The sequence below is a fragment of the Marmota flaviventris genome, chromosome 7 (assembly GCF_047511675.1).
Source record: "Marmota flaviventris isolate mMarFla1 chromosome 7, mMarFla1.hap1, whole genome shotgun sequence".
Lineage (NCBI taxonomy): Eukaryota > Metazoa > Chordata > Mammalia > Rodentia > Sciuridae > Marmota > Marmota flaviventris.
In genome coordinates, this window is record NC_092504.1 from 55,009,211 (window position 1) to 55,081,299 (window position 72,089).

Genomic DNA, 72,089 nt, shown 5'->3' on the forward strand with positions numbered 1-72,089 from the left:
GGCAGGCAAGGATAAGGACCTTCATGGCTACCACGTCCTGTGAATGGGGAAATGAGAGATGGCATAGTCAGTCAGACATATTTTCTTATTTAGGTAGAGTTATTTTTCCTTTAAAAAAATAAAAAATAATATAATACCATGCTTTCATTTTAAGGAAATATACTATTGGAAGTTCTATCCTGTAACTAGTCAAAAATCTACTTTGGCTTCCTACACCTAAATATTAAATTCAATCTATTCAGATTTTTAGCTCATGGATCTCCAGTCTTTTTATATTTAAGTTCACTCAGAGTGTTATATTTTGGGTTTTTAAATGTATAAAAATATATAAAAAGTTACAGAAAGATTTATTTGTTCATTTTCTATGAAATATTTACTTCGCACTTTAATTGCCAGACACTGCCTAGGTACTGGGGATAGAGCAAATCGCAAACCTGATAGAGCCTCAATTCTACTGCAAAGTACTCATTTCTACTGCTGAATAATTTTTATGTTTATTTTTCTTCTACTTAATAATGCCATTAACATTTAGTTTAATCACACCTTCTCATGTCCAATAAGACTATTGTTTTCATTGTAGCAGGTTTTGTTTGTTTGTTTTGTTACACTCTCCAGATAGATGCTTTCTTTGACAAATAGATTTGTTTCTTCTTCATTCATACTCACTATGCAGTCTTGATCCTTACATATCTAATGTATCTTCTCCTGTGTGTTCCAGGACATTGGAGATAATACATTATTTTACCTCTTTTCTGTATAAAATGTGCTCATTGATATATTGATGATTGATCCAAAGGTCAAATTCTATTGCCCACTTCCAATGCCAAGGCTACCTCTTCTTATGAAATAAATCTTAACATTATTTATGAAATATACTAAATGGCCTTTGTGCTTGATTTTCTTGTATTTCATATAATGAATTTCAAAAAATAATTTTTATGTCATAATATCATTTGACAGTTTTTTATTTTCAGATTTTTAAACTAAATGTCTTAACTAAAACAGCGCATGAAAAAAATGTTTCTAATTTTCTGCAAAACATTATCTCTAATATTTGAAGACTGAAATTCTGCCAGTGAAAAAATATATTTTCAGATTTTTCTAATGAATGTTATATAATTCTGAATTAATTTTACCTTTCCTAAGATCTCAAAAAAATTCAAAATAATTTTAATTGTCAGAGTTCAAAAAAGTATGTAATACTCCATTATAGATTATGATATGGAGAGTGTATCCCATTGCATTTATATATTTTATTCTCAACATTTTGTACACCAGATTTTTAAGTCAGAATTGTATTATTGACTGAAATTATATAAGCTAATCTTCTTTCATTCATTTTCTTACAAAGTAGGACACTTTCTTTTTAGCTTACTTATTTTAATGTTGTTTCAAATATTGTAGGCTAGATGATAAACTGCGAAGTTGAAGGTACTGGACAAGTTTGATGACTATGGTCTTCTTCCATAACGATGTTTATAAATATTTAAAGTATTGCATGTTCCCAAACCACTACCTTCATTTCTTGACTCAATATGCTAACTCTATAAGCTATTAGACAAGGGCTTTCCCAATAAATATTCATTACCTCATAATATATTTAAATATATTTATTTTTACAACTGAGATATGTTGAATCAAATTGGAAGAATTAGCAAACCAGTCATTAATTGGCTCTTAATACTATTAACTATCCTTATACTAAAGATATATGCTATCTTTAGTGTATATATACATGTATGTATATATACATGTATACATAAAATATATATCCACTCAGTGTGAATTACATTTTCTTGGACTCAATAAACCTACAGAGCCATTATAGTCTTTCTAGGCATTCCATCATTTCTAAAATAAATGTTAAAAATAGCTTCAGCACTACCTTAAATACCTTTATTCTAAAACTGTACTTTAATCAATTACTTTCTTTCCAAAGAACAACCTAGTGTGCAATAAATAATAAGGAAGGTATACTCAAAATTTATAGCTGAATTTCTTACCTTTTTCCAAAGTGGAGGATAGGATGTGAAGGTGAAGCTGGGTAGATGATGGTCTATCTGCTTTTGTAGCTCTATATATATTGAATTTAATGACATGCTAATTTTGTGGTTTGAAATGAATTCAACATTAAGCTTCAATTCTAAGAAGTTTGCACGATTAGAAAGTGATTTCTGTTCAGTATCTGTCCCCAGAAATTCTGGGGAGCATTGTAACAAAGGGGTAATTCACAAGCTGATAAAGGAAACTTGTCCAGGAAATGCAATTGCTCACTAACAATGACTGGAGCACGGTGACACTCTGCCATAGTCCCCAAGTTATTGTGGGCACCATTTGATGTGTTAGGGTCTAATGGGGACTTAAGAACACAGTCATGGGGGCAGTTTTACATGAACAACATAGATACACAGGGCTTCACAAAGACCCCAATTTCATGTTAACTTGAGCAGTTAGTGCTTTGTACTGCTGTGAAGTAGCTAACAAGTCTATGGTGAGAGCTTAGTCAGGTGGGGAAAACTGTTTAACACCCAGGGACACTTGACTTATGAAAAATATATAATTCAATTCAAGCCAACACTTTTTTAACAAAAGAAAAAAATATGCCTTTCTCTATAGTAAACAAATCAGAGAAGAAATATGTATGGCTGGTATAGGCAAAATCCTCATTAAAACTGTCATAGAAATTTTGCAAAATTTCATGAGATCAATTCATCTGAAAAATATTGATTATATTTTCTATTTTGAGTTTAATAATTAAAATAATAATCATGTCTATCTTTTCCTTAGTATTAACCCTATTCTGGGTCCTAAGTATTTTGTAGATCAATATTTGTATCTTTCCCAAAACAGCATAAGTTAGCTCTTCTTAACAGCAAAAGTTAAATAACATTCTCAAAATTATATTCTTTGTTAATAACCAAGATACCATTTACATTCAGATGTGTCTAAGTCCCATATACCATGTTTTACTTTCTGAAATTTTGTTATTAAAGTTAGCTGTCAATGTAGCGTTTTGGCTTCAATGTGCAAAACTTAATTATGGCTAGTAGAGAAATGGAATATCTGTGTTACATGCAAGCAGGGGAGTTTGTCATTTAAAGAGCTGCTACTTTAGTTATAATTAAATTACAAGTCTCATTCTGAGATGTGATTGATTGAATGGCAATTCAGTATTTTGATTAAAGGAAATAGATACACTTGAAGCAATGTAACAACTGTAAGGTTACATAGAAGATATAGAGTACAACTTATTATTGCAGATAATTGATGCAGTTATAACTTGGATGCCTGTGAATTTCAAGTATGTAGTGTGACAAAATTCACCAGATACAGAAAAACATTAGACATTTGAAATAAAAAAGGATTATGTAATGTTTTTATTTTATGGCTTTGTGTCCATCATCAAAGGTGATCGTTGTATAATGTTATTATAGTAGTTGAGTATAGGCAATTGGATGCCCTCAATTAGGGAGATGGTGCTGGACATCTTGCACAACAGAAAGGCAAACATTAAAATAGAAGGAATTTGAAAACTTAGGATAATTAATGAATTAACTATGCCAGTTATGCCAGGATGATTAAAAAGTTAACCATGTCATAAAACAAGATATGAAAAGGTAAAATTGTAAAGGGAATACTAAATTAATCTTGTATGTGATAAGTTTGAGTTATCCAACCTGAGGTGTTGTAAATTAAATTTTACATTCAAGGAAGAAGTCAAAAGTATAATTGAGGAAATTATTTTACCTCAAAGGAGTAAATAAATATCCCTAGTGAAAAGAAAAGAAATCATCTAAGAATATAATTCAAATATGCCCAGGAGAAAATAGAGTATCAACAAGATTGTTCAGTCTCTCACTTTCTTCTCCTTGATGCTTTGCATTGCTAGAAGAAGCAAGTGGCGTCAAAAGTGGCAATGATTCAAGATGTGCATCAGGTGACATTGTCAATTCGACTATTGAAATGTACTCTAAATGATTAAAAAGTAATTTGTGAAAAATTAAAAGTAACACATGTATCCTGCTTTTCTGACAAATTTAGAGTAAGAGGTAAAGAGAATTATAGACTATGAGACCATTTGGATAGGGACAACTAGAATCATAGGAAGGTGACTTTAAGGTAGGGAAGACTAGTAACTTATAGAGGTCAATGGAGAAACAGTTGAAACACAATAAAGGAGTGGGAATAAATCAATGGTATGAATTTCTCTGGTAACACCAGAACTGTAGTAAAAAAATAAGACCTATATAACATGTGCCAATTTTCCTAAGACAAGAGAAAATGAGGAAGACATGAGTAAATATAATGCATATTTTGAGATATGAGGTAGAGAAAATGAAGTTAAATGTTCTTAATATTGTTATTATTCAGAAATTGGGTTTCTCATCTGAAATTTGGGGAAGTAGTTATTTGTTTTCTGATCTCTAAGTGAAATAAGCCAGGAACAAAACAGAAAAAAAACACTGCATGATCTCTAAAAAAGGCTGAATACATAAAAACAGAGTAGAATGACAGTTATCAAGGTTTAGTTGGGGGAAGGATATGGAGATACAAAGTCGCAATTTTATGAATTAGTAGGTCTAGAGATTTAATGTACAGCATGAAGACTACAGTCGATTATATAATACTGTATCATGGAAAGTTTCTGAGAATAGAATTTAGGTCCCCTTAACTCAAGGGGAAAATGATGACTGTGTGAGATACTTTTTATGTTAATTGGTTTGACTATAGCTATCATTTCACTATGTATGCCTGTGTGTATCAATGTGTATTTCACTGTATATGTGTGTATTGTATGCCTTAAATGTGTACAATAAAATACTACTATTTTTACATTTTTGGTGAATATAAATATAAACTGAAAGATTCAAAAGCACCAGTTTTGTTTTTACCCAAGTAGATGTATGACAAGATGATTTAGTAACATACCAGAATACCAAAAAAAAAAAGAATTTGAATGACCAGAGATTGTTACTTTTTTTAAGCAGAGAGTAGGCCTATTGAGAATGAACAGTCTCAAGAGGTACAAGATTGAAGCTAGTTATTACATAGAAATTTTGACATTAGAAATAAAAGAATTTCTTGACAATGAATAGATCCTAGAGATACCAAGTGTGAAAAGTGTTGAAAATAGGTGAGCATGAAAGTTGTCTGTGCTTTGTCAGGCATTTCCTAGCTGCCCAGGATGCAGCAATTAAGGAAAGTCAAGCTGGTCAAACAAAACTTTGATGGGAAAACAGATAGGAGAACCTACTTGTTGGGAAAAGTAATGCATATTTTAATAAATCTATGATAAGGTAAATGGGCAGAAGGGAAATAGCTAGCTCATGTTAGGTGATGGATAGGTGAAGAGAAGAAAGTCTGCACAAAGGCACAAGTCCTGAGCTGAATCTCAATGCCTGATGAAGAGTCTGACCCATGGAGGAAGAGAATTCTGCACCTAAAGTAAGGATAGATGGGAGCCTTGGATGTGAGAAACAGGCAACTACAACTACATCAGACAATAAATCTGGGCCATGAAGTACAAGAAGAAGCAGATGGATGTGAGAACAGAGAAAGAGGAAAAGGCCCAGCAAGGATGTGTAAAGCACACCATGCTCCAAAGGAACATGTGTGGTGTTCTCTGCACAGTGGGATCTGTGGAAGGTTTAGGAAGGACAATAGCATTTAGATAATGACTGCTTCTAAAGAACAAATGCTACTGTTATGGTTTTATTAAAACAGGACTGTCTAGATTTGGGGAGTCTGCTTTTTAGCAGTGAGTAAATGTTTTTCCCTAAAGAACAGAAAATCAAGGCAAGAAAACTGAAGTCCAGAGAGAAGCAGAGTCTTAGCTGGCATACCACAGTACAGAGTGACAGAGGCCTTGCTTTATGAACATTTACAATAACAGGCTCCAAGTTTCTTTGCCTATTTAGTGATTGATGTTCATAAAAGTTTTTAGCTGCCTATATGTGATGCTACTCATACTTACAACACTCTTTTATTCACTGCCTATAACAGATAGGTATCGTTTTAAAGTAAGAAAGCATAGTATAGGCCTAATTGGTTATACTCATTCATAATGTACCTTGCATTCATACATGACAGATCTGTGGGGAAGTGGGACATTCTAAATTGTCATATACATTTTATATTGCTTAGAAACCCAAGTTAATGTTTAATGCATATTAAAATTGCTCATCTGATATCCATTCTAGGACAATATTCATCTTTAGCCAGGAGGAAGCCAGGAAAAGAATGATGGAATGACTCCAGTGTCCTATGTCAGTTCGGAAAGGCCCTGGCTGCCCAATGTGCCTTTGTGCTTTAGCTTTGGGTTGCCAAGGCCACAGGCAACTAAGTACGATTTCTAAGAAAATGAACAAAAGCAAACCTCCCTTACCCATCCAACATATCCTTTTTATTTCTTAGCAGAATGCTTTACTTATTGTGCAATAAATACATCATTTCCTTGGGACTCTTATCAATTTTGAATTACATTCATCATGATCCTTACAGATTTGATTGGGACAGAAAAGTAGGCAAAACTATGATCAAGGAAAGCATTAACAGTACACTAGACTAAGAAACATGCCCAGGGAAGAATCGAAGAGCCAGAGACTTATGATATAACCAAGTGCTAGGAGCCAGGCAAGCCAAACATAATGGTAGGAAAGGAGCTAAGTGCCATGTGTAACAAGCCCAGCTTGTTGCAGGAGTGTAAAATAGAATTGCACAGACTGATTCGATGACTGCCCAGACGAGAAGCAGGATATAATCAATTCAAGATATCCTAGAACTATTTGTCATCAGTAGAATTTGTTCAGCTAAAGCTTTTTCCAATATTGAGTGATAGATCTGATATATACATTCATGAGATTTGAGTCAAATATAAAGGTAATAGTTGAAGCTGCATAAATAATATAAAGAAGAGAACAGATAGGAAAACAAGGGAAGGAGTAATATAAAGGCAACCAAACTATTCAGAAAACAAAATCCAGAAGAGACCCTGGATATCATTCCATATGTTGTTCAACAGATATTGTAGAAAAGGGGGTAGAATTTAGACTTGAAAATTTACATTATTTGCCCAAGACACTATAGCTATTTAGAGATGGTGCTGGTATACTGAGGATGTGGCTCTGTGGTAGGGCACTTGCAAAGTCTGAGCAAAGCCTTGAGTTCAATCCCCAATACAGCCACAGACATAGTGATAATAGAAACCTCTGTCTCTTGAATAATATCCAAGGAACTGTTTATTAGCTGCACCAAATTACAGAAGTAATGAAAGAAAATAAAATAAGCAAATTGTATTGATGTATGTGATGCACCAAATTTATATATAGTGTAACATATAATAAAGTGACAAATTATTATATGGAGAGGGATAGATAGCTTAGTAACCCTTACATAAATGGAATATATTAATTATTTCCATGATATTATGTAAATAGAGTAAATGGCATCCTATTAGAAGTGTAACTATGAAAATTGATTTCTAAAAGTAATCCAGAATCCTGGGCTGGGGTTGTAGCTCAGTGGTAGATCACTTTTCTCACATGTGTGAGGCACTGGGTTCGATCCTAAGCACCACATAAATAAATAATTAGCAGATAAAATATATTGTGGGGAAAAAAGTAATCAAGAATCCTAGAAAAGCAAAAGTGTTTTCTAAGTGGGCATCATGGATGCATAAACCCTGAGATAGTGATGCACAGGAGACGTTTTCATCAGATCTTTTTTTTCCCAAAGATTAACAGTATTTATTTAGAAATATTAGTTGTACCCTCTCAAGAACTTTCTAAAGCCCCACCATAGATTTTCTCTAGTTCATCAGACCTTAATCACTCTTACTTTCCATACAATTACAAATAATTCTGGATATATTTCTGGAGTACATACTACATGCTAAACTAATATTTGTCATCCTTGGCTCTACTAGCATTTCAGGCAGGAGGTTTATTGCAAGGTTTGTCTTATTCATTGTGGGATATTTGTGAGCAAATCTGGCTTCTACCACCAGGGTTCCACTAGCACCAGCATATGCTTTGCCATTAGAACCAAAAATGCATTGAGGAAATTTCTATGTTCCCTGGTGGCAGGGGATCTCCAGAGCAACTGCAGTAGATGATATAGAAGACCACACAATGATGAAAATATGAAGATGATCTGGTTCCTGCTAATAAATTATAAATATGAAATAACATAATGGTATGTTCTGTGATTTCAGCACACTACAATCTTAATATCAAGCTTCCTACTCTACTTTGCAATAGCCCCTTTAATTTCCCAAAAAGAATTTAATTTGACCCCACCAGACTCAGCTCTTTACAATGATTTATCATTTTCTCACTGCCCTTATTATTAAGGATCCCCTTTTTCTAACTTAGAATTTTATGGTAATCATTGTTATCACACCTTGTTTTATATACTCCACTTGCCAAGACTCCTATTAAATATTCAAAGCAATAATACGCCTTACTCCATCTTCATGTTAAACAACAGAGGATTTTGCTTCTTATTTTACTGAGAAATTAGAGTGATCTGAAATTTGGAAAGTTTGCTTACTCTTCTCTCCCCCACCTACATCTTTTCTCTGTATTGTCTCTGCCACACATTAGGACTTATTTCTTCTTTCAGCAGAGCCAAACACTATACTTGCACAGAAGAAACCAACCCTTCCACTCCCGCCTTCACCAACTTGTGGACACTGCCTTGCATTGCATTGTCTTCCTTTCCTCTGTATAATCTATCATGAACCTACACTTTGTAAAAAGATACTCCCCCTTTTCATCACTTTTCCTTGGTAATATTTCCCCATTTCTCTCTAACCCTTTGAAGGAGTGGTAAAAATAATTCCTTCAAAGTTCCCCATACTTGATATCTCCAATTTCTTTCATGCAATTTTTTTTCTTCTAATTAGATTTTCACATCTACCACACCACAAAATTCTTGTCAAGGCCCAATCTGGAATATGCTTTTCTAAATCTAAAAATCATTTTTTATATTTCTCTTACTTATCCTATCACCAACATTTGATACAATGACATATTTTCAATCAGTTCTCCTTCTTTTCCTATACCTCTGGCTGTTCTTTCTCAGACTCATTGGTAATTTCTCCTCATCTCTGAAATATGTGATGAAAAAGTAGTGTAGAAAGATCAGTTCCTGGACTTCTCTTTTCTGCCTATATTAACTTCCCTATTGAGTTATCCAAGATCATGGTTTTAAATTATCATGAGTTCATGACTTCCAAATTTATATCCAAATCTATCCTCTACTCTGAATTCTATACTTCTGTATCCAATGGGTCTTCTTAGAGGACTTAGTAATTTCAAAGTTCACATATCCAACATGAGTTTTTACCACCCCACAAAACCTGGCCCTCTTACAATCCTTCCCTTTTAGTCATTTGAGCAAGAGCCCTGTGGTTCTATCCTATTCTTCTTTCTCACACCACTCATCTGATCCATTAGCAGATAGCTTTGGCTCCATTTTCAAATGATATCCAAATCTGACACTTTCATCATCTCCACTACCACTCCATGGTTCAAGTTACCATTAACTATTGTTTGGATTATAGGAGTGGTCTCCTAACTTGTTTCACTGATTCTTCCTTTCAGGTTACCTTTAAATAACAATTCAGAGTGTTGCTCTTGAATGCACTTTATAATCTCTAATATTTCTCTTCTCCACATATAAGCCTCCAAAATTAAAATTCAAAGCCATTGAAATGACCTAAAATACCTCAAGTGGCCAAACCACCTTTCACTCCTCTGAACTCATGTTCTGTACTTCCTTTCTGTTCCTCTGAGAACTCTGGCCTTTTTTCTTGCCTTCCTTGTGTACAGATGGTAGGCAAGCTGCCACTTGGGAACTATCCATTTGCTGTTTCCTCACTGTGAAATTCTTTTCCTGGATTAAAAACATGATCCACACCCCTTCTTCCCTCAGGTCTTTACTCACCTTTTCCATGAGGCTTTCCCTAGGCATGTTACACAACACTCCTGACACTTCCTCTCTCACTTCCTTTACATATTTTTCATACTAATGCTTAATTTAGCCTATAATACAATCCAATACTATATTTTGGCTGATTTTATCGTGTTTTTTACTACCTTTCTCCAGTTGTTTGTGTGTACCATATCTGTAATGCATATGAGAATATAAATTTTTTGAGGGCTATGGACCAAAACCCTAATACATTTGGCTAAGTTTCTATAAGTTCATATTGTTTATTTACTTTATTAAATAATTTAAGTAACTTTTTTATGATACAGGGAATTAAACCCAAGGTCTCATGCATGCTAGGCCAAAGCTCTATCACTGAGCTATACTTTCAGCCCCAAATAACTATGTTTTGAATGAGTGAATGAAAGTATGAATTTTAATTTATGTGATTGGCTAAAATAGTATCAATGTCAATACTCTGCTACTGAATGCACTGAGTGGGCATGGTCTATACCTTTTTATGTTCATATTTCAACTTATTCTTGGATAATATGTAGAATTCACTAGTCAGAGACTATAAAAGAAGACATGCTTTTTCAGAAGGTATATGGGGAAAGATGTGAAATCATAAAAATATAGGCTATGTTCATGGATAGACAGAACTAACATCATCAAAATGGCGATATTACCAAAAGTTCTCTATAGGTTTAATGCAATGCCAATCAAAATCCCAACGGCATTTCTTGTAGAAATAGAGAAAGCAATCATGAAATTCATATGGAAAAATAAACGACCCAGAATAGCAAAAACAATGCCAAGCAGGAAGTGTGAATCAGGCGGTATAGCGATACCAGACTTCAAACTATACTACAGAGCAATAGTAACAAAAACAGCATGGTACTGGTACCAAAACAGGCGGGTGGACCAATGGTACAGAATAGAGGACACAGAAACCAATCCACAAAACTACAACTATCTTATATTTGACAAAGGGTCTAAAAGCATGCAATGGAGGAAGGATAGCATCTTCAACAAATGGTGCTGGGAAAACTGGAAATCCATATGCAACAAAATGAAACTGAATCCCTTTCTCTCGCCATGCACAAAAGTTAATTCAAAATGGATCAAGGAGCTTGATATCAAATCAGAGACACACAGTCTGATAGAAGAAAAAGTTGGCTACGATCTACATACTGTGGGGTCGGGCTCCAAATTCCTCAATAGGACACCCATAGCACAAAAGTTAATAACTAGAATCAACAAATGGGACTTACTCAAACTAAAAAGTTTTTTCTCAGCAAAAGAAACAATAAGAGAGGTAAATAGAGAGCCTACATCCTGGGAACAAATCTTTACTCCTCACACTTCAGATAGAGCCCTAATATCCAGAGTATACAAAGAACTCAAAAAATTAGACAATAAGAGAACAAACAACCCAATCAACAAATGGGCCAAGGACCTGAACAGACACTTCTCAGAGGAGGACATACAATCAATCAACAAGTACATGAAAAAATGCTCACCATCTCTAGCAGTCAGAGAAATGCAAATCAAAACCACCCTAAGATACCATCTCACTCCAGTTAGATTGGCAGCCATTATGAAGTCAAACAACAACAAGTGCTGGCGAGGATGTGGGGAAAAGGGTACACTTGTACATTGCTGGTGGGACTGCAAATTGGTGCAGCCAATTTGGAAAGCAGTATGGAGATTTCTTGGAAAGCTGGGAATGGAGCCACCATTTGACCCAGCTATTCCCCTTCTCGGTCTATTCCCTAAAGACCTGAAAAGAGCATGCTACAGGGACACTGCTACATCGATGTTCATAGCAGCACAATTCACAATAGCAAGACTGTGGAACCAACCTAGATGCCCTTCAATAGATGAATGGATAAAAAAAATGTGGCATTTATACACAATGGAGTATTACTCTGCATTAAAAAATGACAAAATCATAGAATTTACAGGGAAATGGATGGCATTAGAGCAGATTATGCTAAGTGAAGCTAGCCAATCCCTAAAAAACAAATGTCAAATGTCTTCTTTGATATAATGAGAGTAACTAAGAACAGAGTAGGGTCGAAGAGCATGAGAAGAAGATTAACATTAAACAAGGATGAGAGGTGGGAGGGAAAGGGAGAGAGAAGGGAAATTGCATGGAAATGGAAGGAGACCCTCAGAGTTATACAAAAGTACATACAAGAGGAAGTGAGGGGAAAGGGAAAAATAATACAAGGGGGACAAATGAATGTCAGTAGAGGGGGCAGAGAGAGAAGAGGGGAGGGGAGGGGGGATAGTAGAGGATAGGAAAGGCAGCAGAACACAACAGACACTAGTATGGCAATATATAAATCAATGGATGTGTAACTGATGTGATTCTGCAATCTGTATATGGGGTAAAAATGGGAGCTCATAACCCACTTGAATCAAAGTGTGAAATATGATATATCAAGAACTATGTAAAGTTTTGAACAACCAACAATAAAAAATTAAAAAAATAAAAAATTAAGATAAATAAATAAATAAATAAAATTGAATTTTGGCTGAGAAAAAAAAAATAAAAATAAAAATATAGGCTATTTACCAAAAAAAAAAGTTGTGGATAAAGCATAAAAAAAAAAGCAAGAAGTGAGGCCAAAGACATTTCCCAGGAATACCATTGAAAAAACCTTTTGAATATTCTACTGATTCCTTGGATTATACTCTGTGGATGATAGAAAACCCTCAAAATGTTTTTATCTTCTAAAATGACTTGTCACATATGTTTTTGAAAAATAACTAAGGATAGTCAGGCTAATAAATTAGAAAAAGTCAAAGAGGAGTAGGGAAACCAATCAGGAAACAAAGTACAATTCGACAGGAAAGTGATAATAATACCAAAGAGAAAAAAATCAGTTGAATTCAGAATTCAAGCAGGAGAATCCACACACACGTGGTGTGTGTGTGTGTGTGTGTGTGCATTTTTTACTGTGCTTCTGATAATAAAGATGAAGAGATAATTTGACCTAGCTTTAGAGAGAGTTATGGGATGATATTTATAGTGTAGAAAGGGGAAAATGGATAATTTGTCTATGCTAAAAAAGACCAGGGGAGATTAAGTAAAGATACCAGAGAGAAGAAGAGTAACAAGCTTGGAAGACGCATTAAGGGTAAATCTACCAAAAGCCAATGACTGACTAGAGGGGAACCTCCTGATGGTTAGAGGAATGAGCAAGTATGATTAGCAAGCCCCAAGCTCATTCTTAGGGATACAAGGGGAAGACAGATTTCTTGTCTTCAAGAGACAGAGATTTTTGAATAGGTCCCTTAAAAACAGATTTATGGACAGGATCAAAGGATATATAAATATCAAAACAATAAAAAATTGCAGTTTTAGCAAGAAAAAATCCATATAACTTTAAGCTAATCGGTCACTACAAATAGCATATATAATGGTTAATCTTTAATGTTTCTGAGAGTTGTAACACATGGCATATATTTTATAAATCCTTTTGTACAAACATGGATTTTTAAAAAACATATTAATGGTTTAAAGTTAACTTTCATGCCCTATGCTTGTAATCCCAGAGACTTGAGAGGCTGAGGCAGGAGAATCATGTTCAAAGCTAGTCTCAAAACTTAGCTAGACTTTAAGCAACTCAGTGAGACACTGTCTTTAAATACAAATGAGGGCTGGGGATGTGGCTCAGTGGTTAAGTTCCAAAAATAAATGAATAAATAAATGACCAGAGCTGAATATATACTGCTTCTTGTACCTTAAGCTTGTACTATCTAGGAAGCCACCATCCATACTTCATCTGACCATGTTCATATCCAGCTCTATGTTACTCAATTAAGTCATTTGCCTGGCTATTCAAATTTGTGCTTTCTAATTTATTATGTAACAATATTATTATATAATTTGTTTTTAAATGTTGTAAATGGTACATATAAATAGAACTCGTAGCCAGAGAAAAAGAGAAAGAAAGAGAGGGAGAGAGAGTCACCATCTTACAGATACAAAAACTGAACACAAAGATTATTTTCTCAATGTACAGCGCTAATACATAGTGGAACTGGGTTCTATTATGTCATTGTTATTCAGGAATACAAAGTTTTGTATTCAATAGATGTTGCCAAATTCTTAGGCTCTTTATTAATTATTTCTATTTTTAAATGAAGAAATAATAATTGTACCTATCTATATGGTATAATGTGGTATTTCAATATATTCTACTTTAAGATCAAATTAGAATACTAGCATATCCATCACTGCCAACATTTATTATTTCCTCTATGGTGAGAACATTCAAAAACCTCTCTTCTAGTTATACTGAAGTTGCATTATGACTAACTATAACCACCCTATTATGCAGTAGAACACCAGAATTTATTCCTCCTGTCTCACTGAAATTTTGTACTCATTGACCAACCTCAGTTGACACATGGTCAGTATGCCAATGATCATTTTCATATTATCTTCAAAAAAAAATAAACAAAGATAAAATAGCTCACGATGTTTTAAATTTTTAATTAAGTGGGGGAAAAACAGGTCTATATATGGAGCTGGGATTTTTTTTTTTTTGTCAAGTTCACATCTAACACTATTTTGAGTAATTTTAAATATAAGGATTATCACTAATCTCTTTCTTGTTGAATTTCTCTGGAAATAAGGTACAATAATTTTTTTCTTTCACTTTAAAACAATAACTAAGCTGACAACTGTTATTTCACTTAAAATTATTTGTGAATATATATATATATATATATATATATATATATATATATATATATATATATATATCTTCATGGAATAATTCCAATCTTTTGCAAATAGGTTGGTTTTCATTGTAAGGCAGGTTTCTACAAGACCTCGATCATGTCCAAAACATCAGCCCTGCACATTTCCCAGCATACAGTAGCAACCCAATACTATCTTTTTTTAAAAAGATATATGGAGAGAATTTTTTTAATATTTATTTTTCAGTTTTCGGTGTACACACCATCTTTATTTTATTTTTATGTGGTGCTGAGGATCGAACTCAGTGCCACGCACATGCCAAGCGAGCATGTTACAGCTTGAGCCACATCCCCAGCCCCCAATACTATCCTTTTAAACTGATACATGCAAATTATACATTTTTATGGAGTATCCATGTGATGTTTCCATGCACACATACATTGTGTAATATTCAAATGGAGTAAACTTATCTATGTCCTTGAACAATTATCATCTTTTTAAGGTGAAAAGATTCAAATTTCTTTCTTCTAGTTTAATAAAGAAACACACATAATGTATTATCATTACGTATAGTTACTCTACTGTACAACAGAACACTAGAGCTTAATTTTTTATCTATCTTAGCATAATATGTAAAAATTATTTAGCAAAGCAAAACCTAGACCAGACATTTAAGTACTTTTATTTCCACATCTTCTAGTTTGCCCTAGACATGGGGTATAAACACATTTAATTCTGTTTGCAGAAAACAAACAAACAAAAAACATTGTCCTTGTGAATAAATAATAATTTTCAACAAGATAGATTCTGAACAATGAAATAGTATGATCCACTTTGATTGAGATTAATTTGATTTTACTCAATTCCTTTTTTCCAAGATGCATAAGGAAAAGTATGTAGTTTACAGTATGTGTTGATTTCCATGAGAACTCATATCCTTCCACCTCATGTTTATCACATTTAAAGTGAAATGACTCCAGGAGTTTAGTACTACACATCTCTCACAGGAAATTTCTATTCATAATTTGAAATTTGATTTAATTCCTTGAGTCTTAGGGGCTCATGTTACTCATCAGAAGCCATGTGGTCAATGATATTAGACAAAAAGAAAATGTTTTTACTATTCCTAGGAAAATTGGTATAAAAATTCTCTTGCTTACTACTGGTTGGATAATTCATTATTAGGAACAGAATATTAGATGGGTGTCCCATATTATCTGGAGGCCTCCAGATCACCTGTGTGATCTGGATCCCCCATGTTCCCCAGTCCATGGAAAACACCTAGAGGGAGGTTGATCTCTTGGGTAGTAGGAGAGTGGTCAGAAGGGTAGATAAGGTATCTTGGCTGTTTAGCAAGACAAGATCTGCACAACTGCTAGTGGCAGCTGTCTGGCTATTCAAAAATCCCTGGAAGACTAATGTGTGTAGTACCTTTCAGCAAGGGGGAAAGAGGATCCATGCTGGCTGAGCTCTCTCTCCAGGGAAATGCAACAGGATGGTAACCTGCTCACTCCCCAGATGGGTTAAGGAACTGTAAGGACCACAGCCCTCTCCAGCAGTGAATGCTTTGCCTCAGGTGCCTCTGGCTTAAATGAGGACTGCCAGGGACTTTCTGATTACTCTTTCCCTGATGAATGGGGTCTTTTTGGTTCAGGGTAGTCCTGGAGACAAAAGGGTCAGAGACGCCTGTGTCTACCCCTTTATGTGGCCACCTTTTGTCTCTATGATCTAAATCAATGCTACCAGATTCCTATTGCACTAGGTACTCTGTTTCATAGCTTCATTAAAATTGGTGTTATTTTCTCTTTTCTGGCTTTGTTTTGAGTGAAGCATGCCAGGTATATCTACTCAGTCACATTTTTTATTTCCCATATCATTTGATGTATCATTTCAATGTGATATCCCCCAAATTCTGCTTCCAACCACAGAAAATGGAGGATAAAAATGACACCAAATAAAAAGATACAAAAGAAGGAATGCAGGTAGGATTGGATAAACATATTACTGAAGATCATTGCAGTTTTAAGAGACCATTAGTACATTATAAGTCAAGAGTGAGATGGCAGGACTCCATGAAAATTGAAAGTAAAAACGTTCTCTTCTCATTGGGTGTGATGGCACACTTCTTTTTCTTTTGTGTATATGTAGGAAAAGAATAGGCATATGTTACATCTACCATATTAACTATTCTCATTTAAATAAAAAAAATCTGCATCCAATTCCATATATCAACCTATATCATGCTGAGGAACCACAGAGATGTCCTAATATACCAAATTTATGAAACATTTATCTCTAGTCATGTAATAGTCAAATGAAGAAAACAATTTACTTCTTTTGGACATAAAATTGAATCCATTTGGAACTACTATTTTAAGTATTCAATCTTACTCTTCTATGAAGGAATCTATGGCTCATTGGATCTCTAACTCTCTCCCTCCTGTTTTAAGATTCGAAGTGACCCTCCTGTTTGTTCAAAGACATTTTTGCTCTGTACTTTGTTTTTCATTTCCTCCATCACTTTTAAAGAATTGTTTTTATGAAGATCTTCCTGTAACGGGGGATATAGTTCAGGGAAACAGTTCTTGCTTAGCAGGCTCAAAGCCCCAGAAAAAGAATATATTCTTCCCAATGAAGATTATGATGGTATAAATAATTATAATGCCTAATGTTTATATATAAGCAATTCCTATTTGCAGCATCCCTTATACACATTCTCATTTAATCCTGCTCCAACTACTATGATAATGCTTTCCAGATGAGAAAACTGTAGTTTGATGACATTGAGAAATTTCAAAGCTCACTGAAGTCTTTATTTGTGGGCAATTAACTTTTTCTTCTTGAAATTTTGTCTCCTTGACTTCCACAATATACAAATTGCCTGGAAATGTTCTTCTCATCTACTATTCTTTTCCTTCTCTGAGATTTTCATGAACTTCTCTATTTTTTCTCACATATTACATTAAAAATACAGGGCATCTGCTTAGCCTACTGCTCTTTTGACTTGACACATCTTTTTTGTACTATATCTTCTATTGTCAAAGTTTGAATAAACTCAATAAGCTAAATTCCAAATCTAGACTTGTATTGTGCACACTCCTCTCTGCAGTTGAAACTCACACAATAAATTTGTGTTCCTGTACTTGCCTTAACTTTGTTTCAGGGGCTTATAAAATAAGCCTATGAAGGTCAGAAACATAGCCTGTCCCTGTATATGCTCTGTGCCAAAGAAATTCTATGGCTATCTAGTAGACAGTCACATATTTTTCCATATTGTCAGCTGCAAGACTTTTCAGTCATTCAAATAGATACATGATATCCTGTTAAAAAATAAACAAGATGGATATTTGTCACAAATACAGAAGAAAGAGTAGGGGAGGAAAGTCCAGCACAAATATCAGTGAACTTCCTAATGTGGTATCACAGGAAATATCTGATGTGATATTTCCCTTGTAAATGAACACCATGGCATTTTCAAAGACCGCAGTGTTGGTTATAGATAATAAGGTATCTGTTTTACTTAATTATAAAATGTCAAACACAGTGTAATCCATCAGTCTTCTAAAATAATCTGCTGTTCCTGAGAATGGGATTATAATTAATACAAAAGTTTACTTCTGTTTTAATAGGACACTATTCTCATTTCTCACTGTCATAAGCAATCCCTGTCCTTCCAAAATTTGAAGGAGAAAATGAAGGAATCAATGCCTACATTGTGGTATTCCAACTTATATATACTTGATGTAAGTTTTCAGGATTTTATTGAGACTACTTGTTCTCTGGGAGGATCTTGTTACTTGGAAGTGCCATGGGAGCATTAGTGTGCTTGTTCATTATTCCATAGATCTATAATAACAATTGTTAAAATGCTGGTTAAATGAATTAATGAAGAAATGAATGAAAGTTAAGGATGGAGGGAAGGAAAAAAGGAAGGAAAGGAATCAATGGGGACTTTCAATATGACTACAGTAAGATTTATTCTTTAAAATCAGACATATTTCTATAGTCACTGAACTCTGTTTATCTTTTGTTACATTGAAAATTACTAGACATTTAATTGGCTTTCATATGAGAAGGAACCATAGATCTAGGATGATTAGGTCACATAAACAAAAAAGCAGGAATAACTTTAATTCAATGTGTTTCAAATTAATTTATTTAAGGAAACAATTTATTGTATGCTATCTTGAAGAAATACTGGTAAATCCAATCCCAGAAACTATTCTTATATACATTTTTTTGACATGTTTAGAGTATTTCCAACTCAACATTGAACTTACAATTTGGAAATTGCAAAGAGTTCATGAGTCTAACTCAAACTAAACCAATGACATAGAATGCATAAAATAAAAAGAATACAGTTTCATTTTTTTCCAGGTAGTTCCATTCAAAAATGTGTAATATTTGGTAACATGATTTAAAGAAAAGATGTCTTGTTTCCAGTCTCAGTCAACTCTGTGGAATAGAGAACAAATATAGAATTAATTCTGTTATATGATAAAGCTGTTTACTTTTCCCCATTTGTATTGGTGTGACTAATTAAAAAAAAAGAAATTGTGCATTTCATTGAACCTTTCCATGGAGGCACACAAAGTACGGATCACATCAAATATCAGCTCACTAGGAATGTTTTAATAAGATGTCTAACCTATCATGATCAAAAAAGGCTTTGTATCTAAGAATCTCAAACACTATTTTCTCTCCCCTTTTGAACACCATACCTAGACCAATAATTTTATTTTGACTTGTGAATTAAAAGAAAAAGAGAATTTTAAGCAAACTAAATACAAAGTTTATGAAACTTAACCTGGAATAACAATGGAAGTTTTCCTTTAATAAAAGCTCAAATGCATTTACATAAAAGTGAAAGAAAATCTATTTTATGGTTTTCTTAAAAATGATGGAAATCAAATCTCAGGATATAGACCCTTGAAAACAAGTCAGTCAAATCTATCAATAACACATAAGGAAAATTAAAAGTTTCTTGAAATTTTTCATGTTTCAGGTCAGTGGATAAGAGTAAACAATTGACAACACATTGATAATTAGTAAGTAAGTTAACATGTTGATGGAATTTTCCACTATCTGTAGGAGAATGAAATAGAAAAAATAATCAACTATAAAATGAATTGGTCTAATCTCCAAACTTCTCAAACTTACCAAAAATGAGGAGCCGCTAACTTTGAAATCTTCTTAGACCTTGAAAGTAAACAAATAATAAATAAATAAATATACCACTTATCTTTCAACAAAAACAATTGCCTTAAGAAACAATTAAATAAGCATCTCAAACTTTTCCCCTCATCTACAGATGGCAAAAATAAGGCATGATCTATGGCATGTTGGGAATGCATGTCCATGAGGAAAACATTGAATAATTAGCTTTCTGTTGACAAGCTCAATCAAATTATCAATTTTAATTTTGATTTTCGTAAGTCTTAACGCTCTTTAAATCAGAATTCTTATTTGCATGTGCTAGAACATGCCTGCACTTCCAGTGACCTGGGAGGCTGATGTAGAAGAAGAGCAACTTCGAGACCAGCCTCAGTAAGTTAGCAAGAACTTGTCTCTAAAGAAAAATAAATAAATGGAAAGTCTATGGATGCATTTCAGTGCTATAGTGCCTCTGAGGTTCAGTCCCTAGAACTGCCAAAAAAGAAAAAAAATGAAATCAAAATTCTTAAGAGACCAATTGATTCAGAATTCCTGCAATCATTTCTTTCCAACACAGTCTACTCTACGTAGACAATCAGAACAACTTAATCAGAATCTATGTGGTATGCCTAGGCATTGGAATTGTGGGAGGGTGGCTCTAGGTGATTCTATTATAGAGAATCACTGATCTAAATTATAACTTTATATCTTTGTTCTTTCACTCTCTAGGAGTGCATATTCTAGAATTTCCCTCAACTTATTCTACCATCATATAAACATCAGGAGTGAAATGGCAAAGTAAATAAGTATGGACTTACAGTAACAGGGTTGGAAACTGGGACAAGTGGGTCAGTCACAGGATAGAGTGGGCGAGTAGGCTGGAACAGAAGATCTTGGTATTCCAGAAAGGCTTGGACAGGCATGTCTCTCTGGGGAAAGGGCACTACTTGCTGGGGAACAGGTGCGATTTTGGATTGAGGGATAGGCACCTGGGGCTGAGGAAGAAGTATGGGAGTCTGAGGAAAAGCCTGGGGGAACTGGGGGACCTGGGGGACCTGTTGCACCACAGGCTGGAGCTGAGGCAGAAGGAGGTGCTGGTTTTGGAGGTCAGTGAGATGTGGGATTTGAGGGACAAATGGGGTTAGCTCTGTTGGTGATTTAAGGAAGGGCATGAGCTTAAGCTTAGAAAGAATGGTCTCTTTAGTTTGGGGGACTTCTGCTATCTCAGGCTGAAGGAGAGACAGCACCATAGCCAGCTGAGAGAGAGTCAGGACGTTTTGTGGAAGGAGGGTGTAAGGCATGAGCTGAGCATAAGGAAGTTGTGGCTGGGCAATGGGGTGGATTTTATCTTGGCTTTCATCCTGAAAAAATAAGAATCTTTCAGTCCATGATTTAACCATAACTGTTATTTGCAATCAATTAATCTATTGGACAACTGCAATTGAGTGAAGACAATAAAAGAAAGATTTTCACTTATGTCACTTAAGAAATCATTTTGGCTCTAGTGAAGAAAAATGAGTAAAATGTTCCTTAAGAAATTTCTTCTTAAACTCCTCAATTTTTTGGTGGATCTGTGGTCTAAACTGAAATCAATGTTTAGGAATTTTCTTGGATTTTTTGACCTTTTCCTTAGTTATCAGGATAGATATAACTTATATGCTTTGGTCTTTATAGAGCACTGACTTTCAACCTAAATATACTAGCAACAGAACAAATTATTTTCATATAATGAAGAGACATCAATTTTAAAAGACTTAGAGGGACAACATGTGTATTTATTTTCACTTTCTTTTTATAAAAAGTTAGTCCTTATTTGTGGCTAAATTCAGGGACTCATTAACACTGGCCAAATTCTAGCATTACTTCCTTTGGTAAAAGGTAGTATAATTGAGTCTTTAAAGTGCATTTATTTTTAAATTTTAATTGGTTTTAGAAAATATTTTGTGTGATAACCAAACCTTCTAATAATAAAACAGGAAGTGGAAATATTACAGTTAGATAAATGTATGAACTGTAGAATTTTGTTATTCAAAAAAATCTTGATTTTTAAGCAAGCTCTGCTACTTAATTAACTGGCTGATGTGGTCACATAGTGTGCACTCAATTCTTCTAAACCTCACTTCTCTCATTTGTAATGGAAATATCCTTAAGAATGTCATCATGCAGCCAATAAATATTGTAGTACAATTGACAAAATCTTAATGTCAAATCATTGAATATTCATGGCAAATCAGCTCATCAATACATCAGGGTAGATATTCTTAAGAATATTCTCCATCTACACATTAAGAAAATGAAATACAAAGAAACTTGTGGCCAAGGTTATGTCTGAGAAACAGACTTACACCTTGTCACCTTTATTCTCTTTCATCATCATAACATCTTCAGAATAAAAAAGGAACATAGTTCCCAGTTTTGAGGTGTTTGTACTAATTTGAATTTATTAAAACAGATATACCATTAGTAATATCATTAGATAGTTAATCTCTATTCTAGAAATTGATTATACATTTAAAAAGCACATTGATGACTTGGAAAATATATTTAACTTTGCCATTGTTTAATTTCTTATATTGATTGGTAGGTACATGGCATTTACTTTGCAATTCTTTAAATTGAACATATACATTATGAATATTTTCATGGATTATGTTTTATAATAATATTAGAAACACAGTCATGAAAATTTACCTGTCTTTGCAGCTGTTCCACATGCTTAAGGTTCTCAAGCTTCTCCTAAAAACAAACCATGCATTTAAAATGCTATTATCTATGAAAATCTAACAGGAAATCATGAAAATGAGTACAGTTAAATATGAATATTTTACCTTGATATGTGTAATAGATTCCTTTAGAAAAATAAAAAAAATTAAAATCAGATTGAGTTTTGATTAATAATTCTTAGTTTTCAATATATATCAGAAAGTAAATGCTTCAATAGGTTAATAGAGACACTTTCACTTGCTAATGTCCATAGTTAGGATAATAACTGCAACTTTTATATTTAGACCATTCTATAAAGCCTCTCATATTAAAAAAAGCCTGTCATATAAAAAAGTCAGATGAATGTAGTCAAGAGAGAAAAAAAAAATTAATGAACACTGTGCAAAAATAAGCTTCTAATGGAAGCTAATTTCTCTCTACAATCATGGTCCTTTTACTGATAAATACAAATATTTATATTTGGATAAATACAAATAGAATTTGGCCCACTTCTCTACTAAAAAACCATCTGATTCAAAGAGGGGAAAAAACTAATTGAAAACACAACATAACAGCACTTGTTACATTATACTAGTCATTATTAGTTCACTTGTTAATGTGTTCAGTTTCAAATAAACTATAAGAAATCAATACACCCCCTAAAATTCTCAAGACTTTGTGAAGAGACAATAAATATTGTCACACCATTTACTAAACAGATGACAACATTTTCAAGAGTGGTGCAAGGACAAATGTCCGCCTGACTTTCTTGAGTAGATTAAGTTCTCACCAAATCCCACTGGCTTTTATTTACCAAAGTGACAGCTCTAAGAAAAAAATGTGTCCTAAACATGTTTGCTTACCCACTACACTGCAAGCTCTTGGTTTCATTGACATCCTAATCTTTAGTTTGTATCACAGCTCCTAATCAGTGTCTGATGCACAGAAAGCACTCAATCAATGTTAAAAGTGAGTGAGGTCAGAGTACAGAAAGCTCAAGACAGAAAACAGAGCTGTATGATCCATAGGAAATGGGATGGGGAGGCAGTGACACAATTTCAAGTAGGAAGCCCACTTAGAAAGTTCTTGAGTACTAAATTCTCCAGGCATTTTTTCTGTCTTTCAACATATATAAAGGGAATTTACATCAGAATTTGCATGTCATATGTGGCTACATTAGCATAATTACTGTGATGTAATACAATACAAGGCACAGGATTTTATAATTCTACAATTGGAAATTACCTCACTGCTTGAAATCTGTAAAGAAAATGAAAAAGAAAAAATCAGCATTAAATCTACTAGACCATCAGAAAATGTTATTATTTTATGGATGGAAAAAAAAATGTTTTCAAAAAAACTTACCTCAGTGGATACACCGATTTCTTCGTTCTATAAAAAAAAGTAATAAGTCCATTTTAGTGTCTGTAGCTAATTCATCATTACACATTTACTCATTTTATGCACTTTATATAGCACTCTCTTAAAAAGTTGGAAAAAGCTTTTTAAAAAATTGCATGTCTTTGTACAGACATTACAAGTGAAATTTTCATTGTTTTATATTTAGTAAATTTAAATTGGTATATTTCTCTATCACCTGAATTGAGAATAGATTTGGGATGGATAACAAAAATGTAATTACTTTAATTTCTATTAAATATTTTTGTTATTATTATGAATATACTTATGATTATGATTATGATTATGATTATTGCCTATATTCTGTCCTCTGGTAGTCTTTGGATAAATACAAATAGAATTTGGCCCACTTCTCTACTGCAAGAGACACATACATTTGAACAGTTTATTAAGATATATTTATATAGTTTATGCATGCATAGAATTGTGTAATACTACATAGTTATTTGCTGTTTTTCTTTCTTTTTTTGTCTTGTTTTGTTACTAAGTATTTGTTAGCTTTTCCTTTAGCTACAGGGAGATATTGGAATAGAAAGCATTTGTCCCAGGTTTGAGACCCCACAGGAAAATTGAAAAAGTAGGTAAAAGTAAATGATTTTCATAGACACCAGAAAAAAAAAGCTGAAAATTCCATTATTTGTATGCTAACATTATTGGTGATATTATTTTCTACATTAGGAAGATCAACCTCTATATGTTAGTTGTTTAGGAATTTTCTCTGTACATACCTCCCTTGCAAGAGCAAGAGCCACAAGGCAGGCAAGGATAAGGACCTTCATGGCTACCACGTCCTGTGAATGGGGAAATGAGAGATGGCGACAGATTAGTCAGTCAGATATATTTTGTTATTTAGATAGAGTTACTTTTCCTTTAAAAAAATAAAAATAATATAATACCATGCTTTCATTTTAAGGAAATATACTATTAGACGGTCTATCATGTAACTAGTCAAAAATGTACTCTGGCTTCCTACTCCTAAATATTAAATTCAATCTATTCAGATTTTTAACTCATGGATCTCTAGTCATTTTATATTTAAGTTTACTCAGAGTGTTATATTTTGGGTTTTTAAATGTATAAAAGAATATAAAAAGTTACAGAATGATTTATTTGTTCATTTTCTATGAAATATTTACTTCGCACTTTAATTGCCAGACACTGCCTAGGTATGGGGAAAGAGTAAATCGCAAACCTGATAGAGCCTTAATTATACTGCAAAGTATTCATTTCTACTGCTGAATAATTTTTATGTTTATTTTTCTTCTACTTAATAATGCCATTAACATTTAGTTTAATCACACCTTCTCATGTCCAATAAGACTATTGTTTTCATTGTAGCAGGTTTTGTTTGTTTGTTTGTTTTGTTACACTCTCCAGATAGATGCTTTCTTTGACAAATAGATTTGTTTCTTCTTCATTCATACTCACTATGCAGTCTTGATCCTTACATATCTAATATATCTTCTCCTGTGTGTCCCAGGACATTGGAGATAATATATTATTTTACCTTTTTTCTGTATAAAATGTGCTCATTGATATATTGATGATTGATCCAAAGGTCAAATTCTATTGCCCACTCCCAATGCCAAAGCTACCTCTTCTTATGAAATAAATCTTAACATTACATATCAAATATACTAAATGACATTTGTGCTTGATTTTCTTGTATTTCATATAACGTATTTCAATAAATAATTTTTATGTCATAATATCATTTGACAGGTTTTTGTTTTCACATTTTAAACTAAATGTTTTAACTAAAAACAGTTCATGAAAAAACTGTTTCTAATTTTCTGCAAAACATTCTCTCCAATATTTGAAGACTGAAAATAATTCTGCCAGTGAAAAAATATATTTTCAGATTTTTCTAATGGATGTTATATAATTCTGAATTAATTTTACCTTGCCTAAAGTCTCAAAAATTTTTTAAATAATTTTAATTGTCAGAGTTCAAAAAAAGTATGTAATACTCCATTATACATTATGGTATGGAGAGTGTATCCCATTGCTTTTATATATTTTATTCTCAACATTTTGTACACCAGGTTTTTAAGTCAGAATTCTATTATTGACTGAAATTATATAAGCTACTTTTCTTTCATTCATTTTCTTACAAAGTAGGATACTTTCTTTTTAGCTTAGTTATTTTAATGTTACTATTTTAATATTGTTTCAAAATATGGTATGCTAGATGATAAACTGTGGAGTTTAAGGTACTGGACAAGTTTGATGACTATGCTCTTCTTCTATAATGATGTTTATAAATATTTAATATATTGCATGTTCCCAAACCACTATCTTCATTTCTTGACTCAATATGCTAACTCTATAAACTATTAGACAAGAGCTTTTCCAATAAATATTTATTGCCTCATAATATATTTATATATATATTTGTTTTTACAGCTGTGATATGTTGAATCAAATTGGAAGAATTAATTAGGAAACCCTTCATTAATCTGCTGTTAATACTATTAACTAACTTATACTAAAGATATATGCTATCTTTAGTGTATATACATGTGTGTATATATACATGTATACATAAAATATGTATCCACTCAGTGTGAATTACATTTTCTTGGACTCATGAAACCTACAGAGCCATTATAGTCTTTCTAGGCATTCCTTCATTTCTAAAATAAATGTTAATAATAGCTTCAGCACTACCTTAAATACCTTTATTTCCAAAACTGTACTTTAATCAATTACTTTCTTTCCAAAGAACAACCTAGTGTGCAATAAATAATAAGGAAGGTATACTCAAAATTTATAGCTGAATTTCTTACCTTTTTCCAAAGTGGAGAATAGGAAGTGAAAGTGAACCTGGGTAGATGATGGTCTATCTGCTTTTGTAGCTCTATATATATTGAATTTAATGACATGCTAATTTTGTGGTTTGAAATGAATTCAACATTAAGCTTCAATTCCAAGAAGTTTGCATGATTAGAAAGTGATTTCTGTTCAGTATCTGTCCCCAGAAATTCTGGGGAGCATTGTAACAAAGGGGTAATTCACAAGCTGATAAAGGAAACTTGTCCAGGAAATGCAATTGCTCACTAACAATGACTGGAGCACAGTGACACTCTGCCATAGTCCCCAAGTTATTGTGGGCACCATTTGATGTCTTAGGGTCTAATAGGGACTTAAGATCTCAGTCATGGGGCAGTTTTACATGAACAACATAGATACACAGGGCTTCACAAAGACCCCAATTTCATGTTAACTTGAGCAGTTAGTGCTTTATACTGCTGTGAAGTAACTAACAAGTCTATGGTGAGAGCTTAGTCAGGTGGGGAAAACTGTTTAACACCCAGGGACACTTGACTTATGAAAAATATATAATTCAATTCAAGCCAATACTTTTTTAACAAAAGAAAAAAATATATACCTTCCTCTATAGTAAACAAATCAGAGAAGAAATATGGATGGCTGGTATAGGCAAAATCCTCATTAAAACTGTCATAGAAATTTTGCAAAATTTCATGAGATCAATTCACCTAAAAAATATTGATTATATTTTCTATTTTGAGTTTAATAATTAAAATAATAATCATGGCTATCTTTCCTTAGTATTAACCCTATTCTGGGTCCTAAGTATTTCATAGATCAATATTTGTATCTTTCCCAAAACTGCATAAGATAGCTCTTCTTTACTTAACAGCAAAATTTAAGTAATATTCTCAAACTCATATTCTTTGTTAATAAACAAGATACCATTTACATCCTGATGTATCTAAGTCCCATAAACCATGTTTTACTTTCTGAAATTTTGTTACTAAGTTAGCTGTCAATGTAGCATTTTGTCTTCAATGTGTAAAACTTAATTATGGCTAGTAGAGAAATAGAGTATCTGTGTTACATGTAAGCAGAGGAGTTTGTCCTTAAAGAGCTGCTACTTTAATTATAACTTAAATTACAAGTCTTATTTTGAGATGTGATTGAATGGCAATTCAGTATCTTGATCAAAGGGAATAGATACACTTGAAGCAATGTAACAACTGTAAGGTTACATAGAATATGTGGAGTACAACTTAATATTGCAGATAATTGATGCAGTTATAACTTGGATACCTGTGAATTTCAAGTATGTAGTGTGACAAAATTCACCAGATACAGAAAAACATTAGACATTTGAAATAAAAAGGATTATATAATGTTTTGTATTTTATGGCTTTGTGTCCATCATCAAAGGTGATAGTTGTATGATGTTATTATAGTAGTTGAGTATAGGCATTTGGATGCCCTCAATTAGGGAGATGGTGCTGGACATCTTGCACAACAGAAAGGCACACATTAAAATAGAATTTGAAAACTTAGGAAAATTAATGAATTAACTATGCCATTTATGTGAGGATGATTAAAAAATTAACCATGTAATAAAACAAGATATGAAAAGGTAAAATTGTAAAGGGGATACTAAATTAATCTTGTATGTGATCAGTTTGAGTTATCCAACCTGAGGTGTTGTAAATTAAATTTTATATTCAAGTGAGAATTCAAAAGTATAATTGAGGAAATTATTTTACCTCAAGGGAGTAAATAAATGTCCCTAGGGAAAGACAAATAAGAAAGGAAATCATCTAAGAATAAAATTCAAGTATGCACAGGAGAAAATAGAGTATCAACAAGATTGTTCAGTCTCTCACTTTCTTCTCCTTGATGCTTTGCATTGCTAGAAGAAGCACGAGGCATCAAAAGTGGCAATGATTCAGGATGTGCAGCAGGTGACACTGTCAATTCAACTATTGAAATGTACTCTAAATGATTAAAAAGTAATTTGTGAAAATTTAAAGTAACACATGTATCCTGCTCTTCTGACAAATTTAGAGTAAGAGGTAAAGAGAATTATAGACTATGAGACCATTTGGATAGGGAAAACAGGAATCATAGGAAGGTGACTTTAAGACAGGGAAGACTTGTAACTTAAAGAGGTCAACAGAGAAACAGTTGAAACACAATAAAGGAGTGGGAAAAATCAATAGTAGGAATTTCTCCATTAACACCAGAATTGTAGTAAAAAAATAAGAACTATATAACATGTAACAGTTTTCTTAAGACAAGAGAAATTGAGGAAAAGATGAGTAAATATAATGCATATTTTGAGATATAAGGTAGAGAAACTGAAGTTAAATGGTCTTAATTTTGTGATTATTCAGAAAATGGGTTTCTCCCCTGAAATTTGGGGAAGTAGTTATTTGTTTTGTGATCTCTAAGTGAAATAAGCCAGGCACAAAACAGAAAAAAATACTGCATGATCTCACTTATGTGTACAATCTAAAAAAGGCTGAATATATAAAAACAGAGTAGAATGACAATTATCAAGGTTTAGTTGGGGGAAGGATGTGGAGATACAAAGTTGAAATTTTATGAATTAGTAGGTCTAGAGATCTAATGTACAGCATGAAGACTACAGTCAATTATATAATACTGTATCATGGAAAGTTTCTGAGAATAGAATTTAGGGCCCCTTACCTCAAAGGGAAAAATGATGACTGTGTAAGATACTTTTCATGTTAATTGGCTTGACTATAGCTATCATTTCACTATGTATGCCTGTATGTATCAATGTGTATTTCACTGCATATGTGTGTGTTGTATGCCTTAAATATGTACAATTAAAATACTACTATTTTTACATTTTTGGTGAATATAAAAAATAAAATAAACTGAAAGATTCAAAAGTACCAGTTATGACCTATATTAAACTAGATACCAGTTTTGTTTTTACCCAAGTAGATGTATGACAAGATGATTTAGTAACATACCAGAAATCTAAAAAAGAATTTGAATGACCATAGATTGTTACTTTTTTTTAAGCAAAGAGTAGGCCTAATGAGAATGAACAGTTTCAAGAGGTACAAGATTAAAGCTAGTTATTACATAGAAATTTTGACATTAGAAATAAAAGAATTTCTTGACAATGAATAGATCCTAGAGATACCATGTGTGAAAACAGTCAAAAATAGGTGAGCATGAATGTTGTCTGTGTTTTGTCAAGCTTTTCCTAGTTGCCCAGGATGCAGCAATTAAGGAAAGTCAAGGAGGTCAAACAAAACTTTGATGGGAAAACAGATAGGAGAACCTACTTGTTGGGAAAAGTAATGCATATTTTAATAAATCTATGATAAGGTAAATGGGCAGAAGGGAAATAGCTAGCTCATGTTAGGTGATGGATAGGTGAAGAGAAGAAAGTCTGCACAAAGGCACAAGTCCTGAGCTGAATCTTAATGCCTAATGAAGAGTCTGACACATGGAGGAAGAGAATTCTGCACCTAAAGTAAGGATAGCTGGGAGCCTTGGATGTCAGAAACAGGCAACTACAACTACATCAGACAATAAATCTGGGCCATGAAGTACAAGAAGAAGCAGATGGTTGTGAGAACAGAGAAAGAGGAAAAGGCCCAGCAAGGATGTGTAAAGCACACCATGCTCCAAAGGAACATGTGTGGTGTTCTCTGCACAGTGGGATCTGTGGAAGGTTTAGGAAGGACAATAGCATTTAGATAATGACTGCTTCTAAAGAACAAATGATACTGTTATGGTTTTATTAAAACAGGACTGTCTAGATGTGGGGAGCCTGCTTTTTTGCAGTGAGTGAATGTTTTTCCCTTAAGAACAGAAGATAGTGGCAAGAAAACTGAAGTCCAGAGAGAAGCAAGGTCTTAGCTGGCATACCACAGTACAGGGTGACAGAGCCCTTGCTTTATGAACATTTACAAAAACAGGCTCCAAGTTTCTTTGCCTATTTAGTGATTGATGTTCATAAAAGATTTTAGCTGCCTATATGTGATGCTACTCATACTCACAACATTCTCCTTTATTCACTGCCTATAACAGATAGGTATCGTTTTAAAGTAAGAAAGCATAGTATAGGCCTAATTGGTTATTCTCATTCATAATGTACCTTGCATTCATGCATGACAGATCCGTGGGGGAAGTGGGACATTCTAAGTTGACATATACATTTTATATTGCTTAGAAAACCCAAGTTAATATTTAATGCATATTAGAATTGCTCATCTGATATGCATTCCAGGACTATATTCATCCTTAGCCAGGAGGAAGCCAGGAAAAGAAATGATGGAATGACTCCAATGTCCTAAGTCAGTTGCTTTAGCTCTGGGTTGCCAATGCCACAAGCAAAAAAGTAGGATTTCTAAGAAAATGAACAAAAGCAAACCTCCCTTACCCACCCAACATTTCCTTTTTATTTCTCAGCAGAATGCTTTACATATTGTGCAATAAATACATCATTTCCTTGGGACTCTTACTAATTTTGAATTACATTCATCAGGATCCTTACAGATTTGATTGGGACAGAAAAGTAGGCAAAACTATGATCAAGGAAAGCACTAACAAAAACACTAGTCTAAGAAACATGCCCAGGGAAGAATTAAAGAGCCAGAGACATGATATAACCAAGTGCCGGGAGCCAGGCAAGCCTCAAAACACAATGGTAGGTAAGGGGCTAAGTGCCATGTGTAGCAAGCCCAGCTTTCAAAACTTAAGAGTTACCATTTGCAGGAGTGTAAAATGAGAATTGCACAGATTGAAATTTGATGACTGCCCAGATGAGAAGCAAGATATAATTAATACAAGATATCCTAGAACAATTTCTCATCAGTAGAATTTGTTCAGCTAAAGCTTTTTCCAATATGAGTGATAGATCTGATATGTACATGCATGAGATTTGAGTCAAACATAAAGGTAATTGTTGAAGCTGCATAAATAATATAAAGAAGAGAACATAAAGGCAACAAAAATATTCAGAAAACAAAATCCAGAAGAGACCCTGGATATCATTCATATGTTGCTCAACAGATATTGTAGAAAAGGGGGTAGAATTTAGACCTGAAAATTTACATTATTTGCCCAAGACACTATAGCTATTTAGAGATGGTGCTGGTACACTGAGGATGTGGCTCGGTGGTAGAGCCCTTGCCAAGTGTGAGCAAAGCCTTGAGTTCAATCCTCAATACGGCCACAGACATAGTGATAATAGAAACTCTGTCTCTTGAATAATATCCAAGGAACTGTTTATTAGCTTCACCAAACTACAGAGGTAATGAAAGAAAATAAAATAAGCAAATTGTATTGATTTATGTGATGCATCATATTTATACATAGTATAATATATAATAAAGTGACAAATTATTATATGGAGAGGGATAGATAGCTTAGTAACCCTTACATAAATGGAATATATTAATTCTTTCCATGATATTATGTAAATAGAGTAAATGGCATCCTGTTAGAAGTGTAATTATGAAAACTGATTTCTAAAAGTAATCCAGAATCCTGGGCTGGGGTTGTAACTCAGTGGTAGAGCACTTGTCTGGCATGCGTGAGGAACTGGGTTGGATTCTCAGCACCACATACATACATACATACATACATAAGTAACAGATAAAATATATTGTGGGGAAAAAAGTAATCAAGAATCCTAGAAAAGCAAAAGTGTTTCCTAAGTGGGCATCATGGATGCATAAAGCCTGAGATAGTGACACACAGGAGACGTTTTCATCAGATCTTAATCACTCTTATTTTACATACTATTACAAATAATTCTGGATACATTTCTGGAGTACATACTACATGCTAAACTAAGATTTGGCATCCTTGGCTCTACTGGCACTTCAGGCAGGAGGTTTATTGCGAGGTTTGTCTTATTCATTATGGGATATTTGTGAGCAAATCTGGCTTCTACCACCAGGGTTCCACTAGCACCAGCATATACTTTACCATTAGAACCAAAAATGCGTTGAGGAAATTTCTATGTTCCCTGGTGGCAGGGGATCTCCAGAGCAACTTCACTAGATGATATAGAAGACCACACAATGATAAAAATATAAAGATGATCTTGTTCCTGCTAATAAATTATAAATATGGAATAACATAATGGTATGTTCTGTGATTTCAGCACACTACAATCTTAATATCAAGCTTCCTACTCTACTTTGCAATAGCCCCTTCATATTCCCAAAAAGGAATTTTATTTGACCCCACCAGAACTCAGCTCCTTCCAATGATTTATCATTTTCTCACTGCACTTATTATTAAGGGTCCCCTTTTTCTAACTTAGAATTTTATGGTAATCATTGTTATCACACCTTGTTTTATATAATCCACTTGCAAAGACTCCTATTAAATATTCAAAGCAATAATACTCCTTACTCCATCCTCATGTTAAACATGAAGACATGTAATTCACCCATTAGATACAGAGGATTTTGCTTCTTATTTTACTGAGAAATTAGAGCAATCTGAAATTTTGAAAGTTTGCTTACTCTTCTCTCCCCACCCCCTACATCTTTTCTCTGTATTGTCTCTGACACACATGAAGAGTTATTTCTTCTTTCAGCAGAGCCAAACACTATACTTGCACAGTAGAAACCAACCCCTCCACTCCTGCCTTCACCAACTCCTGGACACTGCCTTGCATTGCATTGTCTTCTTTTCCTCTGTATAATCTATCATGAACCTACTCATTGTAAAAAGGTACTCCCACTTTTCATCACTTTTACTTGGTAATATTTCCCCATTTCTCTCTAACTCTTTGAAGGAGTGATAAAAATAGTTTCTTCAAAGTTCCCCATACTTGATATCTCCAATTTCTTTTATGCAATTTTTTTCTTCTAATAAGATTTTCACATCTACCACACCACAAAATTCTTGTCAAGGCCCAAGCTGGCATATGCTTTTCTAAATCTAAAAATCATTTTTGATATTTCTCTTACTTATCCTAAACCAACATTTGACACAATGACATTTTTTAACTCAGTCCTCCTTCTTTTCCTATACCTCTGGCTGTTCTTTCTTAGACTCATTGGTAATTTCTCCTCATCGCTGAAATATGTGATGAAAAGTAGTGTAGAAAGATCAGTTCCTGGACTTCTCTTTTCTGCCTATATTAACTTCCCCATTGAGTTATCCAAGAACGTGGTTTTAAATTATCATGAGTTCATGACTTCCAAATTTATATCCAAATCTATCCTCTACCCTGAATTCTATACTTCAGTATCCAATGGGTTAAATACATATCTTCTTAGAGGACTTAGTAATTTCAAAATTCACATATCCAACATGAGTTTCTTACCACCCCACAAAACCTGGCCCTCTTACAATCCTTGCCTTTTAGTCATTTGAGCAAGAGCCCTGTGGTTCTATCCTATTCCTCTTTATCACACCACTCATCTGATCTATTAGCAGATAGCTTTGGCTCCATTTTCAAATGATATCCAAATCTGACACTTTCATCATCTCCACTACCACTCCATGGTTCAAGTTACCATTAACTATTGTTTGGATTATAGGAGTGGTCTCCTAACTTGTTTCACTGATTCTTCCTTTCAGGTTACCTTTAAATAACAATTCAGAGTGTTGCTCTTGAATGCAGTTTATAATCTCTAATGTTTCTCTTCTCCACATACAAGCCTCCAAAATTAAAATTCAAAGCCATTGAAATGACCTAAAATACCTCAAGTGGCCAAACCACCTTTCACTCCTCTGAACTCATGTTCTGTACTTCCTTTCTGTTCCTCTGAGAACTCTGGCCTTTTTTCTTGCCTTCCTTGTGTACAGATGGTAGGCAAGCTGCCACTTGGGAACTATCCATTTGCTGTTTCCTCACTGTGAAATTCTTTTCCTGGATTAAAAACATGATCCACACCCCTTCTTCCCTCAGGTCTTTACTCTCCTTTTCCATGAGGCTTTCCCTAGGCATGTTACACAACACTCCTGACACTTCCTCTCTCACTTCCTTTACATATTTTTCATACTAATGCTTAATTTAGCCTATAGTACAATCCAATACTATATTTTGGCTGATTTTATCGTGTTTTTTACTACCTTTCTCCAGTTGTTTGTGTGTACCATATCTGTAATGCATATGAGAATATAAATTTTTTGAGGGCTATGGACCAAGACCCTAATAGATTTGGCTAAGTTTCCATAAGTTCATATTGTTTATTTACTTTATTAACTAATTTGAGTAACTTTTTATGGTACTGGGAATTAAACCCAAGGTCTCATGCATGCTAGGCCAAAGCTCTATCACTGAGCTATACTCTCAGCCCCAAATAACTATGCTTTGAATGAGTGAATGAATATATGAATTAATTTATGTGATTGGATAAAATAGTATCAATGTCAATACTCTGCTACTGAATGCACTGAGTGGACATGGACTACATCTTTTTATGTTCACATTTCAACTTATTCTTGGATAATATGTAGAATTCACTAGTCAGAGACTATAAAAGAAGACATGCTTTTTCAGAAGGTATATGGGGAAAGATGTGAAATCATAAAAATATAGGCTATTTACCAAAAAAAATGTTGTGGATGAGGCATAAAGAAAAGCAAGAAGTGAGGCCAAAGATATTTCCCAGGAATACCATTGAAAAAACCTTTTGAATGTTCTACTGATTCCTTGGATTATCCTCTGTGGATGATAGAAAGCCATCAAAATGTTTTTATCTTCTAAAATGACTTGTCACATAGTTTTTGATAAATAATTAAGAATAGTCTGGCTAATAAATTAGAAAAAGTCAAAGAAGAAGTAGGAAAACCAATCAGGAAACAAAGTACAATTAGACAGGAAGGTGATTAAGTAAAGATACCAGAGAGAAGAAGAGTAACAAGCTTGGAAGAGGCATTAAGGGTCCATCTATGGAAAGCCAATGACTGATGAGAGGGGAACCTCCTGATGGTTAGAGGAATGAGCAAGTATGATTAGCAAGCCCCAAGCTAATTCTTAGGGATGCAAAGGAGAAGACAGATTTATTGTCTTCAAGAGACAGAAATTTTTGAATAGGTCCCTTAAAAACAGATTTATGGACACCATCAAAGGATATATATAAACATCAAAACAATAAAAATTGCAGTTTTAGTAAGAATAATTCCATATCACTTTAAGCTAATCGGTGACTACAAATGGCATATATAATGGTTAATCTTTTTTTTAGTATTGAAAATAACAATATTTAATTTCTTTGCATATGCAACTATAACATTGAAGAGTGAACTGTCTCTTCCAACTGCCTGATAAGTCAGAATGCAATTTTTAATTTTTTTATTGGTTGTTCAAAACATTACAAATGGTTAATCTTTAATGCTTCTGAGAGTTGTAACACATGGCATACATTTTATAAATCCTTCTGTACAAAAATGTATTTTTTAAAAACATATTAATGGTTTAAAGTTAACTTTTGTGGCCTATGCCTGTAATCCCAGAGACTTGAGAGGCTGAGGCAGGAGAATCATGTTCAAAGCTAGTCTCAGAACTTAGCTAGACCTTAAGCAATTCAGTGAGACACTGTCTTTAAATACAAATGAGGGCTGGGGATGTGGCTCAGTGGTTAAGTTCCAAAAATAAATGAATAAATAAATGACCAGAGCTGAATATATACTGCTTCTTGTACCTTAAGCTTGTACTATCTAGGAAGCCACCATCCATACGTCATCTGACCATGTTCATATCCAGCTCTATGTCTATGTTACTCAATTAAGTCATTTGCCTGGCTATTCAAATTTGTGCTTTCTAATTTATTATGTAACAATATTATTATATATATATATATATATATATATATATATATATATATATATATATATATATATATATTGTTTTTAAATGTTGTAAATGGTACATATAAATAGAACTGGTAGCTAGAGAAAAAGAAAGAAAGGGAGGGAGAGAGAGTCACCATCTTACAGATACAAAAATAAACACAAAGATTATTTTCTCAATGTACAGCGCTAATATGTAGTGGAACTGGGTTCTATTATGTCATTGTTATTCAGGAATACAAAGTTTTGTATTCAATAGATGTTGCCAAACTCTTAGGCTCTTCATTCATTATTTCTATTTTTAAATGAAGAAATAATAATTGTTCCTATCTATGTGGTACAATGTGGTATTTCAATATGTACTACTTTAAGATCAAATTAGAATACTAGCATATCCATCACTGTCAACATTTATTATTTCTCTGTGGTGAGAACATACAAAAACCTCTCTTCTAGTTATACAAAGTTGCATTATGACTAACTACAACCACTTTATTATGCAGAAGAACACCAGAATTTATTCCTCCTGTCTCACTGCAATTTTGTACTCATTGACCAACCTCAGTTGACACATGGTCAGTGTGCCAATGATCATTTTCATATTATCTTTGAAAAAAAACTAAACAAAAATAAAATAGCTCACCATGTTTTAAATTTTTAATTAAGTTGGGGGAAACAGATCTATATATGGAGCTGGGATTGTTTTTATCAAGTTCACATCTAACACTATTTTGAGGTAATTTTAAATATAAGGATTATCAATAATCTCTTTCTTGTTGAATTTCTCTGGAAATAAGGTACAATATTTTTTTTCTTTCACTTTAAAACAATAACTAAGCTGACAACTGTTATTTCAATTAAAATTATTTGTAAAAAATATACATCTTTGTGGAAAAATTCCAATCTTTTGCAAATAGGTTGGTTTTCATTGTAAGGCAGGTTCCCACAGGACATTCATCGTGTCCACAACATCAGCCTTGCACATTTCCCAGCATACAGTAGCAACCCCATACTATCCTTTTTAACTGATACATGCAAATTATACATTTTTATGGAGTATCCATGTGATATTTCAATGCACAAATACATTGTGTAATGTTCAAATGGAGTAACTTTTCTATGTCCTTGAAAAATTATCATCTTTTTAATGTGAAAAGATTCAAATTTCTTTCTTCTACTTTAATAAAGTAACACATAAAATATATCATCATTACCTATAGTTACTCTACTATACAACAGAACACTAGAGCTAAATTTCCTTATCTATCTTAGCATAATATGTAAAAATTATTTAGCAAAGCAAATCCCAGACCAGACATTTAAATACTTATATTTCCACATCTTCTAGTTTGCCCTAGGCATGGGGCATAAACACATTTTAATTCTGTTTGGGGAAAACAAACAAACAAAAAACATTGTCCTTCTGAATAAATAATAATTTCAACAAGATAGATTCTGAACAATGAAATAGTATAATCTACTTCAATGTTTGAGATTAATTTGATTTTACTCAATTCCTTTTTTCCAAGCTGCATAAGGAAAAGTATGTAGTTTACAGTATGTGTTGATTTCCATGAGAACTCATATCCTTCCACCTCATGTTTCTCACATTTAAAGTGAAATGACTCCAGGAGTTTAGTACTACACATCTCTCACAGGAAATTTCTATTCATAATTTGAAATTTGATTTAATTCCTTGAGTCTTAGGGGCTCATGTTACTCATCAGAAGCCATGTAGTAAATGATACTAGACAAAAAGAAAATGTTTTTACTATTCCTAGGAAAATTGGTATAAAAATTCTCTTGCTTACTACTGGTTGGATAATTCATTATTAAGAACAGAATATTAGATGGGTGTCCCATATTATCTGGAGGCCTCCAGATTACCCGTGTGATCTGGATCCCCCATGTTCCCCAGCCCATGGAAAATACCTAGAGGGAGGTTGGTCTCTTGGGTAGTAGGAGAGTGATTAGAAGGGTAGATAAGGTATCTTGGCTGTTTAGCAAGACAAGATCTGCACAACTGCTAGTGGCAGCTGTCTGGCTATTTCAAGAGTCCCTGGAAGACCAAGGTGTGTAGTACCTTTCAGCAAGGGGGAAAGTCGATCCATACTGGCTGAGCTCTCTCTCCAGGGAAATGCAACAGGGTGGTAACCTGTTCACTCCCCAGATGGGTTAAGGAACTGTAAGGACCACAGGCTTCTCCAGCAGTGAATGCTTTGCCTCAGGTGCCTCTGGCTTAAATGGGGACTGCCAGGGACTTTCTGATTACTCTTTCCCTGATGAATGGGGACTTTTTCATTCAGGGTAGTCCTGGAGACAAAAGGGTATGAGCCGCCTGTGTCTATCCCTTTATGTGGCCACCTTTTGTCTCTATGATCTAAATCAATGCTACCAGATTCCCATTGCACTAAGTACTCTGTTTCATCTTTTCATTAAAATTGGTGTTATTTTCTCTTTTCTGGCTTTGTTTTGAGTGAAGCACAATATCTGCTCAGTCACATTTTTTATTTCCCATATTATTTCATGTATCATATCAATATGATATCCCCCAAATTCTGCTTCCAACCACAGAAAATGGAGGATAAAAATGACACCAAATAAAAAGATACAAAAGAAGGAATGCAGGTAGGATTGGATAAACATATTACTGAAGATCATTGCAGTTTTAAGAGACCATTATAAGTCAAGAGTGAGATGGCATGACTCCATGAAAATTGAAAGTAAAAATTTTCTGTTCTCATTGGGTGTGATGGCATACACCTATAATCCTAGCAACTTGGGAAATTGAAAGTAAAAAATTTCTTTTCTCACTGGGTGTGATGGCATACACCTGTAATCCTAGCAGCTCTTGATCCTCAGCAGGAGGATCAAGAGTTCAAATCCAGTCTGAGCAAAAGTGAGGCACTAAACAACTCAGTGAGACTCTGTCTCTAAATGAAAATACAAAATAGGGCTTGGGATCTTGCTCAGTGGTTGAGTGCCCCTGCATTCAATCCAAGTAAGATACCACTCCTCCCCCACCTGCCCTCAAATTTCTCTCTTCTCCATAATATTCAAGGATTGGCAAGGTAGCACCGTGGAGAAAATGTAACAATTAAGGAGATTTAAACACATTGGAGTAAACATATAATTCATTATTAAGAACATTGGAGTAATTTATTGGAGTGGTTGACTGCAATCAGTGGTCCCACATGTTTTATTGAACCAGAAAACTGTCAATAAATAGTAAATATATAAATACTTTAATATTTTATCAAATTTTTTTTGGTTACTAGAAATTGAACCCAGGGGTTCTTAACTACTGAGCCACATCTCAACCTTTTCCTATTATTCACTTTGAGACAGAGTTTCACTAAGTTTCTTAGTGTCTTGTTTAGTTGCTGAGGCTGGCCTCCAGTAGCATTTCTCCAGCTTCAACCTCCCAAAAAGCTGAGATTATAGATGTGCACCACCCTACTAGGCTGACCATTTTTTTTTCTTATAAAAAGTGAAAACCTAACTAAAAGTTTGAAATACACTCATATAACTGATAGCTAAGGTCCTACCTCCCTTCTTTAGTCATCTAATCTTTTAATGACACTCACCTGCTGGGTGTGATTACTCATATCTGTAATGCCAGGGACTCAGGAAGCTAAAACAGGAGGATAACAAGTGTGAGGCCAGTCTCAACAACTTGGCAAGACCCAGTCACAAATTAAAAAATACAAATTCCCTGGGCCATAGCTTAGTGGTAAAGAATTCTAGGTTCCTGGGGCTGGGGTTGTGGTTCAGTGGTGGAGTGCTTGATGAATAAATCTCACTCCAGGTGAATTGGGCTGGCATTAAATAAACACATAGACACTGAAAGTACCTTTATCTTGGGGTTCATTGACAGCTCATCTGCCCCAGCTCTCACAAGGGAGGCAAGAGAGGCAGGCAAAAAAGAGAGAGAGAACACTCCTGAAATCCTATTTGGGGGAAGACACTTGAGAAAATTCCACCCAAATGAGGCAAGGGATTAGATTTCAGAGGGGTGTAGCCCATTCCCATTGGGTGACTCCCATTCCCCGAGCTGTCATTCCTTGCTGATGGAAGGTGAGGTCCACCTGCTTTGGAACTGCTAGGGGAAGCCAGTTCCATACCTTCATTGTTCAAGGCTAAGGGTATGTACTCAGTTCCTACATGCTCAGCTCCTGTTCATGGTGGCCCCTGACAGTACTTGCCTAGCATGTGTGAGGCACTGGGTTCTATCCTCAGTACCCACATGAAATAAATAAATAAAATAAAGGTATTGTGTCCATCTACAATTAAAGAAATATTTTTAAAAAAGAAACTCTAGGTTCATTTTCAGTACAAAAAAAGATAAAAATTTCTTAAACCTACAATTTTCTCTTTCTTTTGTGTATATGTAGGAAAAGTATAGGCATATGTTACATCTACCATATTAACTATTCTCATATAATTAAAAAATCTGCATCCAATTCCACATATTAACCTATAGCCTTATACTGATGCTGAGGAAACACAGAGACGTCCTAATACATCAAGTTTATGAAACATTTGTCTCTAGTCATGTAATAGTCAAACGAAGAAAACAATTTATATATATTTGAATATATTTGGTACTACTATTTTAAGGTATTCATTCTCACTCTTCTATGAAGGAATCTATGGCTCGTTTGATCACCCTCCTGTTTTAAGATTCGAAGTGACCCTCATGTTTGTTCAAAGACATTTTTGCTCTGTACCTTGTTTTTCATTTCCTCCATCACTTTTAAAGAATTATTTTTATGAGGATCTTTATGGAATTGGGGATATAGTTCAGTGAAACATTTCTGCTTAGCATGCTCAAGGCCCCAGAAAAAGAAAATGTTCTTTCCAATGAATATTATGATGGTAAAAATAAAAATTATAATGCCTAATGTTTATATATAAGCAATTCCTATTTGCAGCATCCCTTATACACATTCTCATTTAATCCTGCTCCAACTACTATAATAATGCTTTCCAGATGAGAAAACTGTAGTTTGATGACATTGAGCAACTTCAAAGCTCACTGAAGTCTTTATTTGTGGGCAATTAACTTTTCCTTCTTGAAATTTTGTCTCCTTGACTTCCACAATATACAAATTGCCTGGAAATGTTCTTCTCATCTACTATTCTTTTCCTTCTCTGAGATTTTCATGAACTTCTCTATTTTTTCTCACATATTACATTAAAAATACAGGGCATCTGCTTAGCCTGCTGCTCTTTTGACTTGACACATCTTTTTTGTACCATTTTTTTCTATTGTCAAAGTTTGAATAAACTCAATAAGCTAAATTCCAAATCTAGACTTCTATATGTATCCTCCTCTCTGCAGTTGAAACTCACACAATAAATTTGTGTTCCTGTACTTGCCTTAACTTTGTTTCAGGGGCTTATAAAATAAGCCCATGAAGATCAGAAACAGCCTGTCACTGTATATGCTCTGTGCCAAAGAAAATCTATGGCTATCTAGTAGACAGTCACATATTTTTCCATATTGTTAGCTGCAATACTTTTTAGTCATTCAAATAGATACATGGCATCCTGTTAAAAATAAACAGGATGGATATTTGTCACAAATACAGAAGAAAGAGTAGGGGAGGAAAGTCCAGCACAAATATCAGTGGACTTTCTAATGTGATATCACTGGGAAAATCTAATATGATATTTCCCTTGTAAATGAACACCATGGCATTTTCAAAGACTGCAGTGTTGGTTATAGATAATAAGGTATCTGTTTTACTTAATTATAAAATGTCAAACACATTGTAATCCATCAGTCTTCTAAAATAATCTGCTCTTCCTGAGAATGGGACTATAATTAACACAAGAGGTTACTTCTGTTTTTATAGGGCACTATTCTCATTTCTCACTGTCATAAGCAATCCTTGCCCTTCCAAAATTTGAAGGAGAAAATGAAGGAATCAATGCCTACATTGTGATATTCCAACTTAGATATACTTGATGTAATTTTTCAGGATTTTATTAAGTCTGCTTGTTCCCTGGGAGGATCTTTTTGCTTGGCAGTGCCATGGGAGCATTAGTGTGCTTGTTCATTACACCATAGATCTATAATAACAATGGTTAAATTGCTGGTTAAACGAATTAATGAAGAAATGGATGAAAGTTAAGGATGGAGAAAAGGAAAAAAAGGAAGGGAAGGAATCAATGGGGACTTTTAATATGACTACAGTAAGGTTTATTCTTTAAAATCAGACATATTTCTATAGTCACTGAACTCTGTTTATCTTTTGTTCCATTGAAAATTACTAGATATTTAATTGGCTTTCATATGAGAAGGAACCATAGATCTAGGATGATTAGGTAACATAACAAAAAAAGAAGGAATAACTTAATCCAATGTGTTCCAAATTAATTTATTTAAGGAAACATTTTTATTATTGTATGTTATCCAGAGAATACAATAATTTTCAATAGTGCTCTACCAATAAGCATAAAAGATTCATCTAATAAATGTTGCTTTAAATATCTTTATATAATTATAAATCATAAGTTCTGTTTATAAAATCAAGTCTAAAGATACATAATGCATTATGTCAAATTGCCAACTTTATAGTTCACAGAGATTCACCTGGAAATGTTGGTCAATGCATGTCCCTAGTGCACCCCAGGATTCATATTTATCAAGGTTGGAAGGAGAGATCAAGAGTTTCCATTTCAAACATGTTCCGTCCTTGTGCTGATTCTGACCATCTGCTATACCACATTCTGAATAAAAGTGAATTTATCCAAACATTACAAACGTTTTTCCAACATTCAGTTCTGATAATAGGGATTATTTAACTAGTACCAAGAAAGTGAATGTTATTTAAATTTTCCTACAAATACAGTGAATACTTTTTTCTTTTCTCGAATTGTAATCATGTAAACATATGGCTTCTGTCTTCTCTTGAGGAACATGAATCCCTAAAGACTCAATAGAAATTGCATTCCCAGTTGCTGTGTGAGATATATGATACTAAACTCCTAAGTTCACAATATGTTTGAGAACAGTTTTATCACAGAAGATTCCAAAATTACTGAATTTCAACAAATGTTTGCATCTAGTGTATGACTTCAAACATTCTCTAGTGAATGGAATAAGGTAAAAGTACATTTTAAATATAGATCTATAGGAAACCCATTTGAGATCAATAATTATTCAAATTCTTTCATACTGGCTATTATTTATTGCAGAACAGGTAAAATTTTGGTAAATGGTTGACTAACATTTTTGGCATAGCATCTGTACTAGACATCTGATATTTACTTTCTGAATCAAGACTGTTATATTAAATTTAGTGGTTGAATTCAGATTAAGTAGGAAAACAGACTTGGTTGTCTTTTGCCAAATTTGTGGCACAATAGTGTCCAAGTTTTAAGTAAATTTTTAGGGTTAGTTTGTTCTCCTGACTAAGCAATTTCAATAAGCTTTTCACAAACAGTTTTTAGCATGGAAAACAGATTTGTTATTTCTTAAAATTAATACATTTTAGCAGACACTTTGTATTACCTATTCATTTTCTTGATATTTTTCCCATTTTATCTGGAAGTTGCATAAAAGAAAATTTTGCTTATGTTTGTCATAATTTTTCTTAAGTTATAATTTTCAAACCTCTTAACTATAAACAAATGTATTTACATCCTTCTATCTTCAGTATATCTATCCATCCCTCCTCTATATATTTATCTGTCTGCCTATCTTTCTACTTATATATATGCAACATATGTGTTTCAAATATATATGTACATATGTACACATATATATGTTTACTTTAAATATTCTCTGATCATTTGTCTTAATAAATACATGAATATAATTAAATTTCTCAAAATAATTTTGTGTATTTTTCCTGTCACTTCTTTTCAGTCTGATTTTTCTCTTAATAATATTTTTAATATTCTAATTCTCAAGATAGAAACATGGGTCATTTTCTATGATTTTACTATAAATCCAGTCCCTATGACTTATTGTCCTACTTTCTAAATATATCTTTTTATTATGCCTTCTTAAAGCTATTCCTCATAACATTATGTAAGTTCCTACATATCCTACCAGTCTAACTGGTCATCCTATCTCTAACTCTTGCCCTGCTCACAGGCTGAAATATTTGCTTTTGACATGATATCCTGTCTCTCAGTTTTGTCTCTTTGCAGACTTCCAAAATATCATTTTCCTTATCCTGAATAAACTGAGTAAACTATAACTTTTTCTTGACCTTAAGTTTCAGTTCTCTTCATCTACTTCAGAAGTTCACTTGTGTATTTTTGTAACACTTTGGGTTTTTTTTCACATCACAACACTCCTCTATATTCAAAAATATCTGAGCCAATCACTATGTTCTGTGACATCAGGCCATGTATTTATTTATCTTTGAATCTCTAATATGTTTTGAAGCCCAGTTTGGTTGATAAATGTTTTTGTGTGTGTGTGTGTGTGTGTGTGTGTGAATGCAGGAATGAAGGCTATTATTACTCATTCTCACTGTGCTTTCAGGCCAATATGAAGTTCCTCATCTTGGCTTCTCCTGGCTCTTATCATTTCCATGATCATCAAAAATTGTGAAGAATGTGTTCTCCTTAATTATCAATAGGATACAAACCTCTAGGTTTTGAAACATTAGAAAAATTTGAAAAAAGAACAAAGTCCATTGAAGTAACCCAGTTTTGCAATTCATCCAAAGAGGAATTCTCAAGTTGTTTCTCACACAGCCTATCTGCTCAAGTTCAAACACTCATTCCAGCCTTGCTCAAATAAAGCTTCTGTTTTTCATCCTTAAATAAACTGTAAGTCTACCAAAGTTCCACTGCTCAGATTCTGTTTTCTTTCATTGGTCTGTGTCACTGAGAAAGACTTTACTCACCTGGCTGGAACTTTTAGTCTTTGTCCTCCTCCTTTTCTTCCTTCTCTTTTTCTTTATATCTAGTGAATGGGAAACTTGCCAACAAAAACTAATAATACTTAAATAACCCACTAATTCTATGATTATTTTACAACACGTCGCTTCTGAGAGTATCATTTATTACATTATGTTACAAAAGAATAGATTAGAAAAAAATCTAAGATTGATGCAAAAAGACATACTGGCAGACTCTATCAGCCTATCATATATTTGAATAGAAATAGTTTTGAGTTACTTTTAAAAAGTCATGTAAGATATAAAATTTTACTTTTAATTTCAATTTCCCATCTATGGTAATTAATTTTTTTCTCTATTTCACACATTTAAGACTATGGGCTGAAGTGAATAGGTATTTCAATATAGTAACTTGGCTACAGAAAATCATTCATTCCACTCCATTTTAAAATGCTGTAAATAAAAATAAAAAACTTTGTGTTTTATGTGCTAAGATTTTGCCTTCAATTTGTTACAATTATAATTGCAGTAAATGGTGCATTTCATGCTCAACTTTGAGTTATAAAATTAAAATATTAACTAAATTCTTATTTTCTTTTTTCCCCCAGAAAGCTGATTCATATGGAGGGTAAGATACATTCATTTGTTGGAAAACTGTATAATCAAACATTTATTGGGTTTTTTATTTTTGTTATTTTTAAATAAACATTTTAAGAATAAAGACAGACACCATGTGAATATTCCTTTGATTATTTTGTACAGTCCAAAATATATTTTCTCCTGATATAGAATTCTATAAGAAGAAACAATACTTATGTCTAAAATGTGTGTACATTATGAATGATTAATATGCACATTGATTTCATTAATTTATAATGCATTGGAGAAAAAACTGAGTATCTTGTGCAATAGTTGGATACACATCTAAATTAGCTCCAGAACTAAACTACCATCATCTGATAAATAATTGCCTTGGAGTAAATGATATTTCAAGTTGTAATTCTATTAAATATAAGATATGCCTAATAAAGAGTAGAGGCAGGTAATGACATATATGATACATTAAGTTTCTACCTACTAATATTTTTAGGATTATAAATTTAATAGATTTAACTAAACATGGTAATTAAGAAAGTAAATTTAAATTTTGGCATTTATCTAAATATGTATCTCAATTCTTTTAAATGTATTTTTATGTTAAATGACACAGTAATTGCACATTCAATTACTTTTTTTTGTTGTTTTTGGAATAGAATGTTGCTCTGTTGCTCCAGCAGGTTTCAAACTCCTGGGTTCAAGCAAACTTCAGTCTGAGCCTGCCAAATGGCTGGGACTACATATCAGATGTACCATACCAGTCTCATGTATATAATATGTAATAACCAGATCAGATTAACTGGCATATCTATCACCTCATGATTTTTTTTTCTTATACAGGAACATTCAAAATTTTCTCTACAAGCTATCTTGAAATACCTAATTATTTATTGTCAACTATAAATATTTTAACATACTATTGAGTCAAAAATGTGCAGTGCATCCCTGTACCCAATAAGCATCCTTTCTCCATCTCTGCCTCTCCGACACCCACACCCTTCCCAGTTTCTGGTAATGAGTATTCTCAATGCTATTTCCCTAAGATTAACTTTTTAGCTTTCACGTATATTTGAGAGCATGAAGTATTTGTCTCTCTGTCCCTGACTTATTGCACTTAACATGATGTCCTTCAATTCCATTCATGTGTCTGCAAATACCAGAAATTTATTCTTTATTTATAGTTGGAAATATTACATTGTGTATGTACACCACATTTTCTTTATGCATTCACCTATCAATGAACACTTAGGCTGATTTCAGAATCAACTAAACCACTCTGGATAGCGCTGTAATAAACATGCACATGTAGATGTCTTGTCAGTATACTCTTTCAATTCTGTTGAACATATACGCTTCAGTGGGATACATGGAAAATGTGGCTGTTCTATTTCAAAATTTTTGAAGAAACTTCTAACTATTTCCATAATGGCTAAATTTACTTACATTCTCACAAATAGTGTGTGAGAGTCCTGCTTTTGTCACATTCTCATCAGCATTTGTTCATTGTTTTTGAGACCAGCCATTCTAACATGAGTGAGATGCCATTTGATTTGAATTTGTCTGATGTTTACTGATGATAATTTGTTCACATATTTGTTAGCAATTTAAATACCCTGTTTTTAGAAATGTCTATTCAGGTCATTCATATATTCTTAAATCAGATTATTTGCTATTTTGCTGTTGTTTGAGCCCCTTACATATTATGGAAGTTAATACCTTGTCAGGTAAATACTTTGCAACTACTTCCTGTTCTGTGAGTTGTCTCTTATTTCTTTTCATTATTTACTTCAAATTTTTTTCCTATAGATTATTACTTAAAATGTACTTATGCCTTATTCCACTGATTTTAGAATATTTTAAGTCATAAGATATATGTAAACATTTTCTGAAATTCCAAAAACTCTGGGATATTGTCTGATAAAATTATTCTCATATTTAAAGTAAAATGACCCTAGGTGTTTAGTACTAAATATCTCATACTGTACCTGATAGTAATGTTTGGGAATTCAATATTATTCCTGTAAGTCTTTGGTGTTCATAATAATTTATTTAAAAAGTCAGCCTTTTACGTTTACTGTTAGTATTTGTAAGAACAAGTTTAGGGCATTATTTTAAGTTTCCATAAAATTGTCAGATAAATGGTGTGTTAATCAGCTTTTTCTTTGTTGCAACTAAAAGAAAAATTGTAGAGGAGGAAAATTTTATTTGGAGGCTCACAGTTTCAGAGGTCTCAGTCCATGGACAGCCAGCTCCATCCCTTGGGGCTCCAGGCAAGGCAGAATATCATAGCAGAAGAGTATGGCAGAGGGAAGTGGCTCACATGATAATCAGAAAGCAGAAAGAGAGACTCTACTTGCCAGATAAAAAACATATACCCCAAAACTACACCCCCAGTGCCCCACCTCCTACAACCACAATCTACTTGCCTTCAATTACCACTCGATCAATCCCATCAGATGATTAATTCACTGATTGGGTTAAGGATTTTCTAAACCAATCATTTCTCCTCTACTGTCTTGCATTGTCTCACACATGAGCTTTTGGGGGACACCTCACATACAAACCATATCAAATGACATTATTTAGAAAAACATATATGTGGTATTTCAATATTAAATAGTCTAGCCCCTTAGTAAAATCTCTCACTGGCTAAAATCAATTAAAAACAAATTTTAAATTCCTTCATAATAAAGACCCCATGTTAGGATCGGAACATGATTTCAGGGACTCAGTTTCCTTCAGCTGATCTCAGTAATCATTGTACAAAACAAATAATGCAGAATGTGGAGAGAGCATGCATCTTCTTCCCTGTTTGGCAGAAATTCACACAGTTTTCTTATTTCTTCAACCATATATCTAAAATGAACTATTGTGATAACTGGTATTAAATATAACTTAAATTTTAAGTTCAATGTAGATAATAAAATAACTTATCTTTTTAGAAATGTATGTATTCTAGTGTTAAACTGACTTTTCAAATTACTATATTCTCATCAGTAAAATTTCCCTTCACCTTTTCATTGCCCTTTCTGCATTTAAAGCAGAACTCTTGTTTGGCAAAATTTATACTATGTAAGGGTTCAACTTTTCTACCTTATATATTCAATTTTCTTACTCTTATTTTGCTTGTCATTTGGCATATAAAAACCTTTTTATCATTTCTAATTTTTTCTAATTTTTATCATTGCATTTATTTGGAAATATTTTCTAAGCCTCTTAAATAAAAATGTATATATGTATCTGAAGATCTATTTATCTAATTCCTTATCTATCATCCATGTATCTGTATCTACACATATGTATAAAAAGACCACTTAATTTCAATACATAAATAAAATTTAATTTCTCATAGTAATCACAAATACTTTCCTTGTCACTTCATTTCAATTTGAGTTTATTATTAACAATGGCATGGATATATTAATTCTCAAAAAACACTTATATTTGAATATAAGAAATTAAATATACAAAGCCAACTTTTTCTCATCTTAATGGTGTCATTAAGCATTAATAACAAGCTTGTTTGTCATCTCCCAATGACTTTGCCTTCAATCTATGTAATCATAATTGCAACAAATAATGCATTATGACACTCAACCTTCAATTACAAAATTAAGACGTTAACTATTTTCTTGTTCTCTTTTTTACTAAGAAAGGTAAGATACTTTCATTCACTATGAAACTTGTTAATCAAATATGTATTGAATTTTTAATTCTTAAAAAAGTTTTACAAAAATGCCTTTAGTATATAAGCAAATACCATGAAATAGTTTAATAATGTTGCACACTCCAAATATATTTTCTTCTCTGAGTATCTAATGTGTAAAAGGAATCAATACTTATTTTTGAAATGTATCCATACCATGAATGGCTAAAGTATACAATAAAATTGTATTTGTTTATGATTCACTGGTGCTTTTACCAAGACCTATGGATATTCTGTAGTTATTTAGATGGATACTGACAATGCCATCCTAAAGAAACCAACATTACTTCCTAACTTAATTGTCTTTGTCTGATAAATAATTTCTTGACCTAATCAATTGTTGAAATTCTAATTTTATTACTTATAACTTATGCCTAAAAGAGTATTATGCATGTCTACATATTTAACGTGGTATGTTTCGAGCCTTCTCATTTTTTTCAGGCTTTAAAGTCACAATGTTAAATTGACCATGTTAAATAAGATCAAATTTTTTATTTATGTCATATTTTCATAATAGCTGTTATTCTGTCTTGAAATGTTTGTCATGCATATCAATCTGAAAGCATCTCAAAAATTCTTCTTACTACCATAATAAACAGAGGAATAAAAATGACACCAAATAAAACAAATATAGAGGAGGGTGAAGGATAATAGAATAACTGAATATTAAAGAATGTAGAAGTTTTAGGAGTCAGTAAGATCACTGTACATCAAAAATAAAAATGGGCAATTCTATTTAAATTGGAAATATTGAATTTCCCTGTCCCTGTGATATGCAAAGATTGGCAAAATTGTAGCTTGGATGCAATATTATGAAGTAGATTTAAAGTTCATTGGAAATGTTTGGTGGCAATCAGTTGTTCTGCATATTATAAAACTACAAAATTACCAATAAACAGTAAAAATGTAAATGTATCATATTTACATTTTTAAATCTTTTCCTCATAGAAATGAAAACTTATTTTAAAATTTGAGAACAAAATAATGTTGCTGAGTCATAAGTGTTTATCATCATTAACATTCTGTTTTTAATTCTGTTTTAATTGTGAAATACATGAATAGGCATTTTTTTCAATTCTCTGTAATTTGTTCATTTTTGTGCATGTGAAGAAAAAGTTTCCCTAAATATATATTTTACAGGATATCTATCATTGCCACAGCTTCCAGCAATTTTTTTTTTCTCTCAGCTGGTAATGGTGGCATACACCTGTAATCTCAGCAGCTCTGGAGGCTGAAGCAGGAGGGTCACAAGTTCAAAATTAGCCTCAGCAATGGCAAGGTGGTAAGCAACTCAATAAGACCCTGTCTCTTAATAAAATACTAAATAGGGCTGGAGATGTGCTCAGTGGTTGAGTGCCCCTGAATTCAATCTCTACTGCCTCCCCATTGTTTCTCTATGCATATCATAACACTACTCAATAATCACAGGAAATGACTAAAGGAGAAGTTGAGTTTAATTACATATTTTGTTTCTAGGTGTATTAGTGCTGACAGTTGGAAGAAGAAAAAAAATCAATTCATCAAACTAAATGTAACCTCACTTTAAAACTGTCTAATATATATTTACAGTAATATAATTATTTATATAAGCCTTCTGAGAATCAGTTTCTGCTCTGCTCTGGCTGAGATGCTGTGTTGTGAGGAGGGAATACCTGTGTTTGTGCCTGACCTGACAACAACTACTCATGATCTTGAACTATTGTGAATCCACTATAAATCTCAATCTTATCATCAACAAACTAGGTATTATGATACCTAATGACCTTGTAGAATTGATGAGTCTATCATAAGACGTGGTATATAAAACCATGATCAGAATGGTTTATGGGACTACAGCCCATCCTGCCACTGGAGCTGTGCCTGGTTGTTGCTTAAAACTTTTCCTCCTCAAATATCTTTGCAGAAACTACAGAAGCTGTAAAAGCATAATCTGGGGACTTGTGAGAAATTCAGAGTAAAGCCACATTGAGAACAATGGAGTCAGAATCTGCATTTTAAAATTATCCGCCATATGATTTGTAAGACAAGAACATTGAGAGGCCAAGGCAAACACAATTCAAATAAACTAAGAGAAGAGGGGAAACTAATATTACACCAATGTGTTAGTGAGCTTTCCATCACTGGGATAAAATACCTGAGAAACAATGTAGGAGAAAAGATTTAGTTGGCTCCTATTTCAGAGGTCTCAGCCTGTCATCAACAGGCTCCTAGGCAGAAACATTGTAGCCTTAGAGCATCACAGGAAGCTGCCCACATCATGGTGGTCAAGAACCAGAGTGAATGACTCAAAGAGAGTGCAAGGAAGGGGCCAAGAACAAGATTCACCCTTTCTAGGACACATCTCCAATAACCTTCTTCCAACTAGTCACCACACCGACCATTTCTACCACTTCCAATAAAATTGTCAAATATAAATCCCTCAGTGGATTAATCTGTTGATGACATCAGAGACCTCATGATGCAATCTCTTTTCCAAAGCACCACCTCTGAATACTTGTTTCTAATGAAGATTGTGATAATGAAAATCACAAGGACAATACTTAAATTTATATTTGAGCAATACCTATTTGCAGTGTAATTTCTACACATTCCCGTTTAACCCAGATTTAACTAATATGGTTAACAGTTTTCCAGAGACAACTGCAGTTTCATGACTTAAGCAACCTCAAGTAGACTGCAGCATTTGCTCATGGGCACTCAGTTTTCCTTCTTGAAATTTCATCCCCTTTGTTTCCAGAGTACACACATTGACTGGTCATTTTCTTTTCAGTTTTTCTTTCCTACTCACAGATTTTCATCAGCTTCTCTATATGCTCCCACACATTACATTGGAGTGATATAGAAGATCTATCTCAGCCTACGTCTTCTAAGGACTTGACACGTCAGTCCTGTAAAATCTCTATTTTCAGAGTTTTGAATACAATCAATAAGCTGACAAGTTCTTAAGTTACAGAACTAGCATGCACATGCTTTTCCCTAATTTAAACATATGTAATTAATCTGTTCCTGGATTTCGGTTTCCATAGTTAGCTCAACCTTGTCTGCTTCATCACAGTTATACAGTTAGACCCTAATGATTAGGTACCCAGTTTGACACTGTAATGTAGTTTTAAAGGGGTTCTAGACAGTCACACACTCTTCAATATGGTCAACTGCAGTATTTTTAAATAATTAAAACATACATACATCATGATCATTTTTTAGTTAAAAAGTAATTAGGGTGAGTTTTGGTGATGGACTGCACCACACTTTCATTAGAAGCTTAAATATTGGGGGAAGAGAAAGAAAACGTGGAATAGGAAGTTTCAGGACAAACATCACTCTCAATATCCATTCTTGAGAAGCATCCTTAAAGCACCTATGAAATCCCACACCTCTGATATGCCCCTGGGCCTTCAATGATATTTCCATTTTAAATGAACACCATGGCATTTTCATAGGCTATGGCAGTTGGTATTTTCACAGAACATTGTGTTGCTTATAGATAATAAGACATTTGATTTGCTCAATTATATAATATCACACATGTTATGATCCATCAGTCTTTTACAATTATCTGTACTTTTCCTGAGCATAGGATTATAGCACATGAGTTTCCTTCTTTGTTTACAGTGCACTGATCCTGTTTCACACTGCTGTACACTGTCCCTCCTCTTTTTAAATTGTTGAAGTAGAAAATAATGAGGAATAATGCCCACATTTTGGTGTTCCAAACTCAATATCAATGATTTAAATTTAATTGTGGATTCAACCTTTTCTTTTTTTTTGTACTGGGGATTGAACTCAGGGACACTTGATCACTGAGTCACATCCCCAGCCCGTTTTCATATTTTAGAGACAGGGTCTCACTGAGTTGCTAAGCACCTGATCTTTGCTGAGGCTGGCTTTGAACTCAAGATCTTCCTGTCTTAGTCTCCCAAGCTACTGGGATTATAGTTGTGAGCCACTGCATCGGCTCAAACATCTTTTAACCTGCATTTGTTAACTTGTGGGAAGTTGTTTGGTGATGCCTTGAAGCATTAGTATCTTGTGTACTAGGACATGAATACTGTAGATCCACCATAATGGTGGCTAATCTTGCTGGTGGAATAAATTAACAAGGAGTAAATCAGAGAAGAAAGTTAAGGACAGAAAGAAGGAAAGAAGAAAAATAATCAGCACTTCCAAAATAAATAAAGAGGGGTTATTTATAAAATTCAGACATTTGAATAGTTACTGAACCCCATGTATCTTTGTTCCATTCACAACACACTCAAAATTTGTTTCACTTTTCATGCAACAATGAACATGAACATAAAATGATTGGATCACATAACAACATACAATAATTTAAGAAAAATTGGGTCTGAAATTATTTAAGAAAATTTTTCAATTTTTTTGCAACTCAAGAATAATCCTAATTCTCAATGTGTAGTTCCAATATGGCATAGAAGATTCATTTAATAAACATTGTTTTAAAAACTTTAATATGAAGTTAACCTAATTTCTCCTTATGAAATCAAATCTAAAGACATAAAACGCATTGATTATATCATTTGTCCAATTTTAGAGTTCAGAGAATCACCTGATGATGTTGTTCAAATGCATATTCAAACCTTGCTCATCAAATTGGGAAAGAAGAACCAGGAATTTTTATTTCAAAAAATGAAATAAGGTTATAGGTTGTGCTGATTCTGCTGATGCACTGTGCCACTTTCTGAGTAAAAATGCATGAGGCTATATAATTTATCCAGATTTCACAAAAGATTTCTAATATTCAGTTCTGAGAATGAGGAATTAATTATCCAGTAGCAAGCAAATGGATATTTAAACAAAGTACCCAATGGATGCAATGAATTTTTTTTCCTTGTGTCTATTGTAGTAATGTAAAGACATTGCTTCGATTGAGGAACATGAGTTTCTACAGACAATAAGGAAAACAATTAAATTCCCACTCATAAGTACCCTGTTGCTGTGAGAAAAATATAACACTAAGATCTTAGAGTCATAACAAACATGAGAAGAGTTTTATCATAGAATATCTAGAAATCACAGAATTTCATCAAATGTTTGTACCTAATTTATGATTTCAAGTATTCAAGTTAATGGAATAAGGCAAAAGTATATTTTAATGATGATCCATAGGAAACATATTTGAGCAAAATAATGACTCCAATTAAGTCAGGCTAGCTCCCATTAATTTATTACAGAACAGGTCAAATATTGATAAAATGATGAATAACATTTTTGGCATGATACAAGCTTAAGGTGCATTTGTTGGAACAAAATACATGAGGATCTATCAAAACAATTACCAGAGTCTTTTGTTTTCTTGATGAGACATCTGATATTTATTTTTCAAATAGTGACTTTTATATTATAATTAATGTTTAAATTTGTAGTAGGGAAATAGCATAAATACTCTTGCCAATTTTATATATCATGTAAGTAAACTTTTCAGAGTAGTATATCTCCATAGTAAATATTTTCCATCATATTTTTATAGCCTTTTTCTACATTGAATCAAATGTGTTATTATTTAAAATTAACACTGTATAAGAGTTTATCCTCTTTTTTTATTTTAATGTTCCATTCTCAGTGTTTTCAGAGCACAGATTTTTGCTCATCTGTCTTACTTCATGTGTTCTGGACTATATTAGCACTTATCAGAATCTCCAACCAATTCCCATGATTTGTAATATCTGACATTGTGTTTTAATCATCTTTGTTTCTCTAGTATTTTCCAAAGCTTTGTGGTATAGTGTGAAGAATGAATTCTTTTTGTGTGAGTGCAGGAATAAACAGTTCACTGATTCTCACTTGTGCTTTCACAGGACTCAGCCAAGATGAGGTTCCTGGTCTTGGCCTTTCTCCTGGCTCTCATGGTTTCCATGATAGTAAGTGTATCAGGAAATTGTGAAGAATGTGTTCTCAGTAACTCTCCAAAGATTCTGTCTTACTTCATGTGTTCTGGACTATATTAGCACTTATTAGGATGTGACTTTAGAAATTTAATGTTTTCATAGGTTTAGATTCCTTGAAATAAGCTATAAAAGTTTACTAAGGCCATGGAATAAATTTCCAATATATCCTCTTATGCATTCAAATTAATTAGCTTTATATAAAAATAAAACACTTAAATGGGTTTCAGAATTAATGATACCGAGAGCTTATAAAATACATGGAAATCTTTACCTGACAGGGGTCTTCAGATTATTCTTCCTCCTCCTCCCATCCTCTCCTCTTGTTTTTACATAGTAACTGGGAATGAAGTCACAAATAATATTACTTCCAGTAACACAGTAATTCTATGAGTGCTTTAGACAACAAATTACTTATGAGTCCAGCATTTTTCACATTTTATTACAAAATGATATAAGGAGGAATAAAATGCTAAGAAGAATAGAAAAAGGGATCATGGTAGACTCTATTATCTACTTAAGTATTTGGATCTAAATAGCTTGTGAGCTACTTACAAATTATCCATATTAAAAAATCAAAAATGTCACTTTCAACTTTTGTTTCCTATCTATGCTCAAGAAAGTTTTTCTCCATTTCACACATTTAAGAAATATAGATGAAAGAGAATAGGTACTTAACTATAACAAATTAATTATGTAATAATTAATTTTCAAATGATATACAGTAGTAGTGTATCATCTACTCAATGTTTTGCTTTCCTTCCGTTTAATTGTAATTGTGGCAAGTAGTCATTTTATAATCAATCTTAAGTTATGAAATTAAAATATTAATTAATTCCTTTCCTTCCCTCCCCAGAGTGCTGACTCTTTTGAGGATGTAAGAGATGTCACCTCTTCTGAGGAGGTAAGAGATGTCATCACTGGAAAACTTTATAATCAAACTGTATTGAATTTTTAGCATATTTTGTTTTATTTTTATAGAAACAATACAAAAGAAAAGAAAAATTCCTCATGGTTCTCCTAATTACTTAGTCTATGAAAAGAAACAGTGCTTTTGTCTGAAATGTATATATATATATATATATATATATATATATATATATATATATATACACACACACACACACACACACACACACATATGTATATGTATAATGAATGATTAATGTACACATTTATTTTTTGACACATTTAAAAAAGATCCAAGGATTCTGCATAATAATTCCAATGGAAACTCATAATGCTACTCTAAAATATCCCATTATTGTCTCAGGACTAAACTATCTTTGTCTGATAAAGCACAGAAAGAATAATTGTAGTTCTAATTATATTAAATATGACATACAAAATGAAGAATAAAGGCCAATAATGACACATATGATGTGGTCATTTTGCACCATCTCACATTTTTAGGAATATAAATTTAATAGGTTAAACTAAATATTTTAAATAAGAAAATTTCATTTATTTGACCTTTACCTTAATATGTAGTCTCAATGACTATTTTAAATATATTTTCATTGTTTACAAACAGTAAACATACATGTAAATGGAATACAATATAATCAATTTTCTTTTGTTACCAAGTTTTCCTGTGTTCGGGCTGATCTCAAGTTCCTAGGCTGGCCCATATTCCCACCTCAGTCTCCTGACTAGGTGGGACTATAGGCACAGCTACCATGCACAGCTAAATGTGACTTTTCAGAAAACTGGTGTATCTGTCACTTTGGATGTTTATCATTTCTTGTGTAGGCAACATTCAGAATTCTCTACAGTAGCAATTTTGAAATATTTAATGATTTATTATTAGCCATAGTTATACTAGCATGCAATGGAGCATAAGAATTTCTTCCACCTATTCAATTGCAACCCTGTACTCATTAACCATCCTTTCTCCATCTCCTTCTCCCCCACATCATTTCCAGGCTCCAATAACCAGTATTCTCATCTCTATTTATTTAAGGTCAACTTTTGAGCTCCACATTAAGTAACAGATGCCCTATTAGTCTCTCTGTTCCCGGTTTCTTCATTGTCCTTCAGTTCCCTCTATGTTACAAGTGACAGAATTTCATTATTTGTTTATGACTAGAAAATATCCCACTCTGTGTATATACTGTATTTTATTTATGCACTTATCTATCAGTGAACACCTAGGTAGATTCTGGATCTTCAATATTGTGAACAGTGTTTCCTGAAACACACGAATATAAATGTCTCTTTGGCATACTGAATTTAATTTCTACATATATATACATTTAGTACTGGAATAGCTGGAACAAATGGATGTTCTCTTTCTAGACTTTTGAGGAATTTCTATGGTGTTTTCCATAATGGCTTTACTGAGTTATATTTCCTTCCTCACTGTAAAGAGTCCATCTTTTCACACCAGCATTTGTTAGTCTTTGTATTTTTGGGGTAGTCATTCTAACCAGAGGTCATCTAAGTATGGTTTTGGTTTGATTTCCCTGAGTTAATGATGTACATTTTTTCATATACAAGCTAGAAATTTTTATATCCTTTACTGAGAAATATCTAGAAGGGCCGTTCACCATTTTTATTGGTACATTATAACTATATATAACAATAGAATTCACTATGCCATATTCATACAGGCACATAATATAATTTGATCAATCTTATTAAGTTCCTCTCCTTTCCTTCCCTTCCTTCCTCTCCTCGCTCTATTCTACTGATCTCCCTTCTATTACTTTCATTATCATTTTAATTAGTTGTTATAATTATAAATATATATAAGCTTGATTCAATGTTGTATATTCATATATGAACATAGCATAATTAACCATTCACCAAATGTTCATTGGATTCTGTTGTTCTTGTCATTGTTGCTGTTGAGTTCTTTATATATTCTGCAATTTTCTTATGTACATTTTCCAAATATTTTCTTGCTTTCAGTAGGTGGACCCTTTAGTCTATTGATTACTTGACTAGGAGAAAGATATTTTAGAATTACATGATTCTGTTCATCGACTTTGCTTTTGTTGCCTGTGCCTTTAGGGTCCTATCCAAAAATTTTTCATCCCTTCACTTTTAATCTATGCTCTCTTCTCATAGTTTCATAGATTTAAGTTTTTCACTTAAGTCATTGAGTCATTTATCCATTTTTATTTGATCTTTGATTTTAATGAGAGATCAAAATCAATTTTCTGTCTTCTGCTTATGCACCAAGAGTTTTCACAGTACCATTTATTGAAGAGATTTTCCTTGGTGCAAACATGTTCTCTCTCCTTTATTTATAATTGTGTTTTCTAGTTTTGTGAAGAATATAACTGATATTTTGATAGAAATTTCAAGGATCTATAGAGAAATTTGGATAGTATGAACACTTTTACAGTATTAATTCTAACAATCCATAAAAATTAGATGTGGTTCAACTTTTTCTGTGTCCTTCTCAATTTCATTAGAGAAATCATTGTATAGTTTCAATGTGGAGATCATTCATGTCCTGGTCTAAATGTATTCCAAAGGTTTTATTGTTTTAGTTTTGTTTTACTTTGGTTTTTGTAGCTATTAGTGAAACCAATTGCTCTCTTAATTTCATTTTGACATTATTGTACTAAAAAGCTTCTAATATTTCCTTGGGGTTTTTTTGTGTCACAAAACCCTAAATAATTTGTTTATAATTTCTAATATTTTTGTTGTTTAATAAGTGTTTAGGCTTTTCGAACCACAAACATGGATAATTTGACCTCCTCCTTTACTCTCTACATGCTCCTTCTTATTTCCTCTTTGTCTTTTTTTGCCCTGGCTTAAACTTTAACATTATGTTAAAAAATGATGAAAGTATCTATTCTTGTCTTATTCCCACCCAGTAAAAAACCATTTGAGCTTTTCCCAATTCAGTATGGTATGAGATTTTGTTTGTAATATATAGTTGCTATTATGTTGATGTATATTCCTCCTCTATCTAATTTTTGTGAGTTTTTAACTATCTTGTTATTTGACTTTTATAGAATATTTTTTGGCATCCACTAGGTTAATTTTATCTTATTCATTTTCATTCTCTTGATGTGATTTTTTTTTTCATTTATAGATTTGTTTCTGTCAAAACATCCTTGTATCCCTGTAATAAGTCCCTCTGGATCATGGTGTATAATCTTATTGTGAGTGATATCTCATTCTACTTGATATTATTTTTTGGCAAATTTCCCATCTATGAAAATCAGAAAGACTGTTCCCTGTATTTTTCTACCTTTTTTGAGTTCTTGCCTGTTTTAATAATGTAAGGATACGGTAAGCTTCATAGAATGAATTTGGGAGGGTTCTATGGGACTAGTTGGAGAACAGTTGGGGTTTCTCTTTAAAGGTTTGATTAAATTCATGAGTGAAACCCTTCAGCCCATTGTTTTCCCTTATTAGAAGATTCTTTCAATCTAATGACTTGTTATTGATCTGTTTTTACTCTCTTGTCTTCATCATTTAGTTTTAGTAAGGTATGTGTTTTGATATTAATCCATTTTTCCTAGGCCTTCCAATTTATTGGCTATAATTTTAAATAATCTTAATGATCTTTTTTATTTGACAGTATCAGTTCTAATGCTGCCCTTTTCATTTCTGATCTTATTTATTTGGGTCTAGCTTTTTTTTTCTTATTTAGTCCAGCTAAAGATTTGTCTATTTTGTTAACCTTTTCAAAAAGTCTCCTTTTCTTTCATCATTCATGTGTTAATTTTAGACTCAAGTTCAATTATTTCTCTTCTCTCTGTTAATTCTTTCCTGCTACTAATTTTGGGTTTGGTTTGTCTTTGCTTTCTTGTTTATTCAGCTCCTTTGTAGGTAGCTTATTGAAATGTTTCTCTGTTTTGACATACACATTTAATGCTATAAACTTGCATCTTAGTATTGATTTTGCTGCATTAGAGGTTTAATTATGATATGTTTTATTTTTTCTTTCTGATTTTGTTTGTTTTGTTTCTTTTGTTTTATATTGATTGTGTAAGAGTATTTTCATCCTTTCTTTCTCTCTCTCTCTCTCTCTCTCTCTCTCTCTCTCTCTCTCTCTCTCTCTCAGCAGCAAGGGGTAGTGGGGATTGAACTCAGAGGTATTCCACCAGTGACCCACATCTCCAACCCTATTTTGTATTTCATCTTGAGACAGGGTCTCATTAAGTTGCTTAGTGACTTGCTTTTGCTGAGACTGGCTTTGAACTCATGATCTTCCTGCCTCAGCCTCTAGATCTGGGATTATAGTTGTGCACCACTGTGCCCCACTCATTTTTTCATTTGTTTTTCAACAGAATGTTATTTACTTCCCCTGTATTTGTACTATTTCTAAAGCCTCTCTTACTATTAATTTTATTTTCTTCAGAGAAGATGCCTGCTATAATTTTAACCTTTTTGAATTTTTGAGAATTGTTTTCATTCTAACATGTCCTCTCCTGGAAAACACTCTATTTGCTGAGGACAAAAATGTATATTCTGTTGTTGTTAGATGAAGTCTGTGCATTGTAATGTCTCATTGGCCATATATGTGTGTTAAGTCCATTTTATCTACAGTATCATTTTATTTCAGTGTTTCTTTGCTGACTTTGAATTGTCTTTGTCTTCTTTCCATTCATGAAAGATAGATAATTGACATACTGTATTATTATTTTATTAAAGTCTATCTATCTTTTAGGTCTAATAATGTTTGATTTATACAGTTGGGAACTCTGTGGTGTGGTTAAAGGATATTTAAAATTATTATTTCCCTTTGTTGAATTGACCCCAATATCATTATGTAGAGTCCATTTGATCTCTTGTTATAGTTCTTGACTTAATTTTTATTTTATCTGAAATATTTATAACTACTCTGGCAAGGTTTTTGTTTCCAATGTCCTGGTGAAACGTTTTCTATTCTCTCACATTTAATATTTGGTTGTCTTTATAACCCAAGAGAATTTCTTATAAACAGTATGTCATTGCTTTTGTTTCTGGGTTGTTGTTTTTTTTTTCTTTGTGTGTGTGTGTTTGTGTATTTTGTTGTTCTTGTTTTCTTATCCATTTAGTCTGTATAAAATGTTTAATTGGGAATTTGATCTGTTTATGCTTGAGATAATTGCAGATAAATAGAGACATACTCTGTCATTCTGTTGATTAGTTTTATATTCTTTGTTGTCTTGCTCCTCTCTCATTTTCTTGGTCACTTCATCTTTCATGTTTTTTTCCAGAATTTATTGCTAGGGAGTTACTGTGTTCCCTTAGAGTCATCATGTCACCTGGCTTTTCACGCTTCTTGCATTCTTATTTAGTATTTCTCTATCTAGTGTCTCATTTTCCTCTACCAATTTTTTAGAGTATCTTTTGTAACAAAGGACTTTTTGCTGCTAATATGTCCTAGGAGATTGTTCGGATATATTGTGTTGGCTTTGGTCCAGATGAATGCATTAGTGTTGTATCTGCATAAATTTTTTTAATCAATAATTCATGTTGGTAGTGACCTGTGCATCTCAACACTTAGACTGTAAAAAATTTGGAATTACAGTGCTAGGTGGGATGCAGCTCATACAGCGTAGGGCAGGGTGCAGTGGCAACTCTGCACAGTATACACAGTAGTGAATGTGAGATGCCCACAGGTTTTTAACTGGTTGATAAATGTATGGTGCAATGTCTAAGGCTTGTGCAAAGACCATGCAATACCAGGGGACTCAGCATGGGTATCCACCAATGTATGAGATCTTTTTTGTTGACTTCACAGGACCCCAGAATCCAACTCAACAAGTATTGCCGAATTGCTTCTTGTAATACAATGTGGATGGTCATGGGTAAAGGTCTTCTCAGGGCCTCAGTAAAAATAGCTTCTAAGAATGGGATGCCCAACTGTTTCTTGGGACCAAAGGAAGGAGGAGGGATATTTGATACTACTTGGGGACATCAATGTGGGTAAAGAAAATCAGGAAACCTAGCTGACTTCTTCCCAGTGTCATGGATATGTGGGCCAAGCCAACAGGTTGTGATACCTAACAGTTTCATGGATGAAAGTGAGTGGCAAGACTGCCTGATTACTTCATGGAGAATCAGATTCTGTTTGCATCCAGAGATGTGAAAATATGGACAGGACTACCACTCAAAGTGGTAGTCCTTAATTTGGGGGAAGGTAGGCAGGATTGCTTGCCTCTTTAGTAAATCTAAATTAGCAGTTTCTGGGGGTACCTGACTGATTAATATGCCCCTGGAAGTGTAGGAGTCTCAATATGTTACACTTTGGTGGGATGCCAGGCAAGAAAGTACAAGGTTGGCTGTGCTAAAGCAAGTTTATTATAAGCTGGTAGCCAATTGCCTTTAGCTGGTACCCAGATTGCCTTTAGAACCCAGGCTTTTCTAGCAGTAAATGACTCAGGTGACTCTGGCATGAGTGTTGACAGCCAGGGGCCTCCTGCTTCTTCTTTCCTTGCTCACTAAAGTCTTTCTTATTCAGCGTTTTCTCAAGAGACAAGAGGTGGATGCAGTACATACGCTCTTCTCTTTGTGAGCTGACACGTATCTCTATGATATGTAAAATGCTACCATATTCCCATTGCACTTGATGATCTGCTTCCAAGACTTCATTGAAATGGGTGGGGATTGTTTGATCCTTCGTTTTGGAGTGAAGGCACAAGGATCATGGAGCATCAAGTCAATCAGTCACTCATCTTCTTGGTGTCCCATTTATTTGGTGTGCTATATGAATATGATATCCCCCAAATTCTCCCTCCTAACAGAAAAAGAGCAATAAAATGACACTATGAAAACTTACAAAAGGAAGTACGAGGAATGTTCTATACAAAGAATATTAAAGATTTGAAAATTTCAAGAGAACAAAATTTTCTATAGATCAAGAAGGGAAATGGCACAATTGGAAATAGGAACTTTCTCCTCCCTATAATATTCAAGGATTGGCAAGGTATTAGCTTAGAAGTAATATAATAAAAAAGAGATTTAAATCCCATTTAAAGTAGTTGACGCTAATCAATGATCTGGAAGGTATTCTTTAATCACTAAATTGTCAATAAGGAATTAATATATAAATTCTTTATCATTTTACCTTCTTTTAAACATGTTTCTTATTAAAAAAAGTGAAATCAAAACTAAAGTTTTGAAAACACAATCATATAATTGATATAACGTTCTTAGGACTTTAGTCATCTAATCTTTTCATGGCATTTGCAGTAACTTCTCTCAAATCTAACTTTCTCTTTCTTTTTCAGAACTATCCATATGGATCAGGACCACGATTCTCACCATATCCAGAAATTTATCCAAATCCAAATCCATATCCAGCCATTGTGGAATAACCTTAACTTGTTGCTTGGTAACCACAGGACTTAATTAAAGAGGTAAGCTGAGTCTAGTGACTTCTCCTCCTCCTCCCCCTCCTCCTCCTCCTCCTCCTCCTCCTCCTCCTCCTCCTCCTCCTCCTCCTCCTCTTCTTCTTCTTCTTCTTCTTCTTCTTCTTCTTCTTTTTAACTTTCTGGAAGTGTAAATTCTGAGTGTTAAAAAAAGGAAAACAAAATAAAGTCATCAAGTCAAATACTCAGTTGAAGAAATGTACATAACTCTTCTGAAGTGTACTTATTTATCTAAATAGTTCTGGAAAAACAATTGGTGTTTCTCCATTTAAGAAGCTAAGCTCTAAGGAAGGGGATACCTGTGTTTGTATCCTGGTCATTCCTAATCCCCTCTAAACTTCAATTATTTTTCTTTTTTCTTTTTTTTTCCTGGTACTGGGAATTGATTCTATGACTACAAGCATGCCAGGCAAGCACTCTATAACTGAGCTATACCCACAGCCCTGTCAATCAATTCTATCATCTAAAAATTTGGATATTATAATAATACTTAACCACTATATAGAATTAGTGAGAATATTAAATTATATACCACACAAAGCCTTCGATCAGATTGTGTTGTTCATAATTATAGGCTGCCCTGCCACAACTACAGACTACCCTACCATGAGAGCTATCATGAATGCTGTTTCAAACTTTCCCTCCTAAAATGTACTGTTTGGAGCAGCTGCACAATCACCAGTAGGAACTTGTGAAAATTTAGAGAAAATAGTCGCATGAAAACCTATATGGTCAGAATCTGAATTTTAACATATCACTATATATTTCATTACACAGTAAGTGCAAGAAGTCTTGCATTAAGGAATTCTAATGAGTGATTATGATGTAAACCAATAAAAGTATATCAACAAGAAGATGTACAAATATTAACAATTTACTTTTTAGAATGCCAGTTTTACGTATTGAAACACAACACTCCCAATGCTATGATAAGCATTTCATTATGAAATGCAGCAATATTTTTTAGATAAAAGTGGAATGTCACAGAATTCAAACATGAAACAGTCCATAGTACTTTAATTCTTTTAAATGCTTTTGGAGATTTTATTCCAATTGAGTTCCCAATAGCTATTAATGGAGTGGAAGAGTCTGAACATGATCCTTTGGGCATTATTTAAAGCTTCAAAATATTAATTCAAAAAAAGGTACAATAGAATATTATTTTAAGTAAATAAAAATGAATAAAATGTCTAGGCTGTTTGAGGGTGAATTGAAATAGATTAGTGATAGACCTAAAAGAAATTTAAATTGCAGAAGATCGATGATAATTTACATGATTCAGATACTTACTAAAATTATTTAACTGTATCATCTGTGTGAAATATTCTTTTGATCACTGGATCATATTAACTGAAATTTTTCATAATGCTACTCTGTACAAGGCCAAGGTATAAATTATAATAACCTTACAATTATATTCTACTACTTTATTTTTTTGTATAGGTTTGATACAAAAATCCAGATGCTGTATGCATTTTCCCATCCTTCATCTCACTTCATACTTTATCACGTTTTCATAGAGTGATTAAAAACACAATGTGGAATAAATAAAGACCATGACCATGTATTCTCTGCACTTCTGATACCTGCCTTTCTGATACCTAATTAATATTTGATTAGACAATCTCAATTTCAAACTGTCAAGCTGATTTCACTAATGATTCTGAGTAACACAAATACATTACCTTTGTCAAAGCAATAAATTTTAAGTATATCCTTATGTGTGTGTTCTTTACTTCACTATAAATATTTAGAGGCTAAATTGACATAACCATTTCATTCATCATTTCGTTTTCCCACTTTGAGTAACACTGAAACAACTTTATATAATACACCCTTCAAGTCAATTAAGTCCATTTTAGCGTGTAATATTTCATAACTTCCAGAAACATGATCCCCAAATTTAACTGGATTACTTAACCTACTTATGCCAACATTTGATTTGCTCCTTTTTTTCGAGTTTTCCATAGCACATTTCCTAAACATTACATTTTCTAGGTCAGTCCCTATAGGCAAGAAGGAAACCCCCAATGCCACTTCAACAGCCCCTGAGAACAAAAACCCTCTCCATCAACAAAGTTAGCAAAATGTTTGAGAATACTAGCTGTCAGGTACTGTTGAAGATGTCATGAATGTAAAAAAAAAAAAAATACAACAGGAAAACCTTCCTCCCTGGTATTTACATTGTACTTGAGGGAAGTAGACAAGAAGTAAGGAAATAACACACAGGGTCTCAGGCTAAGTTATGTGTGTTTCACAAGTAAAAGGAAGTACAAGGGCACTCAATCCAGTATTACATAAGATGGTAAATGACAGCCTCTCTGGCATGCTAATATTTTAGAAAAGATATGAATTGAAACATGAATGAAGATGAAGAAAGAAAATTCCAAGTGAAGCAAGAGCAAGTGCAAATTGGTAGAAATATGTTTGCTGAATTTAGGGAAACTTCAAAGAGACCTACATAGATGAGAGGAAAGTGGCTAAAAATAAATCAGATCACAGAAACAGGGATTTGCAGATTATGAAAACTTTGTGGATGAAGTTTACATTTGGATTGAGATGGATGTCCTTGGAGAAAGACATTTGATTTATATTTTAGAAGAGAGGAAAGGGTTTAAGAAAAGATCCTTTGTCCTTACACAAACCTCTAGGCCCCTAATATTTTCATACCCTTTTACACTACTTTTTCTTATTTCATTTTATTATCTTCTAACCCAGGACTTTATTTCTTCATTCAATACATAGTAAATAATAATTGCAGCAAATCTGGTGAACATGAGGATTTAAGTAATTCTATAGGCCCAATTGTAAGTGCTAAAAAGCTTTATATATTCTTATACTAATCCTCTCACAAGAAAAAAAAATATCTATAGGAAAATGTTCATTTCAATTTCCTTAAAAAAATACAAAGTTGTTTATACAATTCTTTTTCTTATATTTAGTCCTGTACCTCTTTCCCTTTCTCTCCAGTGACCTATAGTAATATATCATTAATTTTCTGAAGCATCCATCTCACTTTTCTCATTAGTCAAAACCATAAATCAAGCTACTTACTTTGGCTAAAGAATTAAATGCATTTGTTATGACTACTTTAAGTCTCTCTCTCTCTCTCTCTCTCTCTCTCTCTCTCTCTCTCTCTCTCTCTCTCTCTCTCATATAATTTCTAACTCTTTCCATATATGAGATATTTTGTGGATGCTCTTTGTTTTTCATTTCTTCATCACTCTTAGAGAATTTATTCCATAAAGCTATTTTTTCCAATGAATACTATAAAGGTAAAAATTAAGATCCTAATAGAAAAATTGATAATGATAATATCTAATGTTTATAGTTGAGCAATTTTCAATTGCAATGTAATTTATACACATTTTCATTTTATCTAGTGTAGACTTTATGATAACATCTTCCATATTAGAAAACTATGGTTTGTGGAATTAAAGAAGTTCAGGTCCATGCAACATCTGTTCTTGAACATAAAACTTGCTTATTGAAATTTTATCCCCTTGGTGTCCAGAATATACAATTTCCAGGAAATTGTGAATACACTAGATAATTGATTTTGTGTATGAGAAGAGACTATGTATCTATAAAGCTTAGAAGACACATGAAATGACCCTAAGAATAGTTAAATCAAATTAATTAGTATTACATATTTGCCTTCCTAAAGCATTTATTGCATTATATATTACCAAAAGAATAACCGTAATTTTCCTACAACATAACATAAGATTACTTTCTTAAACATTTGACACAAAATTAAACCACTGGTTTTTGTATGTAATGAGATCAAAAGGCACATCATGCTTTTAAGTGTTATTATGAGGTTACACTAATCTTACACTACACAAAGAATTACTTCAAGGTATTGTTTAACATGATAAAGGATATATTTGTTATGACTACTTTAAGTAGTCATAACACAAAGCTATCATCAAACTGAACAGTCAAAAACTAAAAACAGGAACAAGACAAGGATGTCCACTTTCACCACTCCTATTCAGCATGGTCCTTAAAAAGAGAGAGAGAGGGAGAAGTGTCACAGTAGAATGGGTAGAGAATAGGGATTGGAGGGAAGGGGAGGGAACGGGGGAGAGGGAGGGCAGCAGAATACAACTGACACTAGGATTGATGTATGTATACACATGGATGTATAACCAATGTGATCCTGCAATATGTACACATGGAAAAATGAGAATTCATACCCTATTTGAATCAAATGTATGATATGTCAAGATAATTGTATTCTCTTTAGCAACTAATAAAAAAAAGAAAACCAAAGAACTTAAAAAAAAAAAAAAACAATAGAGCAATCAGGAAAGGAAAGGAGTAAAAGGATACAAATAAGTAGGAAAAGAAGAAGTCAAATTATCTCTGATTACTGATGACAATATATTATACTTAGAAGACTCAAAAAACTACCTGAATACTTCAACAGCTGGTAAATGAATTTATTAAAGTGGCAAGATACAAAATAAACATACATGAATTATCTGATTTCATATATTACAATAATAAATCTGGCAAAGAAGAAATTAGGAAAACTACCTCATTCACAAAAACCTAAAAAATATTTGAGAATAAATCTAATTAAGGAGTTGAAGTACCTCTATAATGAAAACTAATAGAACATTGAAAAGAAATTGAAGATCTTATAAGATGAAAAGACCTCCCATGCCCTTGGATAGGCAGAATTAATATTGTCAAAATGGTTATTCTGCCAAAAGTGTTATACACATTCAGTGCAATCCCCATCAAAATATGAATGATGGACCTCACAGAATGATAAAAGAAGTTTTAAATTTTGTTTGGAAATATAAGAGACCAAGAATAGCCAAAACAGTCCTGAGCAACAAGAACATTGCTTGAGGTACCATAATACCAGACCTCAAATTATACTATAGAGTTATAGAAACAAAAAAGTGTGGTACCGGCATGAAAGCGGATATGAAGACCAATGAAATAAAACAGAAGACAAAAAGACAAACCCACACAGACACAGTCATCTGATACTAGACAAAGTTTCCAAAAATGTATCTTAGAGAAAAGACAGACCTTTTAACAACTGGTGCTAGCAAAATTGGATATGAATATGGAAAAGAATGAAACTAGACTTCTCACACTCACCCTTGCAAAAGTCAACTCAAAATGGATCAAATATTTAGGAATTAGACCAGAAACTCTGCAAATTCTAGAAGATAATGTAGACTTCACACTCTAACATATTTGCCCAGGTGTTGACTTTCTTAACATGACTCCTAAAGCACAAGAAATAAAACCAAAACTCAGTAAGTCAGACAGCATGAAATTCAAAAGCTTCTTTATAGCAAAGGAAACAATGTAAAGCATGAAAAGAGAGGCTACAGAATGGGATAAGATGTTTGCCACATGCTCCTCTTATATCCAGAATATATAAAGAATTAAAAAAAATTAACACACGCACACAAAAATAACCAATCTACAAAAGGTCAAAAGACTTGAACACACACTTCTCAAAAGAAGGAAAAGAAATGGCCAATAAACATGTGAAAAAACATTTAACATCCCTAACAATCAGATAAATGCAAATGAGAACTGCACTACAATTTTATCTCATTGCAGTCAGAATGATAATTTCAAGAATAAACCTAATAATGAATAGTGGTTAGAGTGAGGCGGGACACATTCATATATTGTTGGTGGGACTGTAAATCAGTGCAAACACTCTGGAAAGTATTATGGAGATTTCTCAAAAAAATAAGAATGGAACCATCAAATGACCCAGCTATTTCGCTCCTCAATATTTATTCAGAAGATCTAAATTGAGCATAACATACTACAGGGATGCAGCCACATCAATGTTTATAGCAGGACAATTTACAATAACCAAGCTATGAAATCAGCCTAGGTGCCTGCCAATGGAGAATAGTTAAAGGAAATGTGACACACACACACACACACACACACACACACACACACACACACATATATATATATATATATATATATATATACATATATACATATATATATATATATATATATATATATATATATATATATATATATATATATATATAATGAAGTCTTAGTCATGAAGAGGAATCCATTTATGGCATTTGCTGGAAAACAGATGGAACTTGAGACCATCATGCTACATAAAATAAACCAGATCTAGAAAGTCAAAGTGTGAATGTTTTCTCTAATATATAAAAGCTAAGCTAAGATAGGAAAAGAAGGAGAAAGAGAGGGAGGGGATAGCAGAAGGAGAAGGGGAAGAGAAAGAGGAGGAGGAGGAAGAAGAAGAGAAAGAAAAAAGAGGAGAGGAGAAGGAGGAGGAAAAAGGGTGGTGGGATTACATGAAAATAGAATAGAGATAGTGAACTAGAGTAAGGGGACTTGTGGGAGGGAGGAGTGACAGGAAAAGGGAACAATGGTGGAATGACTCAAACCTAACTTTCCTCTGTGAATATCCACAGTGAATCGCACCTACATGTATACCTACAAGACACTAATTAAACAAAACTATAAATAAATAGAAAAATCAGAGGAATTTTTGAGAATTTTTTTCATTCTAACACGTCCTATTCTGGAGAATACTTTATTTGCAGAGGACAAAAATGTATATTTTGTTGTTGTTGTTACATGAAATATTTTATAATGTCTCTTTGGCCATATGCATCCAGTTAAGTCAATATGGTCTACATTATCATTTTATTCCAGTATTTTTTGCTGACTTTGTTTGTCCTTCTCTTCATTCATGAAAATAGATTTTTGACATCCCAGATTATTATTTTATTAATGTCTTTATGTCTTTTAGATTTAATAATGTTTGATTTATACAGTTGGGAACTCCATAGTGGGTTAATGGATATTTACAATTATTATTATTTCCCTTTGTTGAATTGACCTCAATATCATTATATAGTGACCATTTGGTCTCTTGTTATAGTTCTTAACTTAAAGTTTATTTAAACTGAAATATTTATAACTACTCTGGTGAGTTTTTTGTTTTCAATGTCCTGGTGAAACATTTTCTATCCTTTCACATTTAATCCTTGGTTGTCTTTATAACCAAAGAGAGATTCTTATAAACAGCATATCATTGCTATTGTTTCTGGGTTGTTGTTTGTGTGTGTGTATGTGTGTGTGTGTGTGTGTGTTTGTTCTTATTTTCTTATCCATTTGGTCTCTATAATATGTGTTATTTGGGAATTTGGTCTGTTTATGCTTAAGGTAATTGCAGATAAAGACATACTCTGTCATTCTGTTGATTAGTTTTCTTAATAGTTTGATATATTTTTTTTTGCTGTCTTGCTTCTCCCTTGTTTATCTTGGTCAGTTCATCAATTTCATTTTTTTCCAGAATTGATTGCTAGAGAGATACTGTGTTCATTTAAAGTCATCATGTCACCTTGCTTTGTCATGATTCTTGCATCCGTATTTAGTATTTCTCTATCTAGTGGCTCATTTTCTTCTACCAATTTTTAGAGTGTCTTTTGTAATAAAGAACATTTTTCTGCTAATATATCCTAGGAGGTTGGTTGGATATATTTTGTTGGCTTTGGTCCAGATGGATGCATTAATCTAACTTTTGTTTTATATCTATAATTCATGTTGGTGATATTTCTTTGCATCTCAACACTTAGACTGCGGAAAATTTGGAATTACAGTGCTAGGTGAGTTGCAGCTCATACAGAGTAGGGCAAGGTTCACTGGCAACTCTTTGCACAGTATACACAGTAGTGAATGTGAGATGCCCATAAGTTTTTAATTGGTTAATAAATGTATGGTGCAATGTCTAAGGCTTGTGCAAAGACCATGCAGTACCAGAGGACCCAGTATGGGCATCCACCAATGTATGAGATCTTAATTGTTGACTTCACAGGACCCCAGAGTACAACTCAACAAGTATTCAAAAAATTGCTTCTTGTGATACAAGGTGGATGGTCATGGGTAAAGATGTTCTCATGGCCTCAGTAAGAATAGCTTCTGAGAATGGGATGCCCAGCTGCTTCTTGGGACCAGAACAAGGAGCAGGGATATTTGATACTAGTTGGGGACATCAATGTGGGCCAAGAAAGTCAGAAAACCTGCCTGACTACTTCCCAGGATCATGGATATATAGACCAAACCAATGGAGTAGGATACCTATGGTTGATAGTGGGTGGCAAGACTGCCTGGTTACTTCATGGGGAATCAGGGTAGTGGATTCTC

At 33.2% G+C, this 72,089-nt stretch overlaps 2 protein-coding genes across 2 annotated transcripts in view; both read right to left on the reverse strand.

Moving 5' to 3' along the window:
• LOC114084137 (beta-casein) overlaps window positions 1–25 on the reverse strand; it is a 4,364-nt gene extending 4,339 nt beyond the window's left edge. Inside the window, exon 1 of the mRNA XM_071614000.1 lies at window positions 1–25. This exon is cut by the window's left edge and continues 26 nt beyond it. Within this exon, the coding sequence (XP_071470101.1) occupies window positions 1–25 (25 nt within the window).
• An 18,396-nt stretch (window positions 26–18,421) lies between these two features.
• LOC139706355 (beta-casein-like) lies at window positions 18,422–24,708 on the reverse strand. The gene is made up of 5 exons (XM_071614002.1): window positions 24,658–24,708; window positions 23,756–23,770; window positions 22,636–22,656; window positions 20,626–21,168; window positions 18,422–18,499 (listed from the first exon to the last, which is right to left on the reverse strand). The coding sequence occupies exons 1-5, from the start codon at window positions 24,706–24,708 to the stop codon at window positions 18,422–18,424; spliced, it is 708 nt and encodes a 235-aa protein (XP_071470103.1).
• Between the last annotated feature and the right edge of the window lie 47,381 nt (window positions 24,709–72,089).

Coding starts and splice junctions, on each gene's coding strand:
- LOC139706355 (XM_071614002.1), bottom strand. CDS start 24,708: ATGAAGGTCCTTATCCTTGCCTGCCTTGTGGCTCTTGCTCTTGCAAGG. Junction 21,169..22,635: donor AATCTATTACACATATCAAG/GTAAAATATTCA, acceptor TTATTTTTTCAG/GATGAAAGCCAAGATAAAAT. Junction 18,500..20,625: donor CAGTTTCCAACCCTGTTACT/GTAAGTCCATAC, acceptor TTGTTATTATAG/ATCTATGGAATAATGAACAA.